The sequence below is a fragment of the Trachypithecus francoisi genome, unplaced genomic scaffold (assembly GCF_009764315.1).
Source record: "Trachypithecus francoisi isolate TF-2019V2 unplaced genomic scaffold, Tfra_2.0 Lachesis_group10, whole genome shotgun sequence".
Taxonomy (NCBI): domain Eukaryota; kingdom Metazoa; phylum Chordata; class Mammalia; order Primates; family Cercopithecidae; genus Trachypithecus; species Trachypithecus francoisi.
In genome coordinates, this window is record NW_022681455.1 from 106,518,665 (window position 1) to 106,590,753 (window position 72,089).

The following is a 72,089-nucleotide window of genomic DNA, read 5'->3' on the forward strand; positions in this document are numbered from 1 at the left end:
TAAAGAGCCATGTGGCTTTCCCTTCTATCCTTAGCTACATTTGGTGTCCTTCATGAGTCCTGGGCATTGTTGGTATTTTATGTTGGCAACAAAGAAAATTTTTGTTGTTGTTGTTGTTTTGTTTTTTTGTGACGGAGTCTCGCTTTGTTGCCCAAGCTGGAGCGCAGTGGCTCGATCTCGGCTCACTGCAAGCTCCACCTCCCAGGTTCGCTATTCTCCTGCCTCAGCCTCCCAAGTAGCTGGGACTACAGGCACCTGCCACCACACCTGGCTAATTTTTCATATTTTTAGTAGAGATGGGGTTTCACCATGTTAGCCAGGATGGTCTCGATCTCCTGACCTCGTGATCCACCCACCTCAGCCTCCCAAAGTGCTGGGATTACAGACATGAGCCACTGTTCCTGAAAAATGTTTTTTAAAGAAGTGGCATAGGCCGGGTGCGGTGGCTCACAACTGTAATCTCAGAACTTTGAGAAGTCAAGGCAGGTGGATCACGAGGTCAGGAGTTCAAGACCAGCCTGGCCAATGTGGTGAAACCACATCTCTACTAAAGATACAAAAATTTGCTAGGCATAGTGGTGCATGCCTGTAATCCCAGCTACTCGGGAGGCTGAAGCAGGAGAATTGATTGAACCAGGACCTGGGAAGCAGAGGTTGCAATGAGCCGAGATTGTGCCATTGCACTCCAGCCTTGGCTACAGAGGGAGACTCCATCTATTTAAAAAAAAAAAAAAAAAAAAGAAGTGGCATAAAGTGGCTCACTCAAACATTTACTGACATATCCACCAAGCAAAATCCCCCATTCTGGAGTGAGGAGAGTGAATAATGTTGCCCCACAGATATTGACACACTGGCCAAGGCACACAGAGAGCCTAAGTGGAAGCATCTGAGGGTCTTAGAATGTTTGCGATGTGCAAACCTGAGAAATTATACAGCCCAGCCAACAATGGGGAAGTGACTTGTTTAATGGGACAAGGCAAGGACTAGAAATCCAGGCTCTGAATTTCCAAGCGAGCATCCTTTCCACTCATCCACATCGCTGCTCACAAAGGGCGAGCTGGAACCAGGCTGGCTGGGCCTTGGTCATTTCTAGCAGGTCAGAATGCAATATTTTTTGAAGGGTAAGGAAGTAGCAGGGAAGCAGTACTTCAGGAAAACTAATTGTCCCGTGCACCCCAATTCAAACTGAATCTGGTGAATTTCCCCAAAGGAATTCTAGAATACAGCTCAGGGAAAAAAAAAAAAAAAAGAATAAGCAGGGATAATTGAGTTGATAGATCAGGTTTTCTGGTGTGTGCTATGTATTCTAAATATTTTTCCTTGTTTTCTTGTTGCTACATGTATAGAACAAAAGCTTCCTTTCTGCACTGTGCATTGTGCAAAATATAAAGTTGTGAAGTCTGTGATGTAGGAAAGACCTTCTTTAGTTCATTTCCATTGCTCCAGCACTGACTAGTTAACCCTATTGCCACCTCAGGTCAATAGAACTGAATTATGTATTCAGCAAAGTGGATGGAAGAGAGGATGGATGAGTGGACGGCTGACAGAGGGGTGGTGCATGGGTGGGTGGAGGGGTGAGGTTTCTCCTCAGGACTTCACTTCTTTCCCTGTTCCTTCATGATCTCTTCTCTGTTGCGGGGAAGTCAGGGACTTCAAATGGAGGGACTGGCTGAAGCCATGGCAGAAGAATATAAATTGTGAAGATTTTATGGACATTTATTAGTTTTTTAAATTAATACTCTTGTGATTTTTTATGCCCGTCTTCACTTTAATCTCTTAATTCTGTTATCTTTATAAGCGGAGGATGTATGTCCCCTTAGGACCTTGTGATGATTGCATTAACCGTACAAATTGTTTGTAGAGCATGTGTGTTTGAACAATATGAAATCTGGGCACCTTGAAAAAAGAACAGGATAACAGCGATGTTTAGGGAACGAGGGAGATAACTTTAAAGTCTGGCTGCCCATGGGCCAGGCAGAACAGAGCCATATTTCTCTTATTACTGAAAATGGGTAAGAGAAGTATTGCTAAATTTTTTTCCCAGTAAGAAATATTAATAATTAACAGCCCTGAGAAAATAATGCATTCCCAGAGGAGGCCTCTAAAATGGCCGCTCTGGGGGTGTCTGCCTTATGCAGATGTAGATAGGGATGAAACACGCCCTAGTCTCTTGCAGCGCCCCCAGGCTTGTTAGGATTAGAAAATTCCAGCCTGGCAAATTTTAGTCAGACCGGTTTTTTGGTCTTGAACCTTGTTTATCAATGACAACGCATGTACAGCGGGACACAGAAGTTTGTTAGTGATTTTAATTTTGCCCTGACCTTGTGATCTCGCCCTGACCTTCTGCCTTGTGATCTTTTGTTGCCCTTGAAGCATGTGATCTCTGTGACCCACACCTATCCATACACTCCCTCCCCTTTTAAAAATCACTAATAAAAACTTGCTAGTTTTGTGGCTTTGGGGGCATCACAGAACCTGCTGACATGTGATGTCTCCCCTGGACACCCAGCTTTACAATTTCTCTCTTTTGTACTCTTTCCCTTTATTTCTTAGACCAGCCAACGCTTAGGGAAAACAGAAAAGGACCCACGTAAAATATCGGGGGCCAAATTTCCTCCAATACTTCTCTACCCTTAGCACCCCAGATTCATTACCCTTTTGCATTTTTCAAGACAACTCTTGGGACAGAACCTAATGTTTTTCCCCAAGTAGGTAGAATGTCTCAATAACTCAGAGGTTTCCCAGGCTTTCCTCATCTCCTGGAGAAATGAGTTTTCTACACTATGAAAAGCCTTTCTTTATATCCTTATCACCCAGTTAGGCTGGTCCTCAGAAGTCTGTTAAGTGTCAAAGGCCATCACCCAGACATTCTGCAAGAGAGAAGTCCCGCGACCCTTCTGAAGGGAGGAGTCCACCCTGGTCCATGCTGAGCCCTGCTGTTCTTGTGCCCCATGATCTGATGTCACCCTCCCCAGGCAGTTCACTCAGAAGCAGCCAGTGCCTCCGTTTACCATCACCTCCCCATTCATTTTAGCATTTTGCATAATGTGGTTTCCCCAGACAGTTTCCATCATGTTTATTTCAGGAACTTCAGTAGTCACTATTAGCATGACCTACATATTTTTTGATATCCTAGGTGTTCTCCAATTATCATTAACCCAGTATGTTTTAAAACCAGTCTTGGAAGTAATTATAGCAGGGAACTAGTTTTACTTCTTTCCATCAACAGGAAGAAAGAATAAGAGAAGGATTTCAATCATAAGCTGAGAAATCTGCTTCTTAAGCAAAAATCCAGGAGAAAAATTGGCCACTAGGGAAAGATGGAAGCAAAGATTTCTTGATCCCTTCTTCCACACTAGATATTTTCACCCATTATTGCCCACAATCCTCCTAACAACTTACAAAATAAGTATTTCTATTACCACTTTTACAGATGGAGGAACTGAAGCTTAGAGAAGTTGGAATTGTTTTCAAGGTGAAAAGGCTAGTAATAGAGAAGCAGAGGTCTAAGCTGTGCAAACAAGCTTTGCAATTCCACAAGCTTACCCAGAGGTGGTCTCTGGTTGGGTCTGATTACCAGGCCCCACCAGCACCTTCTCTGCAGAACAGCATCCTGTGGCTTGAGAGAAGGTAGCTGATATGGTTTGGCTGTGACCCTACCCAAACCCCATCTAGAAGTGCAGCTCCCATAATTCCCATGTGTCATGGGAGGGACCTGGTGGGAGGTAATTGAGTCATGGGGGTGGGTCTCTCCCATGCTGTTCTCGTGGAAGTAAGTCTCAGGAGATCTGGTGGTTTTATAAATGGGGGTTCCCCTGCACAAGCTCTCTCTTGCCCACTGCCATGTAAGAAGTCCCTGTGCTCTTCTTTCATCTTCTGCCCTGATTGTGAGGTACCCCCAGCCATGTGGAACTGTAAGTCCATTAAACTTCTTTCCTTTATAAATTCCCAAGTCTTAGGTATGTCTTTATTAGCAGCCTGAGAACAGATTAATACAGCAGCCATGTTCTTCCTCAGCTTTGGCCCTGCCCAGCCCTCACTAAACACAGTTGATTGGTCCAGGGTTTGACATTCAACCCAAGCCTGATCAATCAGAATCCTTCTCTGGGATTTTTCACATTGGAACTGAAAATCAGAGCCAGACCCTCTCTGATATCTGGCAGCAGAAGATGTGAGACTGACATGAAGGCCAGGAGCAGTGGGCAATCATTCTCAGGAGAGAGTAGAGATGACACAGGAGCAGAGAGGGATGGCAGTGTCTGAGATCCGTGTATGGTCAGTGCCCAAAGTCTAGCTGGGTCTCCTCTCTTCCCGGGGCTTAGTTCTTCAATGAATTCTCCCTTGCAATCCATGAGTCAATAAATGTTCCTCTGTCTAAGCCAGTAGTAGTTATATTTTAGTTTTTGACAATCAAAAAGAGTTCAGATGGACACCGAGGTCCTGTGTGCACATTTCCTGGTCCTTTGTTGGAGACGAGGTAAGTAAAACTGAGATCAGCTGAGTCTCTTCTACAATGATGCCTCTTCATTCTGTAACAGGAGGGAGATTCAGCTGAAAAGTTTTCCATGCCTAAAGATTAGGCACTGGTTTCTAAGGAATCCAAAAGGCTGGTCCTAACTCAAAATAGCTCAGGATCTGAGGAAGAACAGTAGCCAGAGTTGAGAGATGCAACCTCTCAGGCACACATGGAATGGATGTGGCCCATCCCTCACCTTCTCTCCCTTGGCCTCAATCTCCTCATCTGTAGAACAAGAGAGCTGCCTAGATCATGGTTTCAGTCCCTTACCTGCCACCCTCACCATGGGAACCAGTGTTTATATGCCACTTTTTAAAAATAGGTTTTCTCTATTGTCCTTAATCTGTGAACAATGAATTTCATGTGCCAGCCAAGTCTTCCCAATGCACTTTAAAATGCATAACTGCTCAAATAGAATAGGTTTGACTGTGTACCACCCAAATCTCCTTGGGTACCACAATCTGGAAAACAATGAAGCAGATGATCTCTAAGAAGCCAACAACCATGTCATGGAAGGCAAGGTCAGAGGCTAGTCTATTCAGCATTCATTCAACATACATTTACAAACTTCCTGCTCCAGGCTGACCACTTTGAGAAACCAACACATACATTGTTTTAGCTGACAGTAGGTGAGCATTTATAATGGGCTGGGCACTGGGCTAAATGCTTTACAGGTGGTCTCTCATTTTAATCCACTGAAAAATCCCATAGGATAGATATAATGAACTTCTGAGTCTCAGAAAGGTGAATTACTCATCACTTAGACCCAAAGCTAGTGTGTTAGTTTTCTATAACTGCTATAACAAATCATCACAAATTTAGTGACTTAAAACATACATATATCATCTTACAGTTCTGCGGGTCAGAAGTCCAACACAGTTCTCACTGGGCTACGATCAAGGTAATAGTAGGGCTTGTTCCTTCTGGAGGCTGTAAGGGAGAATCTATTTCCTTGCTTTTTTTCATCTTCTAGAGGCCACCCCATTCCTTGGTTCATGGCCCCTTCCTTCATCTTCAAAGCCAGCAATACAGGCTGTCCCTTCTCATGTTTCAGTCTCTCTGGTTCTCTGCAGCCAGGAAAAGTGCTTGACTTTTAAGTACCCATGTGATTAGATCAGGCCCTCTGGAAAATCCAGGATTCTCTCCCCCATCTCATGGTCCTTAGCCTTAATCACATCTTCAAAGCCCCTTATGCTATGTAAGGTAACATATTCACAGGTCCCAGGGATTAGGATATGGACATCACTGGGGCCAGTGATCCCATCCAGCACAGTAGTAAGGGGCAGAGGGGAGACTGAAACCTTCATTTGATGGTTTTAACCACTACCATATAGAGAAGCAGTCCTCAGGGGCCTTTGCTTTACAGGAGTGGGGAGGGGTGACGTAGAAAGGGTGACCACTTGATATTATAGACATATCATTGTGTTATCATCTCTCTCCAACTAGAATGTAAACTCCATGAGGGGCATTCCATACACCCTGCTCACTGCTGAATCCCATCACCTACAGCCCTACCATCTAATATGGTAGCCACATGTGGTCATTGAGCACTGACATGTGACTCAAATTTAGTATTCACAGTGATTTCAAAGACAGTATAAAAAAGAAAAAAGAATTTTTGTTACGTATTGATGTTTTGGAAAATCTGGATTAAATATAAATTCCTGAAATTTATTTCACCATTTTTTTAACCTTTCTTTTCCGGCTACCAGAAAATTTAAAATTACATAAGCAGCTTGCACATCTATTGGACAGTGCTGAGCCGGATGAATAGTTGGTGCACGGCAGACACCCAGTGCATATCAATCGAGTGAATAGAGGGACAAAATAGCGGGAGATAAGTGGGGAACAAAACAGAGTCAGGCGTTTTCAAATATTCTGTCTGATTGGGAAAGTCATGGGCTGTAAACCCAGAGAGACAGGCAGTGGACACGACATGGATTCATACAGTGAGCCAACGTTTCCTGAATGCCTCATGCAGGTTAAGTTGGAGTATATTTATTCTATTTGCCAGGGTAGAAGCAGCGAAGTATGCTAGGAAATGATATGGTTGAATTTCTGTTTGAGAAAGAAGATTCTTTTTTTCTTCTTCTTCTTAATTTTTCTTCAGAGATGGGATCTTGCTATGCTGCCCAGGCTGGTCTCAAATGATCCTCCCATCTCGGCCCCCTCAAAGTGCTGGGATTACAGGCATAAGCTACCATACCCAGCCCCGAGGAAGGGCATTCTTTAACTTAGGACAAGGCTAGACTGGGAAGAAGGCTCGTCTTCCGGCAAACAGAAGCATGGGGAGATGGTGAAGCATGCCCTCTTTAAGATAGCTAAGAAGCAACATAAAGGTGCTTGTAGAGAAGAGGGTAGCTTTATGTATCTCAGAACCAAATCGGGTAAGAAGCAATGAAATGGAACTGGGTAAAACTGTAAATGGAAAGATCACATCAGAGGGAGTGCTGCATCTAAGTTCTGCCCTGTGAGGACGATGGAACAAAGGGCACCCAAGTGCAAAGCAGAGACGGGTGAATCCAGAGCAGACAGCAGGAAGGAATGTTTCATTCTGGACATCACAAACCCCGAGACAGCTTCAGCAGAGGTAATGTGGATGCCCGCAATCAGGGTCAGCACAGCACTAGGCAGCAGGTGCCGGGTGGGTCAACGCCAACCCGACCGAGAGGAGAGGACACACCTCGCCAGGGCGGCCGAGCACCAGCCAGTCCTCCCAGCGCTTCTGAGCTCTTTGTTACAGAATCAGGGCAGCGTACTTTAGAAGGGAGGCCAGTAGGTTCAGAGACCTTCTCAAGCCCTGTCTGCAACGTGCCTTCATTAAATATTTCACAGAGCAGAAAGTTCACTTCAAAAGAGGAAAACCTTTGCAGCCTGCAATGGGCTGGAAGCTCCCGAGTCAGGGTGAGCAACCCAGAGCTGCTTCAACTCCACACGTTTTGTTTTGTTTTGTTTTGGTGGGGGAGGGCTTTGTTTTGTTTCACCCTCTTGTCCAATCCCAATTAATTTCAAAACAGAAATATAACCCACAAATGTTGAATTCATTGAAGCACACAAAGGAATCACGATGTAGGTTCAAAGCGGGGGGGTTGGAGCTGCATTCTGAGCACTAAGAGGAACAACAAGGAAGTAAGGGAATAGGGATGTCCCCAGGTGTGAGACAGAGCTCACCCTCTCTCTACAGTTCGGGGAAGCCCACCAAGCCCTGTTCCTGGATCCAAAATGAGCCAGGGAATATATTTATGCCCCCATTCCTGAGTCACCAAATGCCCTGAAAAGACAAGACTTTCCTGTACAAATGAGGTTACAACAAGGCCAGGAAAGGAGGAAAAAAAAAAAATTTTTTTGAGAAGGAATCTCACTCTGGTGCCCAGGCTGGAGTACAGTGGCACAGTCTCTGCTCACTGCAACCTCCGCCTCCCAGGTTCAAGCAATTCTGTTGTCTCAGCCTCCTGAGTATCTGGGACTACAGACTCATGCCACCACACCCAGCTAATTTTTGTATTTTTCATAGAGACGGGGTTTCACCATGTTGGCCAGGATGGTCTCGATCTCTTGATCTCATGATCTGCCCACCTCGGCCTCCCAAAGTGCTAGGATTACAGGCGTGAGCCACCACACCCTGCTGGAAAAAGTTTTAAAACGGAGCAACTTCAGGACGGGTGTGGTCACTCACATCTGTAATCCCAGCATTTCGGGAGGCTGTGGTGAGAGGATCACTTGAGCCAGGAAGGTCGAGGCTGCAGTGAGCCATGATTGCACCATTTCACTCCAGCCTGGGTGACAGAGATAGACCCTGTCTTAAAAAAAAAAAACCTGTAATCCTAGCACTTTGGGAGGCCGAGACGGGCGGATCACGAGGTCAGGAGATCGAGACCATCCTGACTAACACGGTGAAACCCCGTCTCTACTAAAAACTACAAAAAACTAGCCGGGCGAGGTGGCGGCGCCTGTAGTCCCAGCTACTCGGGAGGCTGAGGCAGGAGAATGGCGTGAACCCGGAGGCGGAGCTTGCAGTGAGCTGAGATCCGGCCACAGCACTCCAGCCTGGGTGACAGCGCGAGACTCCGTCTCAAAAAAAAAAAAAAAAAAAAAAAAAAAAAAAAAAAAAAAAAAAAAAAAAGGGCCGGGCGCAGTGGCTCAAGCCTGTAATCCCAGCACTTTGGGAGGCCAAGATGGGCGGATCACGAGGTCAGGAGATCGAGAACATCCTGGCTAACACGGTGAAACCCTGTCTCTACTAAAAAATACAAAAAACTAGCTGGGCAAGGTGGCAGGCGCCTGTAGTCCCAGCTACTCGGGAGGCTGAGGCAGGAGAATGGCATAAGCCCAGGAAGCGGAGCTTGCAGTGAGCTGAGATCCGGCCACTGCACTCCAGCCTGGGCGACAGACCCAGACTCCGTCTCAAAAAAAAAAAAAAAAAAAAAAAAAGGCGGGGGAGGGAGAGAGGAATTTTACATTCATACGTGCTTTTTCTCTCTCTCAAAATCTCATTGAAATGAAAATAAATTGATTTTTAAAAATAAATAAGCAAATAAACCAGCAAACATAAAGATAGTGAGCAAGGAGACAATAACAATAAAATATGGGATGCAGGGAAGCAAGTGGAAGAGGAGTAAGTGACTTAGACCCCAGGAAATGGGCTCATAAGACTGCAGGGAGCTGAGAGGCAAATCCATTTACATAACAAGGTTCCCAAAAGGAACCTTGTTGCTGCACCAGGAACCTCTGGAATCCTTCACTAGTTCTCCCAGCTTTCGGAATAAAGTCCACCTTAGCACATTAACCCAGTGCATGGCACTCTGTAGATGTTAGTTGACTGTCCACTACTTCTCTCCCCAAGCAGTAGGAGATCACAGCCTGACTCCTGGCTCACAGTGAATATTCTAAAATTCCAGACTCCCTTTAGTTCCTCCACACGGGAGTGGGGAGCTGATATGGTTTGGCTGTGTCCCCACCCAAATCTCATCTTGAATTGTAGCTCCCATAATTCCCACATGTCATGGGAGGGACCCCATGGGAGGTAATTGAATCATGGGGCAGGTCTTTCCTATGTGGTTCTTCTGATAGTGAATAAGTCTCATGAGATCTGATGGTTTTACACAGGAAAGTTCCCCTGCACAAGCTCTCTCTTGCCTGCTGCCATGCACGATGTGACTTTGCTCCTCCTTTGCCTTCCACTATGATTGTGAGGCCTCCCCAAAGATGTGGAACTGTGAGTCAGTTAAACCTATTTCCTTTATAAATTACCCAGTTCCAGGTATGTCTTCATTAGCAGTGTGAGGATAGACTAATACAGGAGCTATGCTGACTTTTTTTTCATTTGCACAACTTGTTTTTATTTACCCCTCGATTTAATCATTGCTTTATTTTCATGTGCTTAGTTTCTAGGTGTGAATTGTTAATTCTACCCCCAAATCCCTGCTAATTGCCTAAATCTCCTCCTTCTATGCTCAGATATATCTAGCATTTCATCTTTTAAAATAACTCTCTCCTGAAACTGTAGGCAAGAAAAAACAATCAGACCACAATGATGGCTCAGCTGTGGATATCATTTGCATGGTCAAAAGAATGCAAACTCTGAAGATCAATCCAATGGACACTATGATATAATCATGTTGAGAGGATGAGGCACTGAAAGAATGCATAAGGGTGAGAGACAGCTACACCCACATCATTCACAGATGAGACAGCATCTGATAATGTTGAAAGATGAGAAGTCAAGAGATATGATATGGACACGGGATTAGAGATATGGAGATGCATGCCAAAAGTATCAACTAAAAGAGTTGAAAGTGATTGCTCCGGGGAAGAAGAAATGAAGAAAAGGTGGAGGATTGCAGTTTTTCATGACCTATCTTGGAAAACAATGTAACCCTTTAAGTGTAGGAATAACTATGAAAAATAGGTATCTAATTAAGTTATCACTCATAAAAGTAGTGCCATGGGTAAGAGAAGACGATGGGAACAGTCCCAATACTTACCAGCTGGCAGACTCACCTGCTTAACTCATGTGTCAACTGCCCTTCTAGGTGTTGGGGACCCAGAGTGAACACCACCAATTCTGGCTACTGTTCAGTTCTAGTCCCTGCTCCTTTGGGTTCCCGACCTTAAGCTAGTCCTTCTGGCTCCAGCCTTCACCTCCATCTGGTCACACTGGCTGAGTCATCTGTACCTATTCTGACTCATTGCTTAACCTCTCCCAGGACTCACAAGGCAAAGAGACCCATACATGACCTCCCTGGGGAACCCCACACCCTCTCATGTGCACCTCCCTTCCCCCTGAATGACTGCTAGGACATAGGACTGCCCCCTCCTTAAGAGTGCCCCACAGCAGACGCAAAGACCAGCTGATAGAGAAAAGAAGCAGCCCCGATCATGTAAATGGTGAACCTAACCCTGTTCTTGTGCAATTGACCAGACACATCAGCCCTTCCCTCTTGCCCCATCCCTGCTTCTGAGCGTCCCCCTCCCCTCCAAGGCATGCTTCCTCTAGGAAGCTTTGGCTACCATGGGACAATCAGAGGCCACACAGTGAGCCCACCCAGCTCTGCCTACCCTCTCATGGTGGCCCTACCCACACTATGTAACAGCCCTTTACTTGATCTGTCGTGTTTCCAGACTGTACCTGAGCTCCCTGAGGCCAGGAACAACACCTGCCTTGTCTACTCCACTTCCCCAATACCTTCCCTGGAGCCTGGTGTTCAATAAGTATTTGCCCAATGGATTAATTTGTGGGCAGACCCTATTGGGGCCCTGTGAGCTGAGTGAGAGTGATGTGTGCCTGAAGGCCCATGCATGACCAGCCGGAGTCTGTCAGCTTCCACCATGAACTCAGAACCCTCAAGACTGAGACTCCTCAGCTACCTGTCTAGCACCTGCCACCCCTCCACCCATCCTGCCCACCCCCTGAGTTCACCATCTGAAATCCTAGACACACCTGCTCCCACCTCTCAGCAGTCCACATAGGCATTCCTTACCCCCAACCTCATTTTCCCTGGGACTTTTCTCGAAAATGTTCAGCCCAACAGAAAAACCGAAGAAAAGTACAACAAATTCCCATATCCTCTCATTGGATCTCTATTAATGTTCTACACATTTTCTTTGTGTATGTGTGTGCTGGGCAAAGCATTTGAAAGTATTTTGGCCTTCATCCTAATAATAGGGGCATTCCCCTACACAATCACATAAGAAATTTCACAGGAAGTTGATAATTCCATCTAATACATCATCCATATTCAAATCTCCCCAATTGCTCCAATAGTGTCCTTCATAGTTTTATTTGCGTCTAAGACCAATGAAAGTCCATGCATTGAATCTGGTGGTGATGCTCTCCAACCTCTCTAAATCCAGACCCCTGTACTCAAACTGTGGTTGTCACAACAGCAGCAGCAGTATCAGCTTCGATATTGTTAGAAAGGCACAACCTCAGTCCACCTGCCGACCTTCTGAATCAGAGTTTACCTTTTAACAAGATCTCCAGGGAATTTGTATACATGTTAAAATGTAAAAGCTCTGCCTTGAAAAACACACACATACATATATATAGATGTACATATACACACATACCTACATACATACACATGCATATGCCCACATACGTGTATACACAAACATAAACATATGCATATACCCACATATCCATACATACTTACATGCATATACACATATACACACGTATATACACATACATATACACACATATATACACATGCACATACCTACAGACATCATACATATACACACAAACCTACACACACGACACACACACCTATACTTTTGTTTATTTCTTGTGACTGTGACTTTTTTTGTTGGTTTTTTGAAGAATCCGAGCCACTTGTCTCGTGGAATGTCCCACATGTGAATCTGTCTACTTGTTTCCTTGTGATTAGATTCAGAGCAACATTTTTAGTGAGAAAACCATGTAGACAATGTCTTCAACTTCTTACTGTATCACAGAAAAAAGCTCATAATATCAGATGTCCCGACTTTTAGTGATGCTACATTTGATCATTTAGTTAAGGTGATGAATACCAGGTCTCTCCACTGGTAAAGGTCCATTTTTTCCCTTGTAATGTGTAGTTAACATGCAGGGTGATTCTTTGAAACCATAAGGATATACTGTTCCCCAGCACCTTTGACGTGACAGTTTCAGCAGCCCTTGTGCTCCTTGCTTGAATATATTATTGCACTGGAGGTTGAAAAATGATAATTTTCTCATTCTGTCTACATTGATTAGTTGGCATTTTTCTGTAAAGAAGAGCTCCTCTCCTCCCCCACCCCTTCTCTCCCCCACCCCTTCTCTCTCTCCCTCTTTCTCTTTCTCTTTTTCTTTTTCTCTCCCCTGGTCTATTATCAACCATAGAGTCATGGTGATGGTGCCACTGCACTCCAGCCTGGGTGACAGAGTGAGACCCTATTTCAAAAAAAAAAAAACCTGCTTTTGCCACACCTACTAGCATTTTATTGGCTAAAACAAGTTTCATGGCCATGTCCAAAGTCAATGAGAAATGAGACTGAGATAAATATACTACCTTTCCTATAGAAAGACACTGCAAAGTCATAAGGCAAAGGCGTATGGATATATAATACTATTATATGAGAAGGGAGTAAAGATATGGTAATATTCAGTATTCATAATGGATCAGTCTTTTAAGTCATTGATTTGCCACTGTGCTGGGCCCTGGGGGAAAGGAGTTTGGAAAAGCAATAGAGTGGACTGATGTCAGTCTCTGCGTTAAGCCAGAATACTCCCGCCACTGTTAAACAGAGAACAGGAGATCGCAGTGGAAAACACACTGGAGAGAGTGGAGCAGGTTGCGTGCCCTAGCCTTTGGAAGGTGGAGAACAGCCAGGCTTGGTGGTTCTGGGACTCACAGCCAGAGGCAGGTGTCAAACATCAAAGAGCCAGCTCCTCTTACTACCAGAGACCAAGTCAAGGCTAATGAAGAGGAGGCCCCAGTACAGGCCCTGGTGGGCAAATGCAGCTGGCTCCACCAGAGGCAGTTCTCACTAATTGTGCTGCTTTGGCAGATGACTCACCAAACAGAGGACTCAATCCCAAGCCCAGTGAGGGTCCAGCAGCCTTCAGGTCAGGGCCTTGGAGGCAGGCCGAGCACTGGGCAGCCAGCCAGACCAGATTCTGCTTGAAAGTGCCTGAAAAGCTCCAGCCTGAGTTGCTCAGGTTCTGAAAACCCTGCTTCAACTCACTTCAAGCATAGGCTTCACTGGAGAAAAGTTACATGATGAGAGGAAAGAGGAAAGGAAAGATAGCGACTGGAAAGGAATTTTTACAAATTCATAGACTGGTTCTTTGAGGGGGTGGAATCCCTGCTGGATGTGGTTCTTCTGGACTACACAGGAGACCATCCTCCTTTCTACGCACCCCTACCCCTGACTCTTTAGAACAGCCTGGCAGAGGGTCCTTCATAATAGCATCCTTGCTTCCTTGGTGAAATTCACCAAAACAGTGACTTATGTCTCCATTAGCTGCCAAGACACATCCAGATGCCTCACTTGGGGCTCTGATGGCAAACCTGGGGTGGAGAAATAAGCTTCCCTCCATTAAACTGGTCCATGCAACCAGGAAGTCTCACCCATGCCAGGCTTCAGGACTCAAATCAGCTTGAGCATGTGCTTGGGAAGAAATGCATAATCAATTTCAAGGTTGAGTCCTCATCTCCTAGATTCAAAAATCACACAGATGATCCAAGTTCATGAGAATAGCAGACATGAACAAACCTACTTCCTACACTTTACAGATGGGGATACTGAGGCTTTGGGTTCAAGTAGGTACTCAAATATTAATTTTCCTCACAAGAAAAGCAAATAAAATGAGGACTTATTTCTGGACCAGATGCTATGCTAAGGACCAGGGCAGCTGCCAACCCTTACTATACATTTGTAAGGGACCTGGGACAGGACACATGGCTTGGTGATCAGAGTGTGGGCCGGATTTCTGCCCCCATTTGCCATTCAGCCAGGCGCTCTTAGGCAGTGTGTGACAGGCACAACTGTACATGGCAGCCCTACTCAGCACTCTCCTTATGAAGAGTACACTATTTGTAGCATCAATTTAGTGACAAGAAAAATGGGGATTAGAGAAAGTAATTTGCCCAACTTTATGTAACTATAACATACAAGTCTCTAGAGTTTGTGATCTTAGAAAACAGAATAACACAATCGTTATCTGCCTCACTCCATTTTGCTTTTGGATCAGTCAAATATTTTATTGGTTTAGGGCTATTTGGCAAAAAAAAAAAATGGGTTTCTAGGAATGAATGGTTAATAACATATTAACTAACACAATGTCAGAGATCTAGTTGTATGTTTAGAAGCACAAAATCATGATGGGCAGATCTCGGGGAGACATTTCATGTAGTTTCACAGCCTCCTACCCACCCCAAGAATTTGAGAAGTGATTTGCCCGAGGTCTCACCTGGAGTCAGGTGCGGAGCCAACGCTGGAACCCACTGAGGCCAGTGGTTCCCACTCCACCAGGCCAAGTAAGGATGCCCTCCCAGCTTTGTGCTGTGTCTGGAGACAGGGCAGGCAGAACAGGGAAAGGAAGGTCTAAGGCAGCTCCTCTAGAGTCCAAGTCCTTAACCAAAGCTCAGGTCCAGGGCTTAGAAGGAAAAGGGCTGAAACAAGAACCACTGTATGGGCCCTTGCCAACTGACTGCCCCGCTCCGTCCTTGAGACAAAAAGGCCACCTCATTCCACAACCATATGCTAGGTTTTCATAGGCAAGAACCCATCCACAGCTCTCTATACAGCAATGTATTCTTACATAAGGGAAGGGGTGCTCTAGCAAGGGAAACTCCCATATTGTCTTCTCCTGACACCCCTTAAACAGACCCATTACCCCGAGAAAAACCAAATGACCTGTAATGCCCTACTGCACAATGCACCATGCCTCTAAGCCTTTGCCTGTGCTGTCATCTCTCCCTGCCCCCCTTCCTCCTGATGGCATTCTTGGCTTACCTAGGTCCTATGGATCCCCCAAGACTCGGCATGGGAAGTACCCTTTCTGGGAAGCCTACTCTAATCCTCCCACCTTGTGCTCTCAACACATGAACTACTGAACTAAATGTCTTTCCTTATGGGCTCCCAAAATGCTTTCCTTTCTCACTCATTGAATAAGATATTGTGACTGTTTCTTTTCCCTCATAGCTTGTAAAGGACAGCGACCATTTTATATTATATTAACACTAGGAAGCATACAGCCCTTGTGCACTGCACACTGTATAATAGATGCTCAATAAACATGATGAATGAATGAATGAATGAATGAGTAAATGATGAATGGGGAATGCTTATTAAGCACATGAAGAGTAGACGTGGTAAGTTGTAACGTGCTGCCCCACTGCCAAGGATAGCCACAGCCAACAGTGGGTGCTTGATAAAACTTGGTTTGAATACAACTAAAAGGCCAGCCGGGACCCCCAGATGGCTAAGGGCATCCTGATGGCGCCTCCAGCCATCTGGACTGTGAACACCATTAAGCACATCCATCAATTCAGTGGCGTCTCTGGGCCTCAGCCCAGAAGGAGTTCATGCACCCACGGCCTATGGTCCTGCAAGAATAATGAGGAGGGAGGAACAGCAATAAAGATAGGGCGATGGAATAACTAAGCAGCCACCAGGACATTTACCGGAGCCATGGGGAGCCCCTGGAACCTCAGAAAGGGCCTGGAGAAATGCACCTGCAGAAATCAGGAGGGCTTGTAAGAAACCAATGGCATGCACAGAAGTCAAGGTTAGAAGGGACTGTTTTTCTCCTGATGACTTCCAGGTACTTCAGTGAGGGGCCATTACAAAGATTCATAAACAGAGGGCCCCTCAGGGAGACTGCCTCCTCTTGAGGACAAAATATTAAGCCATCGGTCAAATTTAAACACCCTCCCATCAGGAACCTTGTTGAGGATAAAGCACTGTGATTCTACAGCATCCACAGCTTAAGAACTAGCAGAGGAAGGGAGGCACAAGGAAAGATCGTTAATGGAGGAGCTCAGGTTGGTGCTCAGGTGGAATGACTGATTTCAGGAGGGCATAGCTGCTATGCCATCATCAGGGGGCCACCAGGCTGCAGCTCCACCCCAGGGAAAGGTACTGAAAAGGACAAGAATTTACTCTGAATGCCCATTGGCCACAAGGAGCTGATATGTATCTCAACCATACCAGACACTGCTTATTGAGTTCCACTCATGTGTTCAATTTTTGGGACCCTGTTCCTCATCTTCACACAAAGAAGGGGCCAGTACACCCACTTTAGAGGCTGAGACCCTAAGGCACAGGTAGGATATAACCTTGCCCTAAATGGCACATCTAGGAAATGTTGGGGGCCAGGATGTGAACCCTGCATGTGTCGCCAGTGTTCCTTGTCTGTCTTCTGCCCCACATCAGCTGTTTTCCCTGGTCATTCTTTGTCCCTAGTGGTCAAGACTAACCTATTCTGGCTCAGCATAGGTGGAGAGCCTCCAATGCACCAAGCACCTTATTCATTCTCTTGTTAGAACTTCATTGCTCTAGGCCAGGCACGTTGGCTCACGCCTGTAATCCCAGCACTTAGGGAGGCCAAAGCAGGCAGATCACTTGAGGTAAGGAGTTCAAGACTAGCCTGGCCAACATGGTGAAACCCCATCTCTACTAAAAATCCAAAAAATTAGCCGGGCATGGTGGTGCACACCTGTAATCCCAGCTACTAGGGAGGCTGAGGCAGGAGAATTCCTTGAACCCGGGAGGCAGAAGTTGCAGTGAGCCAAGATCATGCCACCACACTCCAACCTGGGCAACAGAGCAAAACTATATATATATAAAATAAATTAGTTAAATAAATAAATAAATAAATCTTTATTGATCCATCATTCCTTCAACACGTATTTATTGTTCCTACTGTGTCCCAACTTCTGTACTGGGCATGAGGTAGGTAGGGGAAGAGTGATGATAACATCTCTGAAGCAACTCTAGCTTTTTAAATGTTCAGGAAACCTCACTTTTCTGGTTGTAGGAGCAGTTCTGTGAATTGAGAATGGCCATGTCCATTGGACAAGAGAGAACCTGAGGCTCAGCAAGGAGTGGGGAATCAACTGTGTGTTCTCTACATGCCTGATGCTGTGCATGGAACTCAGCATTCTTCATCTTGTGGATAAAGGAACTGAGCCACGGAGGTGAAGCAGATGACACAGAGGTCATAACTGCGAGAACCAGGGACTCAAGCCCACTTTTCCTGCCTCCTCCATCTACCATCTCTCAAATGTGGAATTTTTAATTTGCTGTCACGGACTGAACTGCGTCCCCTCCAAATCCATATTTTGAAGCCCTCATCCCCAAAATGACTGCTTTTGAAGATAGGGTCTTTCAGGAGACAATTATAGTTTAATGCGGTCATAAGGATGGGGCCCTATCCAGTAGGACAGGAGTCCCTAGGAGAAGAGGAAGGAACATCAGCACGCTCTGTCTCTCCACGTACACAGAAGAAAGGCCACATGAGAACACAGTGAGAAGGTGGCTATCAACAAGCCAAGAAGGGAGACCTCACCAGAAACCGACCCTGCTAGCAACTTGAATTTGGACTTCCAGCCTCTAAAACTCGGAGAAAATAAATATCTGTTGTTTAAGCCACTCTGTGGGGATATCTTGTTATGGCAACCACAGCCGATTGATACAGCCACTTTCAAGGAAGGGACTTCTTTTTGCCTGCTGGGATCTTTTACAGCCCTCTCGCCCCCTTGTTTTCCTCATATCATGGCCAGTTTATTTACTCCATCTTGATGACGGGGCTTTTACTACCATCTGGTCTGCATGTGCCACAGGGATCTGTCCCTATTCCTGGAGCCCAGGGAAGGAGGCTGCCTGAAGCCTTTCTCAGGCCTGGCCACTTACAGCAGTGATTGGCAAATCTCTCAAGAAGAGCAGGGATGTTACCTAGGACTAAGGGTGCTGAGAGCTGGAACAGTAGAGGGGGCTGGTCCCAGACCACAGTCACTGCCATCAAGGTGGGACTATTTCCCACTGCAGAAGCCAGCAGACTCAGGGTCCCCAGGCCTTCTCCCACCTCCCAAGCCACCTCCCACCTCCCAGGCCACATGGTCTACTGGAAACAGTGTAGACTTGACAGCCTGACTTGAGTTTAAACTCTGGCTCTGCCACCGGCTGAAAGACCAATAATCAATAGGGCTTTTGGCCAACATTCCAGCACTCTCCTCTCAGGCATGTGGTAAGAATGATCTTCCCACCACCTGGGAGCTGAGTGTGGCCATGGGACTTGCTTTGAACTAAGAAATAAGAACTTTAAGGACCAATGCAATGTTTTTTTCCATTTGGCATGGCAAACAGCAAAGTTTCAGATTGTGTCTGCTCCATCATCCTGGGTTCCTACATAAGGAAAATAAGAAGAAAAACCCATAGCTGTCCTGCAATAGATTCATAGAATGATCAAGAAATAAGTCTTTGCTTTCAGTCACTAAGATTCTGGGGCTAATTGTTACTATAGCATAACATAGCTCATCCTGACTGCTACAGTGACACTGATTAAATCACAGCCTCCTTGAGACTCAATTTCTGCACCTGTAAAATGGGGACAATTGTTATCTCATAGTTTTCAAAGTACCATGCTTGGTACACTGCAGGCCTTTGACACGTCAGCTTGCTCACTCTCTTCTCTGCACTGTTTTCCCACAAGTCCTTCTCATGATAGGATTAGACATTTTGAGACATAATTTCTTCAGGTCAGATGTTTAGGTACAACCATCTATGTGTCCCTAGCACCCTGTACTGGGCTGGCACCATGGCAGATAATCAGTAAATATTTATTATTAAGCAAATATACAATGATTAATCACTTACTGAGTGGTTGACTCTGTGCTGGTCACCAGAGACCAAAGTCTCTGATCACTTCTCTTGCCTTTCACCTTTCAGTGTAGGTATATTTACTTTCTTCCCAGTCCAAGGTAGCACTTAATTCTAGCTCTCCTGGCTAGGTGGGCAAATCCCCTTCTCTCTTCTAGTAGTAGAATCCCCTCAGCAAGGCTCCTGCCCATCGACCTCTCAATCTCTGCCAAAACACTTTCAGCATTTGAGAACTCGCTACCTACAAAATGCTCTTCTAAAATTAGAATTACACCCCAGTAGGTTTGGCTCTGGACCAAGTCCATGAGCCCTGCCAGCAACCCTGCAAAGTAGGTATCATTGCTATCACCCCATCCTGTAAACAGGAAGCTAGGATACAGAAAGGAAATTGTTCAAGGTCACACAACCTTGGTGAGGTATGACTGTAATTTTCAAGGCACATATGCATGGTATACATGGTATGCATGCAATAAATATTATGGGTTGATTGACAGCTCCATCCCCGGGAGGGGGTTTCTAGTGACTCCAAATCTCTATGGAACCCCAACCCCAGAATTTCCAGTTTGGCTTTTGGGAATCTTAACAATGCAAACAGCCCTTCATCTCTATTAGAATGCAAATGTCGGTAAATGATTTCCAATAACACAGTCCTTGCCAGGAAAGGAAGCATTCACACTGTTGTTCGTGCATACTATTGGTTAATATTTCAGGATGCATTAAACGTGTAAATGTTTAGAGTGTGGCAAAGTTCCATTTGTGAGCCAAGCCACTCTACAGAAAAAAAATGAGATGCTGAAGGAGAGTATTTTTAGACTTGGACCCAACCTGACACTACCCGTAAGTACTTTGTGTTCGTGGGCAGAGTATGCAATCCTGCTACTGATTTGCCAGGAAGGAAAATAACATGTTGGTTTCAAACAGATGTTCCTGAACCCTTGATGGAAGCTGATGACTTCAAGATGGGCTGGCTACTTTGTGGCTTCTTTGGAGACAGCTGAAATTAAGATGGGATCTGGGGCATGACAGAGCACCAAATTTGCCAAAGATGTGCTGGAATAACTAAGCAACAGACATGGGTCAGATTAGCCATGTGCTGAAGCCAAAGGCATATGCAGGAAACCGGAACATTTTTTTGGCCCTTGGAGGACACAGAAGGAATGCTGATGGGCCATATATTTTAAGCAAATATGAGATTGAACCATATAAAATTGCTGATATTTAATCTTTCTTGACCAAAACTATGGCACTTGGAGGTGTTTCCATCAGATATACACATAACCCCACATCCCCAGCAGCAGACACATAACTGTCTGCAATACAGACCAGTGTCCACAATTTAGAACACCAGCCAAGTAAACTCTGGAGTTTCTGTGATGGAGTTAGACCCAAGTATTTTTGCCAAGATAGGAGAGGAAAGAAAAAGGCAAAAAGGCTATGAGTACACTCTGGGGGACAGACCAATTAAAATCCCAACCAAGCTGTCTGAGTTTGGCAGCTGTCAGCAGCTGGCATCACCATTGTCCTAGCACATGAGATGCGGAGCAGGGAGCCCCAGACCTACAGACAAACTGCCTGGGTTAAGTCCTGATTTTACTTCTTTCAAGCTTTAGTAGGTTGAATGCTGACCTCCAAAAAGATATGTTCATATCCTAATTCCCTGAACCTGTATTACCTTGTATGGTGTATTAGCCAGGGTTCTCTAGAGGGACAGAACTCATAGGAGATATATATATATATATGTATAAAGGGGAGTTTATTAAGGACGATTTGACTCACATGACCACAAAGTGAGGTCCCACAATAGGCCATCTGCAAGCTGAGGAGCTAGGAAGCCAGTCCAAGTCCCAAAATCTCAAAAGTAGGGAAACTGACAATGCAGCCTTCAGTCTGTGGCCAAAGGTTCAAGAGTCCCAAAGCTGAAGAACTTGGAGTCTGATGTTCGAGGGTAGGAAGCATCCAGCATGGGAGAAAGATGAAGCCCAGAAAACTCAGCCATTCTAGTTTTTCCACGTTCTTCTGCCTACTTTTCATTCTAGCCACACTATCAGTTGATTAGACTGCCCACCCAGATTGAGGATAGGCCTGCCTTTCCCAGTCCACTGACTCAAATGTTTATCTCCTTTGGCAACATCCCCACAGGCACGCCCAGGAACAATACTTTGCATCCTTTAATCCAATCAAGTTGACACTCGATAATAACCATCACATATGGGGCAAAAAATGTCCTTAAGTTAAGGACACTGAAGGAAAGGACTTAAATCCAATGACAAGTGTTTTCCTATGAGACAGACACAGAGAGGAGAAGGCAGTACACAGGACAAGGAGGAAGCAATGCATCTGCACAGGCAGAGGTTGGAGAATTTGATGTGGCCATAAGCCAAGGAGTGCCTGGAGCCACCAGAAGCTTGAAGAGACAAGGAACAGATTCTCCCCTAGAACCTCCAGAAGGTGTACAGCCCCGCGAACACCTTGATTTCATACTTCTGGTCTCAGAATTGTAAGAGAATGAACTTCTGTTGTTTTAAACCAATAAGTCATTTGCCACAGCGGCCACAGGTCCTCTGACTCAATGTCCTTGTCTGTAAAATGGGATAAGAACTTCAGGAGTCCTCTGACTCAGTTTCCTTGTCTGTAAAATGGGATAAGAACTTCAGGAGATGGTGCACTGGAACATTTTAGCAAGGAATCTAGTATATTCTAAGCACCCAATGAATGTAAGATGAAATAAGCAAAACACCACAGGGACAGAGAATTGCATCAGACCCAAGGAAATGAGATAATGCTGCTGTGTGTGTGTGTGTTTGGAGCTTCAAAGATGTGAAAAGGTGTGGTGTTCTTGAGACCTGTCTACCTTGCCCCAGCAGTAGTTCTCACGTCACAACTGGGAGCCAAGAGGCCTTCTCAGATAACTCAAAGAGCCACCAGCAAAAAGTACTTCTGTTTAAAAAATTTGTTTGAAAGTATTCAGGAAGAGTCCGTTTTCCCTACAGAACTGCATATTGGACTCAATTTAAGCAATCGGGAACCTGGCATTTTGAGCTTGTTCAACCATCGGAAAAAGTATCTTTCAAAAATATAGTTAAAACAAATAGCACGCAGGGGAAGAAAATGGTTATTAAAAATGCTTAAGAGCCTTCCTGAACTTCAAATGGGCTCTTCACAACAATAATACTGATGATTTAAGGGAAAAAATGAATCAAGACTCTATTGATTAAATGTTCCTTAAATTATATGTGGGTTTTAAAATGTGTGGCAGTATGCAAAGCACGTTGGAGGTAAAACGTTTGAAAAATCACCCAAGACATTTAAAGAATTTGAATGTAGCTACAGCTTCAGCCCCAGGAGGGAGTAGCCTGGGCTCCAAAGAAGAAAAGGACCCTCAAGACCATCTATGACCCAGGCCAGTAGTGCCTAATTCCAGAGTCCCAATGGCAAGGAGGGATGTCTGCTTCCTGCTGTCATAGCCCTGGTCTCCCTAACTCCCTTGCCATGGCTTTGCATACACAACCTCAGTCCATCATTCATTCCAGAAATACGTCTTGAGCACCTCCTAGGTACCATGTCCTGTGCTCGGAGCCAGGGTAGAGGGTAGATGCAGCACACAGGCTAATGTGGCCACAGATGTGAAAACAACCATTATGATTCAGGGGGTTGATAGCCATGAAAGGAAGGACCCAATGGGATAGTCCCTCCCCCATCCAAGGAGATCAGGGGGCTTCCTGGAGGAAAGGAAATTGATGATGAGATCTGAAAGGTGAGCCAGGATGCAGAGAGAATGCAGGGGAAGAGAGAAATTCACACAGCAGGCAGGGGAGTGGCACATGCAACGTCACAAGGTCAGAGGCACAGGGCATTTAAAAACAAGAGCAATGCAGCCAGGCCTGCTTCAGGGCCCTCCATCTGGGTCACCTGCTCAACCTCCCCTCAGTAGCCATGGACTCCACTTCCCATAGGACTCTGGGCTCTGCTCACCCAGTGGTTTAGTCTCAAATTCCAGAGTGAGAAACTCGTCTTCCCTCCTCTCCCCGAGAATCCCACCGGCTCACCTCAGACCTCATGGTAGGGACAGTCAGGCGGCACGCAGGGAGGCCTGGGGTACATATGGAAACATCGCAGCTTAGAGAACAAAGCATCTCTCCAGCAGCCTGGTCCTCTCTGTGTGATGGATTCCCTCTTCCTACTGCAAGTGGTGTCAATTAACAAGTTATGTCCACCCCTCCACACCTCCCCATCCCACCAGTGCTGGCTGAGCTGCCGTCTTCCTCCACCCCTCTAACGCAACCTATATAGAGCTTCAGAGGAAGAGAGCCTGAACATAAAACCCTTGGGAACTGCTGGAGGAAAAGATGGAAGCCTGGGGGCCAGGATCCTTTCCTCCTCCATTAGTTCTCATTGTGAACAGGGACCATTCCCTCCTGGCCCGTGAAGTAGCCTCTGGAGGCCCAGCAATATCCTGATGCAAAGGCAAGAGCAGCTCTCTCTCCCCTGGGCAACATTCTTCATGCACTATTAGGATCCCAATTCAACCCCTTCCGCTATGAGCAGCACAAGAGCAGGGACCCAATCAATTTGCGGTTATCTTTGTTCCCCTCCAGGTAGCCCCATGCCTGGCACAAGAAAGTGCTAATTACATGCAGTGAAGGAATGCATGAATGCATAGACATCCTAGTTACTATGCACTGGCCCGTTTCATTATGGTCCTGAAGCTCACCATGACCTATGAGGCAAGAAGCACAGAGCCTCATCAGGGTCTTGTTCAAAGCAGACTGGACCAAGATTTCACAGCAGTAAGAAGCAAAATTAGGAGAAGAGCCCAGGCCTCTGGGTCTCTGCATGCACACACCACCACAACCCGGGCCTCACTTTTCCTATCATGTTGCTGGTTCTCCAAATATAATCAACCTCTGACTATATCAATCAGAGCACCCAGCAAGGCATCAAATAAGAGAAAGAGGAGGAGGAAGAGAAGGGAAAGAAGAAACAGCCTCGGCCCTTGAGAAGCTGGCTGGTGGTACCGAAGAATTACGTAGTTGATTTTAAGATATTATTCCCCCTTCTCTTCTCCTTCCACAAAGTGGTACATGGCCCATTTATATATTTAATTAGAATGGATTAAAATTAATAACATCTTGAGTGGTTCCTGACCCTTCTTGAGATAATTGGAGACACCCTGGGGTGATAAGAAACCAGGAGGAAGAATTGCTGATCTAACCGACAGAGGCTGAACTTTTTCATGTGCATGTAATCAGTGCATCCCCTAATCACCCTCTGTATATTTTTTAACTAAGATAGGTATCCTTATGATGTGGAGTCACGTCCTGTTCCCCAAGCTGCAGAGCTGAACGCTTACCCTGGGCAGGCAGAGGGGGTGAAACCTATCCCGCCTGCATTCATCAACCAACATGCAGCTCTCATGGATATTTTAACAGATGTTTTAATAGATGTGTATCGTATTATTTGTTTCTATAGGTACAGATATTAAAAAGAAAAAAAAAACATTTTGAACACTTACTAGGTGCCAAGGAATGTGCCACATCTACTCACATCCATTAACACATTCATTCTTCATCACAATGCCCTGCGGGAGTGAGGGGTGGTATTATTCTCTCCCACTTGACATTTGAAGGAACCAAGGTAGAAGATGGCCCCCGGGGGGACTACTTCCACCCAAGACATTGCTGTCACGAGCACCTTCATCTCAGGCTTTGATAGGACTTGTGTGATCTCCAGGGCTCATTGCTCAAGCTCTGTTCTCAGCACAGCAGCTACGGGCATGAATGACAGGTCTGAGAGGGGTCCCCCATGTTGTCTGAATGTGTCTCACTTTCTCAGACCAAGGAATGAATTAGCAAGAGCCGAAGAATAAGCCATGACCACCCCTAATGGAAATGAGAAATCAGGCAGATCCAGGCCAGTGAGAACCCCCTGTCCCCCAGGCCTCTGCCAGCCGCATGGCACACGATGGCCTGGTTTTAGGATGGGGAGTCAGCAGTGAATCCAGATCCTGCCCTGCCACTTCCTATGGAGGCAGATATGTGACCTTGGATAAGCCACCAAGGTGCGCCCAGTGGTCACTTCTGCACTGATAACATGAGCAGGTTAATACCTGTCCAGCAGAGCTTTAATAATAACAAAGGCATCACTGAGTGCCTGACATGATACTCATTGTTCTGCTGATGAGGAAGCAGGTTTGGAGTCACATGGTCATATGCAGAAACCCATCTGTTTCCACGACACCTCCTGACTCCTCGCAATGCAGGGCGCCAGATTTCCTGGCCCACAGGGAGGACAACAAGCTTTAAAGAGTCACTGAGAAAGGAATTTTTCTATCTTCCTTGGGGTCTTCTTTAGAGGCCAGTAACAACCCCTCCCCCACCCCACCCCCACCAGTACATCCCCACTCCAAGTCCTGATGCTTCACTCCTTTTTCATTTGGGCAAAATGGCCCCGTCACCCCCAAACCTCCCTCTCCTCCCTGCCTTCTGTCCTCTGAATGACAGATTAAAAGCACACCTGTATTTTCTTCAATGAGGACTATGCTCATGAGTGGGACAGCATTTTGGGGTCAAATTAGGTCAAGTCAGATCAGTGGCCTTGGAGCTGCTACAGCATTAGGTAACCAACTCAAGGCTAGTTCCGCCCGGAGCCCTTTAATTTTGGGGAGGCAAGATTTAGCTGACTTGAAAGAAGAGGGAAGCAAGCTTGCAGAAAGAGATTGATTTCAGCGAAACACAAATTCATACTCACTAAATGCCTTAACATTTTGGAATCAATTAAAATGAGATAGAGAAAAAGGCACAAAGAAATAGAGGATACCAGGAAAGAAAGGGCAGGGAGGAGAGAGGCTTACCTTACTGGGCAACAGAACAGAAGGACCTCAATCCAGGGAGACGACTCCCTTGGGAAAGAGAGGAATCCTGGGGTGCTAGAAGATTTCATTTTGTAGATCTGGGGGACTGGTGGTCAATGGACCAAGGATCTAGTATTCTCAGTTAGGGTCAGAATCAGCTTCAAGGGCACGAAGGTAAGGGGTTAAACAGTCTAGACCCCACATCCACAGGTTCTGATTCATTAGGTCGCTGGAAGATTGAGAATCTGTCCATCTAACCGTCCACAGGATCCAGTGCAGGTGGTCTGGGACCACACTTTGCAAAGCAAGAACTAGACTAGAGAGATCATGCTGTGCCCCTGGTCACCAGGGTAGCAGCAATGACCACAGGCATTGCTTATCCCTGGGACTGCTGCAGGAAACCTGAAGACAGACAGCAAAAAGACCCTTGCATCACCCCCTCCAGAGAAGATGAGGCCTCTTGGAGAAACACTTAAGGGGAAGAAATCAACAAAATTTGGGAGATGAGGTTGGTCAGAGAGATGGAGAAAGGGGTGGTCTTTGAAATCTCTCAGGCTCCTGGCTTGGGTAGCCTGCTTCCCAAGAAGCATGACCCAAAACAGGGCTGGACCACTTTGGAAGACAGTCTGACAGTGTCTTACAAAAAACCAAACACACTTGCACCATATGATCCAGCCATCGTGCTCCTTGGTATTTACCCAAAAGGGTCAGAAACTAGCATACACACAGAAACCTGCACCCAGGTTTATGGTGGCTTCAGTCATAATTGCCAAAACTTGCAAACAACCAAGATGTCCTTCAGTAGGTGAATAAAGAATCTGGGGTACATCTACAGATGGAAGGAATATTACTCAGCCCTAAAAAGAAACTATCAAGCTATGACAGGACATGAGGAAATGTAAATACATATTGCTAAGTGAAAGAAGCAAATCTGAAGATGTTACATACTGTGTGAGTCCAATTTATGACATTCTGGAAAAGACACAATCATGGAGACAGTAAAAAGATCAGTGGTTCCCTGAGGCTAGCGGGGAGGGAAAAATGAATAGGTGGACACAGAGGATTTTTCGGGCAGTGAAACTACTTTGTATGATATGGTAATGGTGGATACCCGTCTTGATACATTTATCCAAACCCATAGAATGTACAGAATCAAGGGTAAACTCCAATGTCAATCATAGTCTTTGGGGGATAATGATGTGTGGATGTAGGTACAGGTACCACTCTGGTGAGGATACTGATAGGGAGGCTGTGCCTGCGTGTAGGCAGTGGGTATATGGGAACTGTACTCTCTGCTCAATTTTGCTATGAACCTAAAACTGCTCTTAAAAAAATGAAGTCTATTGGAAAATAAAAAATAAAAACCAGGGCTGGAGATTGCCTCAGGTCCCATGAAATAGGGGAGTACTGGAGAGGCTGAGTGGTGAAACATAGACGGGGGCTAAAACTATTGGGGACATGGCAGGAGTAAACCCAAGCCACTGGCCAGGTGCCAATTTCCTAATGAGTGAGTAAAGTATGGTGGGGTAGATGGGTTGGGAAATCAAAACAAGAAGTTCAGGCTCCATTTCTCCCCACCCCTCTGGCCAGTGCCGACGTTATTGCAAACAGAAGCAAGATCTTAACGAGAGAGCGGTCTCTCTGCACTGTTTGAAATTCTCAAAGATCCCTTAATACCCCCAAAAGAAAACAGTTCAAACAGGTGCATAAACTAGCCAGTTAAACAGGAAGCCCCAAGCATCATTATTCTCTGGGTAAGGCCTCCTAATGCCCCCTTAATGCAGAATCTCCCTGCCTGCTCCTAATAAGGGCTTCCCTCCTTCATGAGAGTCCTATAAAACGCATAAATATTCCTCAAGGAACCGAGAGAGCTCCTAACAGTCTTTAATAGCTATCATAAAATGAAGGATAAAATGTGTGAAAGGAGATTGGTCATGATAATAGTACAAGATATGTGAGCAATGAATTTCCTAACCCCTCCCTGGCTGAGTTTTCTGTAGAAAGATATTGCCTGGAGTCGGGAGCCTGCCCGGAAGAGGCTGGGGAGGGGACAGCCAGTCTTTGGTCAGAGAATCCTGGACCAGTTGAACTGGGAAAGCTGAGGTCTAGAGATGGGAGAGGATGTGCCGGAAGTCATACATCAAATGACAGACCCTAATCCAGAATGACCATGATTTCCTGTGGTCCAGATGGGGTGTAGCCTAGGAATTTGCATTGTTCCTTTATTCCCTGGATGATCAAGATAAAAACTAGTGTGTACTAACCAAGCCTGTGACTGAAACAGCTTTGGCCCTGGCTACACAGATTTCCCCCACCCCTGTGGGGGCCAGACGCCAGTGTGTTGATGGGACCCACAGCCTAAGCACTGCCCAGAAACTGGAAAGGGACTAGAGAGCATGTTAATGAGGCAGGGATCAAAGCCAGGACACAGAGTTGAACATCCACAGACCAGGAAAACAAGGGCAGGCTCCAGACAGCTGTTTTCCAGAATGGGTGTTATGATGGGCTTGCTATGAACACCCCAGGGACATGGCACCTGGGGAGGATGACTCAGTTGGCAGAAGAGCTCACAGCCGACAGATAGCAAAGTACCTAGCTCATGTCCTAGTATGTAACAGGAGCTCAATAAACAGCAGGTCTTGACAGGTGTAGCACTGAAGTTCTACAGAGGTGCTGCACTGACCAGGAACTGCTGATTATTGAGTTCCTATTGCATGCCAGGACATGAGCTAGGGGCTTTGCATGTATAATGGCATACAGTGCTAAAATTGAGTCTAACCACACTGACCCACAGATATAAGTATGCACTTAGGCTGATGAAATAATGTCCAGACAACACAGCCTGTATCCAAGCACTTATTCCTGCTCCCTGCCTCTGCCCACTGGTCACATAAGTCTTAGGTTTTGCCTTATGGTCTATTGCCTCGTTTGTCTTGACAGTGGAATGGCTTATGTTTGACCCTCAGTACCTTCAGGACATAAAACTTCCTGTTCCTCAGACTCAACCCACCCACTTGCCCAGCTATGGTTCAGGGATTCCTATCCCAGGGCTTGCTTCACTTCCCGGGGTCCCAGCCCAGTCCATCCTGCTCATAGCACATGAGGTCCAAGAAGCCACATTTCATGTTCCTCTGCCCATCCAGGTTGACTAAAAGCTGGCTATGAGGGGCTTCACAGCTGCAAGTCAACTGGAAAACTTCAGCTAAAGTCTTCATTGCACAAAAATCAAACCCAAACAGGGATGAGAGGTTGGGGCAAGTTGAGAAGAGTAAAGTTTTCTTATAAGTTTTGCTTCTAGGCCAGATGAGGGACACCTGACAATGTTTTCTGCAGATAACCTAAGATTCTGATGAGAACCAATGTCATCCTAAAGGTCCTCAACAGCAGGCCAAGACATAAAAAAGAAATCAAATGTAGAAAGACTAGAATAGAAAAATAGAACCATCATTATTTCTAGAAGATGGGCTTCATGAAAACCCCAAAAGAATCTAGAATAATTAGGCCAAGTGCAGTGGGTCAAAGCCTCCCAAAGTGGTTGGCCTGTAATCCCAGCACTTTGGGAGGCTGAGGCAAGAGGATCATTTGAGTCCAGGAGTTCAAGACCAGCCTAGGCAACATAGATAGACCCCCCGTCTCTACATTTTTTTTTAAATTAGCAGGAGGTGGTGGCATGCACCTGTGGTCCCAGCTACCCAGGAGGCTGAGTTGAGAAGATAGCTTGAGCCTGGGATTTCAAACCTGTGATGAGCCATGATTGCACGCCACTGCACTCCAGCCTGGGCAACAGAGCAAGACCCCATCTCCAGAAAAAATAATAAAAGAATCTAGAATTAGAAAAAAAAAATCTAGCAAAATAATTTGATATAAGAGCGAGGTACAAAAATCAATATTTATTTCACCATCAAATGGATATAAATGACAATGTTTAATAATACAATTTTTGGTAACAACAAGATTCATCCTTAGCCTAACAAAAGATGCTAAAGACCTTTATGGAAGAGATTGGAAAGACTTGTTGAAAGATACAGAAGGCCAAAATACATGAATAAATAGACCTACCTCATGGGCAGGAAAACTCAATGTCTCAAAAATACCAATTTGACAAAAATTGACATATATTTTCTATATTATTCTAATAAAAGTTCCCAAAAAAGTAACTGTAGAACTTGACAAGTTGATTTATAAATAAATAAATGTATATGTATATGCATGTTCTGCCTGCTCAAATAAGAAAAATGTAAATTGAAACTACACTGAGATGCCAATTCTCATCCAAAAGTTTCCTAAAAATACGTGCATTAAAAAGCACTTTTATACAGATAGTAAGAACTCAAAATGGCATTAGTGCCAGATAGGGGAAATTGTACAGAAGTTAAGATTAGTGAAGTTAAATAAAACCATGTAATCACAAATTTAAGTTGAAAGTATAAGAACGCATGACATATCTTTAATCTGGATGTGCAATATATATATATATTCTCTATCTCTATCACTGAAATGGTCCAGAAACAATTACTAAGCAATAGCAAGAAGCACTCTTAATGCCAAGATTTTAGTTTTTCTAAGCAGAATTTCAAATTACTAGGAACCAGGACTTCTTAGACAAATGGCTGATTCTAAGTCTGGGGTAGGAAATGTCCAATATGAACCTGGAACACCTTGTAATTTCAGATTTCAAGAAAAGTAACAAAGACTACTGGGTCATGTAAAAAGATTTCAGGTGCTAACTTAAAGTTCCCACTGGCCATAGATGGGAAAATTTGGACATCAATGAAGATAATGACTATAATGGATTAAAACACAACTAATAGATTTAGCCCTTGAATTCATAATATTTTAATAAAGCTATTTGTTACTTTTGGAGGATGCTGATGCCCCAAGTCATTGTCCTGAAACCCAGTAAAAGGAAAAGAATCAAGCATTTTTCTTGTTTTTCCTCTACAAATTCTACGTCAAGGTAACCGAATAGTTAATTAGAGGAAATTTCTCTTTACAAATTATTCTAACTAACAAGTGAGAAAGAGTGTTAGAATTAGAATGCCACCATTTTTGCATTCCTAATGATTAATGGATGTAGGCCATGATAACCAATGGCTGCTATTAACACAAAAGACAAATAAATATTATGTGCCTCCTGATGGAAATGCATTCCACCACCTGTGAAGTAGTCTTGCCTATCTTCCTCCCCAAAATGAACTTGAATCTGATCAACTCTCAAACTACCTATTTACAAAAAATATAGTGAATGGAGGAACATGTTAAATAACACTACGGTGATATCATACTACAATCCAGACTATGAACAACTCTTGAGATGGATGTTACTCGAATCTTGATTCAAACAGCTTTTTAAATATGAAAGAGTTTGAGAAATTCGCTTTGTTGGCTGGATATGTGAAGTTACTAAGTTTTAGACTTGGTAAGGGTGTAATGCACATTTTTAAGAGTTCTTAAATGCACACATGGAAACAAAAGGAGTCAAGACACCACAGAAGCTAATGGTAAGGAAACTTGCCCCACCAGTCATCAAGAATAATTAGAATTGGTGCAGGGCTGGACAAATTGGCTAATGGAGCAGAGAGTTGAAAAACAGATCCATTATATGTACACAATCAATTTTTTTTGACAGAGCTAATTTTTCAGGTGAGTGGGAGACAGTAAGACTAATCAATAATTGGTACTATAATAATTGAATTGATTATCCACATGGAAAAATAAAGTCATTCAAGAAAAGAAGAAAAGACTGACAAATTCAACTATCCTGAAATTAAAAATTTCTGTTCATCAGCATACCTGAGGGAAAGTGAGAAGATGGCTCAAACTGGGAATGAAATTTGCCAAATATATGAGACTAAATGATTTGAGTCCAGAATATGTATTTCACTCCTAAAAATCAAGGAGACACACAATTCCAATAAAAACTATGGAAAAGACTTGAACAGGTATTCTCAACAATAAAAACTAGAATAGCTGACACATTTTTTTTAAAGATACCTCATTATGTAATGAAGAAAATGTAAACTAAAAACTAGAGAGAATATGTATAATATACCCAATTCAAGATCTGACAGTATAAAGTGCTGGTGAAGATGTACATTAATGAAAAATCATGTACACTACCAGGGAAGAGTATAAATTGACTCAAGCACTTTGAAAAGCAATTTGGCACTGGCTAAGAGAGTTTGGTTTGAGTAGTACATATGGCCCAGTAATCCTAATCTTAAGTAGATGCTACATGTTCATCCAGATATGTTTAAAATAATGTTTGTAGCATACTTTTTCTAGAAAAAGACTGGAAACAATCCAAATATTAATAGAATAGTGAAAGTGTGGTATAGTTACACAATGGAATAGTATACAACAGTGAAAATTAATGAAGTACATAGTACAGCACATAGACCATCATGAATGAACTTCACAAACTTAATGGTAAGAGTTGTATGCAAGCTGCATGAAAATTCAGAATATGCATAAGAATCTCATAGCATGATACCATTTTTATATAGTTAAACCAAAAATACCTACCAATAGCTTGTTTAGGAATATATGCATATACATATAGGGAATTTTCTAAAGAAAAGTAGGTGAATGATGAATACAAAATCCAGAAAATCTATATACAATTACGTATACAGAAAAGAGGCAAAGTTTCAATGGTGATAGTCTTGTAATATTTTTATATCAAGTTTTGAGTTCATGGGTGTGTCTTTCATTACTACATTTAACAACTTAGATACACTATATATTTGTTTTTGCAGCTAAGAAATGGTCTTTAACGATGGGGTTGACTCACTAGGGCTAGCACAGGCCTGGTTTCTGCACGGAAGAATGAGACTTGATGCTGGGAGGGGAAAAGGATGCTGTCCTTAGAATCGACAGTATAGCTGGAAGGACCTGCATGCCAAGTGGATCTTACTGAGGCAAACAGACATTCCCAAATGTGTGAGGTTAAGGAGAAAGAACTGTTCCTGGGCTGGAAGGAATACCTGAAGTTAAGTTTGCATTCATCACCAAAACTTGGCACCACCTTTGCGAGGGAAACAGAGTCCCTGCTCTAGTGGGCAAGTGCAGGTTCACAGCTGGATAACCTAGTTTAGATTGATGAGCAATGTGTGCTTTCACAGACCCTCCATTCTGCTTGCTTCAAAGGTTGATGCCTCCAGGTACACAAGCTCCCAGGAGAGGGGTGGGTGGCATGGAAGGTAGATGTCTAAGAGGCTTCCAGTCATCTCTCCCAAAAATATTTTGGATACCTAACCCATGCCAAGCACTTCTCTGGGTGCTGGAGCCACTGAGATAAGCAAGATAAGGTCTTTGCCCTTTATCATACCAACTGGGAAAAGGGAGAAGAGGAGAGGGAGCCCACATGGGAGAATGGCAGGCATTTCCTCTGGCAAAGGTCCTGTTCATTGACCCTAATGTCAAAATGAGGTGAGAAATGTGGCTCAGGGAAACTGAATGTGATCACAGCCACCAGCTGCATATCTGTACTAGGTGGTTTTTAAACCTCAAAAACAAGATTGATACCCAAAGTATTTTCTTTCCAGATCTTCCTAGTTTCCTTATGATTTCCTGAGAAATAAAAAGAAATAAATTATCCTTAAGTCACCAATGTTTACACTGATATATCAAATGAAAGAATGACGACGGAAGGACTTCTTGTAGAACCAGAGACAGGATGGAGTACCAGGAGCTTGAGGAGGACCTGCACGTGGTGTCCTCAATTTGCAGCCCATCTGACATTCTGCAGTGGATTCATTTTCTACTCACACAACCAGGCAGATGAAGTCTGGAGGAAATCAATGTAATTTTTGTGTGTGCTGAAACCCATTTCTTTCTCCTGGAAGAAGATCCCCCATGAGGCCAGCTGGTGGGTACCAGAAACCCATTTATGTGGGGAAGTGGTGGGAGGAGGTTGTCCCTGATCAACCGCTGGTGGCTGAACTGCCCAGGACCAACCGGGTAGGGTTGCTGTCATGTAAGTAGAGTCGAGTAAGTGGCCAAGGGTCCAAGAGACAGGTGAGGCCATGAAAATTTGAGGAGGCACATTTGATATGACATGACCACAGAACCCTGGATAGTCTCAAGGGTAGAAGCTCTGATAATGGACTGTGCAGATGAGAATGGAAACAGGATGATTCCTTGAAAATTTGTGGAATTTCAAGGAGTTGCTGTGGCTCTGGCTTCCCCCTCCCCATACAATCAGGCATCTAGGTGGCAGCTCTTTCCCCAGCCTGGCAGAAGACTCAGGTATTGTTGCTCTCTAGGAACAGGGAACTAGAGGAGCTCCACACTCACAGTCAACAGAGGCAATTTGGGGCTGCAATGAGGCACAGTACTAAAAATAGGAGGAATAAGCCAAGTTGGCAAAAGTTGAACAGGGAGACACTAGGACCACACACAGCCCAGCTTGAATTGTCACTCAGGAGATTAGAAAATTCCTTCTTGGGCAAACCGAACCTCCCAAGGGAAAAGACCTACTGATACTAACATTTGGGGTGAAGGGAGGGAGGCAGAGAAATTGTCAGGTCATAGCTCCATTTCTGGACAACAAAGCCCCCAGCTAACAAGCTGTGCCTGACCACACTAATATTCCCAATCATCACTTTGACATTTCCCCCAAACATGTGTGTGGACAGCCAAGAATCACTGAGTATTTGAGGAGTCTCTCAGAGCAAAGCAAACAGAAATAATTAAGGAATTAAGACACACATACAAGAAGAAAAAACAATCACAATCTTAGTATCCTTAAAGGGAGTATATTAGGGTTCTCTAGAGGGGCAGAACTAATGGAATAGCTATATATATAAAGGACAGTTTATTAAGTATTAACTCACATGATCACAAGGTCCCACAATAGTCCCTCAGCAGGCTGAGGAACAAGGAGAGCCAGTCCGAGTTCCAAAACTGAAGAACTTCAAGTCCGACTTTCGAGGGCAGGAAGCATCCAGCACAGGAGAAAGATGTAGGCTGGGAGGCTAGGCCAGTCTCTCTTTTCACATTTTTCTGCCTGCTTATACTCTAGCCACACTGGCAGCTGATTCAATTGTGCCAACTCAGATCAAGAGTGGGTCAGCCTTTCCCAGCCCACGACTCAAATGTGAATCTCCTTTGGCAACACCCTCACGGACACACTCAGGATCAATACTTTGTATCCTTCAACCCAATCAAGTTGACGCTCAGCATTAACCATCACAGAGGATAAGAAAATATTTTATCTGCAAAACAGAAATTGTACTTTACGAAAATAAATAAATAAATAAACAAGTAGATTTGTGAATTTGTGAAGTAGAACAAAAATATGGAAAAACAGAAGAGAAAAAGAAAGAAAATTAGAAGATCTATGGAGGAAAACAATAGACAAATGCTAGAAGCTCTAGAAAATACAAAGAAAAACAGAGAAGAGAAAAAAAATCGAAGAAATAGAAGAATTCCCTAGAGGCCATGCATTTCCAGATTTAAAAAGTTCATTGAGAGTTTAGCTCAATGATAAGACGAAGATCAACACAAAGACATATCATTGTAAAATATCACAACACCAGGGAGAGAAATAAAAAAGTACTAAAGCTTCCATGAAAGAAAACACAGGTCATGTACAAAAAGTTCAGTAAAGTGTCATCAACAGTAATGTTGAAACCTAGAAGCCAATTCAAAATTCTAAACAACAACAAAAATTTGCAGTCTAGAATTCTGTATTCAGCATATACCCACAATTCAGTGTTCAGGTATGAAAAAAAGATATTCCAAAAACTTGGCCCATCAGATGAGAAATAAACCCGAGAAGAGGAAGAGAGTGGAATTCAAGAAACAGAAGATTCAATACAGTGAATTAGCAAGTACTCCCGGGCTGATGTTTAAAAGAATTTCTAGAACCATGCAACAAGCGTATAGAGCAATCCCTGTAGACTGGGCCATGGGCAGCAGGTGGCAAGAGCTGCAAGATGACCTTGTGGGTTTGATCTCATTGACAGGCATGGAGAGACTGTGGATGAATCCAGGATAGGCACAAAGTAACCCAGCAAATGACCACACAAAGCAATTACTTTAGCTCTTCACTCAATAAACAGTTGCATAAGAAAGAACATGTGATCTTGAGACATTACATGTCTCAACTGTGAATGTTATAACGGTCGTAACAAAAGCACTGCATATGTATTTAACCAAGAGGGGTGAGAAATAATTATAGGAGGGGGAGAAAAGATGTATATTTCGGGATTAGGGAGCAAGGGCTGGTAGAAGAGAGCTATACCCTCATCTTCCACAGCAAGAAGACAAGAGATCATGTCTAATACAGGAAAAATTAAAATAGCAGTATATATGTCATTAGAGATATAAAGGTGAATATAAAAAAAGAAATAGGAGTTGAAAGCTGTTGCCTTTGGAGAACAGAAATCATGAGTGAGAAGGAATTGATCAGGGGTCTGCTGTTTCTCATTATGATCCTAGTAGAACTACTTGATATTTTAATCTGTTCCTTTGATAAAAATTGAAATTATATTTAAGTTTTGGACACATATACCTACCTACATACACACATACCAATACATATACACACACACCTATCTACATAAATACACACTTATCTACAAATACATACAAACTCACCCACCTGTATACATACATCTACATAAACACACGGGCACACACACACAGCTATCTAAACATACAAACACAAACCTATTTACCTACCTACACACACACCCACACACCCCTAGCTACATACATAGACACATACTACGTATACACATACACACACAATCACATATAGAATACACACACACCATGTATATATATATACACTGTAGGCAGTGAAGAAGTCTTTTCTCACCCACTGCTAGATTCATGGCTGAGGCTCCTACAACAAAAACCAGATTAACAACAACAACAAAGCATGCAAATTTATTTAATTTTTATGTGATACCTGAGCCTTCAGAAACAAAGACCCAAAGAAACAGGGAAGCCTGTGTGTTGTTAAATTTCATGAACAAGTGGATAGTTGCAGAGGAGAATGATTGGACAAAGCAGGTATGATCTAATAGTAATGTGAAAGGAAAGTAAGTCTCAGGACCCCAAAATCCCTGAGTCAAAGGGAAAAGTCAAGCTGAGAACTGCATCAGGCAAACTTGCCTCCCATTTTCTTCCTAAATAAGACAGCTACGGAGATGAAAGGAAAAAAAAAAAAAAAAAAAAAGCTGCATACCTCCCTCACAATTTGCCCTCAAGAAAATTCCTTGTGGGCCTGGAGATTTACCCCAAACAGTTCCGTTGAATTTCACCCTGGCAGTGGACATTGACAGCTCATCTTCACAGATGCTCATCCTGCTGCTCACCTGAGACAACGCATAGCTGATTGCTTCCTCTGTCCTACTGTTTATGTAAAAATGCAGATTCACAGAGCCAGACTAAGGCATAAGTGACTATTCCTCTAACCCCTTTCACATGTAAATTGTGCACTTAATAAAAGTCTGATCAAAGACCACAAAGAATGTAACCTTTTGTATTTTATCTACCTATGACCTGAGAGCCCTCCTCTGTGGGTTGTCCCACCTTTTTAGACCAAACCAATGTACATCTTATACATATTGATTGATGTCTCATGTCTTCCTAAAATGTATAAAACCAGGCCCTGTCCCAGTCACCTTCGGCACAGGTCATCAGGACTTCCTGAGACTGTGTCACGGGATGCGTCCTTAACCTTGGCATTGATTCAGGTTTCTAAGTGGATTCAGACCTGGGTTCACAGTAATAAAGTCGGGGAAACTTAGCAAGGCCTGCTTGTTCAGATTCTCTGTGTCCCTGTGTTTCCAGAGATAAGAACATTCCTTTCCTCTGGGTATATAATATAGGATGGGTACACCCCACATGAGGGTCTTGCTTTGGGACAAGGGAGAAGGTCAAGTAATTCTTTCTAGGTTTTATGGCCCACTTCAGGGTCTTCCCTGGGTGAGACAGCGTCAGGGAGACATTTCTGCTTCTGCTAATTTCTCAGATGCCAAGGTGCCCTATTCTGGGATAGCATATTCTGAGTCCCATCTATACACACACAAACACACTTATCTACACACGTACGTACACAGGTGTGTTAAAGTGCTGAGTGTAGTAAAGAACGAAGGAGCGAGTTCTGTGAAATTCAGAGGGACAAGTTTCAGAAGAAGAGAAAATGAAGTCCACAGGTCCTTAGAAATGCAAAACCTGAACTTGGTCCAAACTGCACTGAAGTTGAATGTGTTTGCCTATAATACGGCTGGAGAGCACTTGGGACATTTTGAGCCGTGTCTGCTTCAGCATCTCATCAGGGGCCTCCAAGTGCCACCTTGGGTCTCACCGTTGTCATTTCTGAATGTTTCTCTCTTAATATCTGAAGGCTTTAGACCATAAAATCCAGCATTCTTTTATAATACAGAACATCAGTCTCGCCCAAGTGGAGTGTATAAAATCTGGTAATGAGGTACAATAAATCTACTTTCTGTGAAGATTTGGGGCATATAATCTCGCATTTAATTAACATTCCTGAAACAGTGCAAAGCTGCTCAGTTTCAACCCAGTTCTCTCTTGAGTCCACATCATCCCTCACCCTGCTCGATGCTCCCAGAGAGCATATACAGAATCAGCCCTGGCTCAGATGGAGAAACGGCTTTCCTCTCCTGTTCCACGTCTGGGGCTGCTGGAAGGTCTTCTTAGCCTCTGGACTGAGAAACAAAAACCTGGAAACCATGCTCAGGAGCTGGCATCAACCAAAATCAGAGTGATTTCCTGGTTGTCCTGATGTAGTGACCCTTCCCTGTCTCTCCCAGGGACGAAGGTGCGACACAGGGCAGGAACAACAAGACCTTCCCTAGGGTTGGCTGGAGAACAGTCCTGGCTCTCTGACCCCCTGCTCTTCTCACTCAGTTCTTTCTCTATCTCTGATCCAGCCCCCATCACTCCAGCTGGATCTCTTTTTCTCTTTTTTGAGATGGAGTCTCGCTTTGTAGCCCAGGCTGGAGTGCAGTGGCGCAATCTCGGCTCACTGCAACCTCTACCTCCCATGTTCAAGCAATTCTCCTGCCTCACCCTGCCGAGTACCTGGGACTACAGGTGCCCACCACCACGCCCAGCTAATTTTTTGTATTTTTAGTAGAGACGGGGTTTCACCATGTTAGCCATGATGGTCTTCATCTCCTGACCTCGCGATCCTCCCACCTCAACCTCCCAAAGTGCTGGGATTACAGGCATGAGCCGCCATGCCCGGCCCTTTTTCTCTTAATGATGTATTGTCTTTGATGGAAAGTTCATGCTACCCACTGTGTATGTCTGATGGGTTGGAAAACAGGAGGTCAGTGGTCAGCCAGGGGGGCATTGCTATAAAAGCTGGCCAGGTTGTGGGGTAGGGAGAAGTGAAAAAAAGCAAGCAAAGCTGGAAGCAGCGGTGGAAACCAGCAAGGCAGGCAATACTTCCTTCCCCTTAGTGACAGTCACCAGCCCTGGCCACAACTCTGTACATCATAAGGTAGAGAAACTTATATTCAGCATTTGGTTGGGGTTTTTAGGGGGTAGGGTAGAGGGGCTGGTTCTTTTTTTTTTTTTTTTTTTTTTTTTCTTGTTTTTAAACAGAATGCCACTTACATTTTTAAAAGGAGAAATTAGACCCCAGTTTCTGCTGTGACTTTGATCTGGACTTCTCTGTACCTTCTCCTAGTTCCACAAAGCATGGCGGTTTTCATCTATATCCATCTATTGACAAGAATGGAAAGATGGATTCATTTTGGGGGCTCCTGCCAGGCTGAGAGGAACATGTCAAGTTTTTTTCCAGGGTGACAAGAAGAGAGAAAGGCAGTGATCCAACCACTCGGTCCAGCACAGAGACAGAGCCCTAGTGCAGAGACAGAACCCAGCACAGAGACAGGGTCTCAGAGTTTGTGTTGCCCGCAAAATTCACACATTGAAATCCTAACCCCCAAGGCGATGGTATCATGAGGTAGGGATCTTTGCAGGGGTGATTAGATCATAAGGGTGAAACCCTCATGAATAGCATTCATGCTCTTTTGAAAGGGGACCCAGAGAGCTCCCTCACCCCTTCCACCATGTGCGGACACAGTGAGAAATCGGCTGTCAGTGAACCAGGAAGGCGGTCCTTGCCAGAACCCAACCATGCTGCCACTCTGATCTTGGATCTCCAGACTCCAGATCTGTGAGAAATAAGTATCTGCTGTTTATAAGCCATACAGTCTCTTGCATTCTGTTATAGCAGCCAGAACAGACTAAGACACCACAGTGGCTAAGCACAGACCAAATTCACATCACAGGATGAGCAAAGGCTTTAGAGCCACCAGCTGGGCCACATGCAAGAGCCACATCACAGCTCTAATCCTCAGTTGCTTCTTCTCTCAAATGTTTTGTATTTTTGCAATGGAAGAATAAGCAACACGGTCCAAGAGCAGTGCCAGCTCAGAACTCGGGGCGTGGTTTGTTCCCTTTCCATGGGCTCATCCCCTCCTGAAGTGCATGCTCTTGAACGTCTTCTGTGTTGGGAAATCTTCACACTATGCAGACACATTTTACTTTTGTAAACAAAAGTCATGTGGGGGCTCAGACTGCTGATGAATGGGGCAGATTCTGGTCTTGGTCCTGATGCTGAGAACTGTGTGGTCATGGACAGGCCAATTCTAGTCTCTGGGCCTCAGTTTTCTCATCTTTGAAATGGGAATGCTGGACTTCACTTTGAAGGCCTCTTCCATCCAAAATTGCAACCTTATATCTTTTATTAGGGAAGGATTTTTTTTTTGAGGGGTGGGGGGAACAATCCACCTGTCAGTGGTAAAAGTTAGATAAACCAATTTTGAGGTTGTCTTGAGGAGAATCACTCTGGATACTCACATACAAATGTCTCAAGTGAGGGGCCAATGTCTAAAGCCACCAGGCATGGACTTTCAAGATGACTTTGAGAGGTTGTCAATGTGCATCTGTGTTTTTAGTACAGGTTTGTTCATAATTGGAACCAGAACTTGATAGTAATGGCTCAAATATGGTTTGTCCCATTTTATCTTAATCCCAGGTCAAGGGTCTTGCTCAGCTCTTACAGCCAGTTAGGAGCAGAGCCATCCATGCCAGGAAGCCTAAGCCCCTCTGCCCCGCCCCAGTTCCATCAACAAGACACACTCTGGTCCATGTTTCAACCCTTTGATTCCCAATTTCAAATAATTAAGTAGGTTTCTGTGGCATCATCGTAAACAGCTTAGTGTCTCAGATCAGAAATGCTGCTGCGAGGCATGCTGGGAGCTATGCCAGTTTGGGGGAGGGGTGGATAATTAAGGAAATCATGGTGAATTAAGCTTTCTGCAATGAGGCACAAACATCTTTTCACAAACAGCAACATCGCGTTAGCTTATGTTTTGCCAAAGAGAAAGGCAGGCCTATCCTCAGGGTTTTCAGCCTGGTAAAACACATCTGGCTACCGAGCCAAATATTTAAGGGTCATTAAAATCCCAAACTCCCTTTGCCAAGAACTTTTCTCCTCTGTTATTCAAGCGCAGAACAGTTATGGAAAATGCGTTCCATATGGTTTGTGCTGCATTCCTATTTACTTCATCAAATCACTGCTTTGAAAGAGCTATTTGATGTCAAAGATGCATTAAGATTTTATAGACACTCCCAATACGGCTTTTAAAGATTCTCCCTTTGAACCCAAAACACTTTCCAAGAGTAAACAGAATGGAAACCACAAGGGGTCAAGGGCTTTTTTGGAAACAAAGACCCCAACCCAATCAAGGACGTTCAAAGGTTTGGGGCAAACACGCTTTTTCATCTGCTTGCCAAAAAGCTTCACAAAAGATGTTTCCCATGTAAGTTACATTAAAATAAATGTTTTAATGTATTCATATTTTATTAATAATGTGACACCCTCACCCACCACTTCCCACCAAGGGGGACACAAGATAGTCATGCATTTAAAATATTAACAGAACTTTAGAAAGCTAGAAAATTTAAACCATACATTGAAATTCTTTCTAGTGAAGCTTTCTCGGGCTTGAAGAAAAGGCAATAAAACATGGACATTGGAAGAGCTTGCAGGGCCAGAGTCAACAGACACTCTAGCACACCCAGAGCTAGGAGGACCTTGGAGGGTTGCTCCCACTTTACAGAGGGGTAAACTAGGAACCAGGAACCAGGGCCCAGGGCCAGTCAACAACAGGACTAGAAGCTCCCACACTGGTCCCTTTTGTTTCCCCTCTCCACTGTCTTCCTCCTTTCCCCAGGTGATCATCCCTTCCTGGATTTCCACACAGCCTCCTCCCAATCTCTCTTCTCATCCTATTTCTTGTCCTCAGGGAAAGACGGTGATTTCCATAAAACTTCATTTAGGCCATATCATTTCTCTGCTCAAAGCCTACCACGCCTGCTCACCTAGTATGGCTTCCTCTGCTAACCTACCTGCTCACTTAACAATCCCTGCTCACTCTGCCACCTTCCTTCCCAAGTACACAAAGTCCATTTCTACCCCAGGACCTTTGCATTTGCAGTCCCTTCTGCCAGGGGTGCTCTTCCCCGCTCTGCATAGCTCACCTTATAGCTCTTAAGCCATACCTCCTCAAAGAACTCCTTCCTGGCTATTCAATGTCAAGCACCTCCCTGACCTCCACTGACTGGTGTCTCCACATTTATCAGAACTCCCTGCTGGGTGGAGAATTTCATGAGGCCATGCAAGAGGCACTGTGTACTATTTTCTGCTATAACCCCAGTGCCCAGCAAGGTGCCTGGAATGTAACAGGTAGTCAGTAAGCATACTTTAATAAGATACCTATCTCCCAGCTCTGGGATCCTTCCATTAATAGAAAAAGACCTCCCAAAAGGTCAGCTTGTATCTTTAGAACCCAACTATATCCTCTCTCTCTTTTTTAATCTCTCCCTAATGGGGCCTTCTCTCCTTACCCATTCAGGGACCCCACCACCCTCTTACAGCTGTCCTGGTTCACTACTCACCTGTTCTCAGCCCCCCAGTTATTCAGATTTCAGGGTCTCCCAACAGTGTAGGAAACAGACCCCTCAGAGTAAGTCTGGAAATTTAACTGGGATCAGAAAATCTCAACTAAACTTATCGATAATTTTTAATGGTGGAAATCAAGGCAGCCATTGACAAGGGAGCTGCCCGGGGAAGGAGACCAAGTCTTTTTTCCTCTGAGATCCCACATGCCTGGCTGGGGACTCACGCTGATGAAATTGGTTTCTGATGGCAGATGCACTATCACTTGCTGCAGCTTTAAGTGGCTTCTTCATTTCCCCTGTATCTTCCTTGAGGTTCACATAAATATTTTTCATTTGTATTTTTGTGTTGAGTAAAATAAAACTGGCTTGTGATCAAATGTATATGAATCGCACTGATTGCACAGTCTGTCTCTTTGCCAGGAAGTCCTAATGTAGGTAGATGAATATCTTGGGCCAAAAGCTTGTAAAGAGGAACAAAAATCTGCAGACTGAGGATTTATTCCTTCAGCCACTCCACAAACATTTCTGAGAATCTAATTTGTTCCAGGAATTTTACTGGGGACCCCATAGTAAACAAGACCAGCCTGGCTTCCAAGGGAAAGGCAGACATTAGGCAAATAATCACATCAGCATTTACGGGTTATCATCTGTCTAGTGAAGGGCATGTGAGAATGTACAGCAGGGAAACCTGTTTTAAGCTGGTGAATTGGAAAAGGCTTCCTCTGGGGAAGCAGTATTTGAGGAGAGGTTGGTGGCTGGAAGACAAGTCAGGGAAGCTGACTGAGCACCACCAAATGGTCAGGGGGCCCAGTTCAGGCACTCTCTAGCTGTCCTCTCTGTTGTACCCTACCAACTCCAAATCCTTCTAGCTGCTCCACTCCCATCACCACTGCCCCAGTTTGATTCTCTGGTGTCTGTCTAGAATTGATACTCTAACACCTCCACCTAGGCCCTTCTGTTCTCTATACCAGACTCTTTCCCAGGAGCATAGTCCTAGGCTCCTGGGCACCAGGAGGTGCTGGAGGTGAACAATACCCAAAGGAACTCATTCATAGCTGAGTACAGTGGCTCACACCTGTAACCCCAACACCTTGGGAGGCCAAGGCGGGAGGATTGCTTGAGCCCAGGAGTTGAGGACAAGCCTGGGCAACATAGTGAGGCTCTATTTCTACAAAAAATAAAAGTTAGCCAGGTGTGGCAACGTGCACCTGTAGTCGTATCCGTTCAGGAGGCTGAGGTGGGAGGATTGCTTGAGCCCAGGAGTTCGAGGCTGCAGTGAGCTACGATCGCATCACTGCATTCTAGCCTGGGTGACAGAGCAATACCTTGTCTCTAAAAAAAATAAATCAAAATAGCAAAAGAACCCTTTCATGGAATGAAAGATCTTACAGAGAAGTTCAACCTGGTGCCATGAGGCTCAGGTGCAAAAGGAGGCAGTGGAACAGGAAGAAAGGCGGGATGGAGGAACTCCAGCCATGTGTGATGGCAGCAGGGTGGAAGGCAGTTCCTGCGGGGGTCAGCTGGCAGCTTGAGGAAGGTGAGCAGACACAACAGCCATGCTCTGTGCAGGCATCAAGGCCCTCTGTGCCTGTGATCAGTGAGTGCAGCCTTCCTGGGGAGCTATCATCAGGACCTGCAAGTGAGTTTAAATTCCAGTGAGCAGAGACAATGTATTCAAAAAAGACTCCAGTTTCAGCTCAAACATTCCCCTAGGAATAATTTTGGCAAGAGATCTATTCTGAATTCATGGTAGGCTGGGGGCAAAGATGAGAGAAAGAAGAAAAGGGAAGTCTCTCTGAAAGGAGCTTTGACCTCAGGGCTTAGAAATGGAGTCTGTCTTCAAGCTTTTGGATGCTCTCGTAAAAAGGGTTTGTAAATAATTTAGCACCCCCAAGTAGTAGATTCTAAGCAGCAAACAGCCTGCTGAGAGGAGGGCTGTAGAGACCCCAAGGAAAAGAGAACTCAGGACAAAGAGCTTCACAAGAGCAAGGACCATGGCTGCTGGTCACCACGATACCCCCAGCACCTGTACAGTTCTTGGACCATGGCAGATGCTGCTCAGGGGCTACTTGGGTGGGTCAACATCTAAGGGAATAAACAAATAAATGACTTATCATTAGGGGAAAAAGCATGCCAAAAACAACAGCGCATACCCGTAATCATTCCCCAGTTTTGACACCACTGACTCCTCCCTTGTCAGTCTCTCCCAGGTAATGAAAATCACTTCCTAGACACTGGACTTCTGCTAACATTTGCTAGGAAGCATATTGTATTAGTCTATTACAAATGACAGAGACAAGACTCGAAATTTAAAAAAATTTAAAAAGTGGGAATGGGGAGTGATCTCCTGGCACACCTAACTGAAAGGTCATATTTTCAAAGTGGTATTGCTAAGCTCTCTTACTCCTCAGTGTCCCCCTGCAGGTCATTCCCATTCTCTCTGGCTTCCCCCAATTCCACCTGCCCAGATGGGAGAATGGCTGCCTCCAGGATCCCGATTTAACATCTTAGAGGCAGAAAGTAAAGTCTCTTCCTTTCTTCAGTGTAGATTAGACTTAGGGAAGAAACTGATTGGCTGATTTAGGTCATGTGCCTACCTCTTAGACCACCAAGCTGTAGAGGTCAGGGAAAGACCTGATTGACCAGGTTTGGATCAGAGGTAAACCTCTATGGCCAGAGGAGCTGTTCCGTAACCGACAATACTACAAGAATTACATGGAATGGGCCAATAACGTGTGCCTCCCAAAGGGAGGAGTCTGCCATTATTATCATCATCCTTACTATTAATAGGAGGAGGAGGAGCAGGAAGAGAGGGAGGAGAAAGGCATGCTAGACAGATAAAACCAATAAATATCCCCACCCACCCATATCTTCCATGCTAATGGAAACTTCCATTACTGCTGCTTCAGACACTTTGATAAAAGAAAGGGACAGTAACTCTCTAATCTTAGGTAAAATATACTTTCAATTGTTCTTCCTCTGGCAGGCCACTCAAATCCCACAGCAAAGAAAACACAGGCATTGGAGTCACACAGATCCAAGTTCAAATCTCAGCCTACCCACATGCTAGCTATATAACCCAGGGCAAGTTGGTTAAATTCTGTAAGTTCCATTTCTTCATTTGCAAAGCAAGCAGCGAAACCCAACACCTAATATGCCCTGAGGATTAAATGAGAAAAACATGTGAAAGACTTAGCACACATTTTCTGACAGAAAGACATCAATAAACATTTGCTCAATGGGTGAATTAATTAATTTGAACTTCACAGGTCAAAGAGGATCTGGCTTGATTGTCCTAGTTCCATGACTCAGGAGCAGAATGAGTTTTGCCTTTCTAGCAAAAATACATAGTGGTATAATTTAAAGTTCTAGGATAGAAAAAGTTCAACTGGCCAAGTGTAAGCCATAAACTGGGCAAGACAAGGTTCTGGGAGCACACCCACCTTGACTACTCACCACATTGGTCTTGGGCACAGCCAACAAGGAGCCAGGCATTGTCTTAAGAGCTTTATACATTCAGCTTTTATCAATCCTGAGTGATCTTAGATGCTAAAAATGTACCCATTTTATAGAAGAAAACGAAGCTCACAAGAGAAGAAAAGTAATTCCTCAAAAGGAAATCAGGGTACTCTTTACTAAAAGAGGGGAGATGACTGCCAGAATGGGGCCCAAAAGTCAGATGCTCACCTTATCTCATTCTGATCTATGGTTGAGCTGTCAGAAATTACCTGATTATTGCTCTCCAATACAACAGTAAGATGACAAAATTGTCTTTTGCATGGAGAGGCACATCTCTTCCAGACATCACTGACATGAGTCTCACCTCAGCATTTTAGGGTAGAGGATTCAGACACTAGTAACTCGTCTTTCACAGATGGGAAAATAAGCTCAGAAAGTTTAAGTAACTCGATTATGATCACATAACTATCAAATGGTCAGAGTCAAGGGTCAAACAGCACAGCCTGACAGAGGGAAGGTGTAACTGACATGACTACAATACTGTTTTATTATATACATTGAAGTTAACTGTGAGTTTTAATACAAGCATAGACTCTGAGTGTGGGAGGGATCTTAACGGTCGGTAGGCAAGCTCCCTGCCCAACTTGAGAAACTTACTTCAGCCTCTCTGATGTGTAGGGGAAGGGCAGAACCAGGGTTAGAGACATACCCGGAGACTATTCCCCAACGTGGCAAAAAGTGCCAAATAGCAAATACATTAACTCAGGTGTAATTCTTCAAAATGAGAAATTCTTAATGATCTACAATATGCATAACACTGTAAGAAAATTTAAAATTCTAGTGTATTGTAGCAAGACATATAAATTGTTCTAAATATCTCTGTCATTGAGGAAATGTTCTATCATTCAAGGTCTTGAAGACTAAGTATTGAACCATCATATGTGGAAGGGATAATATCTCCTGTATCTTCTGGGAGATTAGAATTTTCTCAGTATGGATGTAGAGTGATAATATATCGTATTGTCCAGATTGGGACACTTTTAAGATGAAAGGAGGATATGACTAAGCATCATGCCATGACCACGGCTATAAACCAGGACAGTCACCCTAGTTAGAAGGAACAATTAAAAACCATTCATTCACACAGAGGTCACATCAAATGCTTGATGTCTTGCTAGAGACATCTTCGCTCTTCGTCAATCCTTTTTGACCTCAATTTTTCATACCATTCCTTGACAGAAAGTGTTTGGGGGGCAGAAAGTGCAGATAAACATATATTCTGAATGAAGGTTTTACATGGTTGCTAATTTAGTTAAAACGGCTTTTAAACATTGTCTTTGGATCATCTAAGTTGGCTACAGAACAACAGCACAGTGGGAGGTTAATCGAGATTCAGCAACCTGCGGCTAATTGTAATTTCTTTTGGTTTCCTCTCTAAATCATTTTCTTTTTTTGTCTTTGAATCGCTGTCTCCATTTATGTCAGGTTTGGCTAAGTCAAAGCTCCACCCCAGCTCTGTGGAACATCTGCCTGTCTCCCTCTGAGGCCAAGAAGGATCCAAGTGGACAATGGAACAGTGGGATTTGGCTAGAGTTGGGACTGCTAAATCTGTCAGTCATCCAGACTGAGGAAGAGCCTGTTAACACAGAATCCTAAAAAAGAAGTTCATATGTGGCAAGGATTTGAGATATTCACATACAACAGTCAGAAGTCTGACTGTATAACATTCTCCCACTGATTTCTCACAGAAAACCCTTCCACATCCAAATTGTTCTGTCCTCAAACTCCCTTCCACTGATAGACTGAATTCTCTTTTCTTCCCCAGAACATTCTTACCTTGTGATGGGGGGCGGGGGGAGGGTGGAAAATGTAACAACAGGTAAAAAGAAACCTAAGGAAAATGAACTCAGTAATATTGTAGCCACCTCCTCAAAGGGCAAGCTCAGCTGTTCAACAGGTGCAAGACATATTCCAGGCACTGGGAATGAGCTAAATGTGGTTCCTCCAGAGACAGCCCTGCCAGAACAATGTTGGAATTTGGATCCTCCTAAAATCTAAGATGTAAGAAGAAAGGCTCATTGAAACAAAGATAACTGAAAGCTGTGACTTGAGATTCTTCTGGAAACAATGGTTTATTCCAAAGTTTTCTATAAGAAACCAATCCGCTAAATAAACCCAGAAGTGGATACTTTGAGTAGGGTTGCACAGGATAAGTAGGAGTCTGGGAGGTAAGAATGAAGACTGAAAAGAGTGGAAAACCAATCAGGAAAGGGTGTGAGTGAGTATATAAGAACAAATTTATGAAAAGTTCCTGCCATTTTGAAGGAACATAAAAAATGTGGGGGGTTTCTAGAATACCAGGTGGGTGGCAAAAGATGGGACAGGAAACCAAAGAATCATAGTTCAGCAATCTTTTCCCTATGCTGGCTAGAGCCCACGAATTCCAGCAGAGATATTTTAGGGATGCCTTGGGTAGGAGTAAGATTGAGTGTAGGGACCGGGCTCTCATTCTCCAGCCCGACTTCATCCCATACATTTCTGAGCTCATTTAAATAAGTATCAAGCACTAAAAATGTGGTGACCAAAGATTCTAGTTTAATACTTGACAGACCTAAACCAGGGAATGAATGAACGTCCAAGGTCAAACACAAGAGTAGTAAGACAACCAAAATAGCAATCAGACCCCCTGGCTCTAGTCCAGTACTTTTTCCATTATACAATTTGATGTGAGGATCTTCCCAGAATCAAATGAGAAAGCGAAAGAAGCCAAAAAATAGAGGCTTAGCTTTTTCCATTACTGGCCAAAAGACCTTTGGTCCCAGGCATGACACAGACACAGACACACACACACACAATCACCTGGGGAAACCTGTCACACTATGCCCCAGAGCTGTGTTGTACCTGGGCTTTGTCCTACCTGACACAAGTGTCTTACAGGCAGCATAAGCAAATAATTGTTCTGACCTGTATAAACAACATTAGATGGAGAAAATACTAATGGTTATCTACAACACCCCATTTATCTTCCTGGCCCTCTGAAGATAGGTACATCTACAACAGAATCTTCAGTTTTGCTGAGTGGGGTGATAGAAAAAACTATCAACTGAAGTCTCATCATGTGAACATAGATTCATAAGTTGCTTCAAATCAGGAGTCAACAAGTTACAACCCATAGGCCAAACCCTGTCCACTTCCTGTTTTTGTAAATAAAGTTTTATTAGAACCCAGCCACACCCATTCATTTGCTTATTGTCTACAGCTGCTTTCCTGTTCCAAGAGCAGAGTTGAGTAGCTGTGACAGAGAACATAGAGCCCAAAAAGCCTAAAGTATTTGCTATCTGGCCCTTTGCAGAAAAAGCTTGATGATCCCTTCTCTAAATAAAGGTCTACAGAAATTGGAAGAGCCCGAGAGAGGGGAGGAAGCTGGAGGAAGATAGCCTGAGAGGAAAAGAAGATATTTGATGGAAAGAGAGTGAAATAGGACTGCAGTGATTTGACAGTGGCATGAAGAGAAACTTTGGAAAATCAGGTGTTTAAGATGGATTTTTATAGTTTTGCTCTGTAGCATGCAATTCAGTGTATTCCCTTGGTCACCCTGAGAAGAAGTCTTCCATTATTTTTTAAAAACTTCCATTACTTATAAAGACTTTGGGATTATATTTGTGATTTTTACTAATGCCAAGTTCATGAGATTTGCCAACAGACAGCAGGTACTGGACAAATGCCAGGATGACTGAAAGAGGTCCAGTTATGTTTGAGTTTGAAGAAAGCTTCCAAGGTTTTGGCATAGTAAATCAGGGTCAATTTTTTTTTTTAAAGGAAACTTTCAAGAAGGCCTGATGGTAAATGTGGAGAAATTTAGACTTTCTCCTTGTTTTCTACGCTACTCTATCCTAGCCATGAGATGACAGAAGATGAGACAGGAATCTAGAAAGCTCAACGCAATAACAATAACTACCATTTGAGCACTGGAAATGTTATCATTACCTCTTATTCATTACCTCATGAAGCCTCCAAGAGAACCTTAGCAGAAGGCACTGTTATTAGCCCCATTTTACAGATAAAAAACTGAGGCTCAATGAAAGCAAGTGGCAGCTCATAGTGCCAAAGTGGAGACATAAACCTGGCTCCAGAGAATATCCTCATGGTTTTGCCTCCTTCTCCATCTTCAGAGTTCCAAGCCACAAGTTGACCCAGAGGTGACAGCCACATGGCCACTGCATTATCAAAACCTAATGGGCCCTCAAAGACCACCTCCTGAGATGTCCTAAGCCCTGGAGGAGATCCCAGCTCAATGTCATATTCTTCCCGTCCCATTGTCTTCCTCCCTTTCCAGTGAATTCCTTCTGTTTTCTTCACCCCACCCTCATTCTCTTCCCATTTGCTTCTTTAATTCCTACTCCCTTTCTATGGCATTGTCTTTACTTATTCACTCCCTGGAACTTGCTTTCAAAAACATTTACAATATAGCACGATCGCCAAACATTAGGAGTCTATGAGAAAAGTATGCTTCTAAAGAAAAACAGAGGATCCCACCGAGTCTCACGTAATTGAAAGAGGCTGATCAAACCCATATTTTGAGTTTCCTAGTAGCCAGCCTGAAGAGGAAATCTATGGTCACATAATTTAAGTGATTTTTTTTCCAAGAGAGCACAATTATTCTTCATTCTAAAACAAAGTTCATTCTCCCAATAGTTCTTGAAAATACCATGAGAGAATACCATGATATACAGGGAATGTGATGTTCAGCAACATTTTAGATCAAATTCTCTGAAAATTCTCACAGGGCTCATCCTTATTTATTCAACATGTTCAGCAAAATTTATACACCATTTAACAAATATCTACTGAGGGCCTACTGTGAGCCAGGTACTATTCGAAGCATACAGGACACATTGATAAACAATACAGGTGTCAACCTTGCACCTATAAGGTGGATGGTGGTACAGTCAGATGGCATCAAACCCCACATCTAGGAAACGCATTCAAACCAGCTGGTCCTCAAACCAGAATAGGTTCAGAGAGACTGGCATCGCTGCATGGTCAAAGAAGAATGACAGAAAAAGGAAAGTGACTGCAGAAAACGGAAGTGCAGTCAACAAGCAGCTGGACTTGTTACAGCCGGTACTGGCCTTATTTGAACAGGATTTGAACAGTTGGCCACCTTTGGCCAAAACTCAAGAGTTCTGTACTCTTGGTACCAAGAGTAGGTTACAGCCCGTTTCCATATCCATTTACGTTATAGTTCCCTACGTACAGAAAAATCTTTAGACTTGACTTAAAATATGTAAGGAGGCAGCTTTAGGCTAAACTTAATTCAACAGGGGGAAATGTCACTCCCCAGATGTGTAGCTTTCAAGAGATCTAATGATGTTTGGAGTGAGGTGCTACAGAGAAGTCACTGGGCTAAGGGTGGCTTGCAGACTTGGCTTTTAAATATATACAAATATGTGTCAGTATATATACACTGTGATATATACATACAAATATACATAATATATGTATATATCAAAAATCTGTTCCCTCCCTATGGCATTTCCCCAAGCTTTTTTTATGTATGTATATACATTTGTATATTATATATACATAATATATATTTTATATATTATATACGCATATATATTTTTTTAAACAGAGTTTCGCTCTTGTTGCCCAGGCTGGAGTGCAATGGCATGATCTTGGCTCACCGCAACCTCCGCCTCCCAAGTTTAAGAGATTCTCCTGCCTCAGCCTCCCAAGTAGCTGGGATTCTAGGCATGCGCCACCATGCCCGGCTAATTTTGTATTTTTAGTAGAGACAGGGTTTCTTCATGTTGGTCAGGCTGGTCTCAAACTCCCAACCTCAGGTGATCCACCCATCTCAGCCTCCCAAAGTGCTGGGATTACAGTAGTGAGCCACAGTGCCTGGCCAAGAATATTTTTTAAAGAATAAAATTGCTCCTCGCCCATGCTGAAACAGATACAAAGCACTGGCAAATACCTAACAGATGTTCCCCCCAAATCTGAGATTCAAAAAAAAAAGAGACCTTTTCCGGAATTTCAAGGTTTCAAAACAAAGTAGGGTACCAGTCCTCAGTAATCTCTCTTTAGATCTAAGACTTTGATTTTCTTCAATTCTCAGGGAGATCAAATGAAATTCATCCCAGCAGGCAAACCCCAGAAATTCCACAAGCATCTGCATCACCAAGGGATGGACACTTCATCAAATGAACAATACCCTGAAGACTTCAGGCTTCTCGGTTTTCAAGCTGTTGATTCATAACTTGGAAAAAGGGATGCAGGAGCTGAAAGCTGAGAACCTATAGAAGAGATAAAAGTTCAACATGATCCCATGGGAAGAGACTTTAGTCAGCCAGAGAATGTAAAAGAGAAGGAAAAGAAAAGAAGAAAAAAACCTCACAAAGCACACAAAGCAAACACATTCCAAATGTGCCTGCACAGGAAACGATGTAAGATCACTTTCATGTGGTGGAGCCATGTTGTACCTGCTTTAAGTGTCTAGTACATCTAGAGCTTTTATAAAAGGTGTCCTATGATAGGAACTGCAATTCCGTATCTCCAGCTATATGCACATCTAATTCTGTGTTACGACTCTCGGCTCTGATAGCAATTAGGATACAAGTTGTACTTCTCACCACACCCAAATGTAACCTTATCAAAAAGGAAAAGAGAACTTGGAGAACTTGCAGTGGAAATTCCACTTAAGTTAGGTCAGAGTACAAAGTGAGCACCATCTCTGCAGAGGAGCAGAGTCAGGCTGCTGCAAGTCCCCACTCCCTGGGGATGGAAAAGGAGGAAAGCGGGCAGAAGGGAGAAACTATTATTAACAGAGCATCAGCTCTGTGCCAGACACTATTTGTATGCATTGTCTATTGCTAATAACAAATTATTCCAACATGTAACAGCTTGATAACATTTATTTTTCAGTTTCTGGGGGTCAGGAAACCAAGCATGGCCAAGTTGGGTGCTCTGGCTCAAGGACTCTCACAAGGCTGCAATCAAGGTATATTGGCAGGAGCTGAAGGCATTGCAAGGCTCCACTGGGGAAAGATCTGCTTCCAAGTTCACAAACATGGCTACTGGCAGGCCTCCAGTCCTTGCTGGCTGTTGGCTGGATACATCCTTTCCTTGCCATTTGAGCCTCTTCAGAGGGCAGCTCTTGACATAGCAGCTGGCTTCCCTCAGAGCAAGTGAGGGAGAGAGCAAGAGAGGGCACTCAAGATAGAAGCCACAGTTTTTTGTAACCTAATCCTGGAAGTAACACCTCATTACCATTCCTGTATTCCCCTCACCAGAGGCAAGTCCCTAGGTCCAGTCCATACTTAAGAAGAGGGTCGCACAAGGGTACCAACAGCGGAAGGCAGGGATCATTGGGGACCTTTTTAAAGGCCAGGGTTTTTACATACGTTTATTGAAAACAAGATGTTTTAGAGAGGATTTTTTTCCTACTTGTCTGACCGTATAGCTGAGTCCATGGAAGTGTGAGTAAACTAAAGACAACTTTATAGCTTTGTGGTAGAGCCAGGATTCTAACTGGAGAACCCATATGCTTTCTGCAGCATCACACAATAAGTAAAGGAAACCACAGAGACTTTTTTTTTCTCTTTCTTAGCAGTTTCTTGCTCCTCTTGGAGAAAACCAATATTTTTAAAAAGGGCAAATTAATGTCTCATATGGCACAATAGTGTCCCACAAATTTATTTGTTTGTTGCAGAAAGGCTTTTAATATATTTTGCATGGAACTCTAATAAGTTAAACATTAAAAAGCATATTTGCTCTAGTGCAAATAGCATATAGGGTGGGCTGGGATAAGAGTATACACTCAACCTCTCTCTCTTACTCTTTGAGGCCCGAGGCTCTGAGAAGTTGGTTTGAAAATTTACAAGGACAGTAGAAACTGGAGTAAAATCTACAAGTACGGAGGGGGTTTACAGTCAGAAAACCATCACCTACCAGCTGAGAGATGTTAAGCAAATTACTTCTCCAAACTAAGCCTTTCTTTCCTCATCCATAATAGTTGAATAATGGTAATTTTTATTCCACTGAGACAAAGATGCCAGTGACAGCCCTGGGTAGTACTAGTCAATGCTAATTAACAAATGCTAGTTAATATTGTTAAACTGAAGCATTACTAAATACCAAGATATTATCAGACTTGTCTCCTAGAAAGAGGGAAAAAAGGCAAGAGCCTCAGATAAGATACCAAATAAGATTGATGCTGTGAAACATGAAATTCATGAAAAGAAAGTTAAATCTGACACAAAGAATGAGTGGGATGTTTACTTTTGGCCATGAAGGGATAACTGATATCAGAGTTTTCTTCCCATATTAAATGACTAGAATACTGGAAAAATACATGAGATAACTGATTTCAGATGTAGGCAACAGTCAGTGCAAGTCTGCTAATGAGATAAGGCCCATGTTGGTTCTGACTTTCTGCCTGGGTGATTCATTATGGCCTGATACCTCCATGGGAAGAGGCAACAAAAACTGGAATTGAAAGAGGTTGAGGTGGCTGCAATTTGTAGGGCATGGTACTGGAAAGAAGGTGTCTAAGGAGAGAAACTCCAGAAATGTACATAGGAGTTCTCTTGAATCTTTTGTTGAATTCTAAGCCCTGAATGCACAAGGCAAGACTCCAGGAGACAAAAGACAGCTAGTAGGGAGAAAGAAACTACTGAGGAACTGTGATCTGAACTGCCTGTGCTCGCATAGGCTGAGAGGCTCCAACCAATGAGAAACAAAGAATAGTTCAACACCTCAGGCATTTGGTAGAGAGAGTAAAAGGGCCGTGTCTTAGACATAGGGCTAAGCTAGTCCTAGAACCACCCACACAGAGCTATTTTAAAAACCCTTGAATGAATTAAGAGATCCACAAGTAAACGTTACTTTCTGCTGGAACAAAACAGAACCAAACTGTGGAATGAAGAAGACATCAAAATCTCAACACCTAAGAACTGAGCATTCATAAAGTTCAGCATACAATTTTACAAAAACAAAAGCCTTACTAGACACATGTGTTAATCCATTTTTGTATTGCTATACAGAAATACCTGACACTGGGTAATTTATAAGGAAAAGAGGTTTAATGGGCTCACAGTTCTGCAAGCTTTACAGGACATGTGCTGACATCTGCTTGGCTTCTAGGAAGGCCTCAGGAAGCTTACAATCATGGTGGAAGGCAAAGACAGAGCAGGCACATTACATGCCCAGAGCAGAAGCAACAGAAGAGGCAGGAGGAGCTACACACTTTTAAACAAGCAAATCTGGCATGAATTCAGAGCAAGAGCTCACTTACCACCAAGGATATGGCCCAAGCCATTTATAAAGGATCTGCCCCCATGATCCAAACACCTCCCACCAGGTGCCACCTCCAGCATTGGGGATTACAATTCAACATGAGATTTGGGTGGGGACAAGTATCCAAACTATATCAACATGCAAACTAGATAAAATGAGATGCATATCTGTAGCTATGGAAAAAAATCAGTCAATAGATATAGACTCAGAAGGGTCAGAGAGGATAGAATTAAGAGACAAGAACTTAAAACAGCTGGCAGTTCAAAGACTTAAAGAAAACAAGAATATAAAGAGGGAACAAATAGAAATTCTCAATTGAGAAATGAAGACTATAAAAAGAACTACACTTACTAGAATGGCTAAAATTCAAAACAATGGCAATACCAAATCTTATGAGGATGTGAAGCAGCAGGAACTCTCATTCACTGCTGGTGGGACTGCAAAATGATACAGTCACTTTGGAAGATAGTTGGATGGTTTTTTACATAGCTGAATATAGGCTTATGCCATCCAGCAGTCGTGCTCCTAGGTACTTGCTCAAATGAAATGAAAACATATGCCCACACAAAAACCTACACATGAATGTTTATAGAAGCTTTATTCATAATTGACAAATATTGGACTTAGCCAAGATATCTTTCAATATATAAATAAACTATGCTACATTCCCACAATGGAATATTACTCATCAATAAGAAGAAATCAGCTATTAATCCACAAAAAGACATGAAGAAATCTGAAGTGTATATTTCTAAGTGAAAAGAAGTCAGTCTGAAAAGGCTAAATACTGTATGTTTTCAACTACATGATGTTCTGGAAAAGGCAAAACTAGAGACAGAGTAAAAATATCACTGGTTACCAGGGGTTTGAGGGAGGGGAAAAAAGAAGGGATGAATATGAGGGGGCCATGGATTTTAGGTCCAGTGAAACTATTCTATATGATACTGTAATACAGACACACGACATTAGGCATGTGTCAAAACTCATCGAACTCTACAACAGAGAAAACTGTATGGGAGAGTGAGGAGACAGGGTATATGGGAACTATGCATTTTTGTGCAATTTCTGTTAATTTTAAAATGCTTTAAAAATAAATCTATTAATTAAAAAAGAGCCAAATGAAATTTCTAAAACTGCAAAATAGACTATCTGACATTTAAAAATCCACGAATGAGCTAAGTTGCAGATTAGACCTTACAGAAGAAAGCTTTGTAGATTAAAAAAAGCATCTGGATTGGAATACAGAGGGATAAAAAGGCTAAATAAAATGAACAATCTCAACTATGAGACAGTATCAAGTAGCCTAATACACATGAAATTAGAGTCCCAAAATGAAGGGACAAAGATTGTGATAGAAAAAGAATATTCAGTGATGCCTGAAAATTTTCCAAATTTGCCAACAAATATCAACTTGCAAATTTAAGAAGTTCCATACACCTCAAAAATGATATATAAAGAAAACAGAAAACTACATGGAGACTTACAACCAAATATAACCAAATTCTGAGAAACCAAAGTTTAAAATCTTAAATGCAGCCAGAGAAAAGACATATACAGGATAAAAAACTGAAAAAAGAAAAATCACTACTGACTTTTCACCAGAAGTAATGCAGTCCAAAAAATATTAGAATACCTCTAAAATGCTAAAATAAGACTGTTATTCTAAAATTCTGTATCCAGAAAAAAATACCCTTCAAAATGATGACAAATTTAGAAATTCTTAGACAAACCTGAAAAAAAATGTATAGCTAAAAAACTGACATTATAAAAAATGTTAAAGGAAGTTCTTCAGGGAATAGGAAAATGTGTAAATCTGAATTTCTATCTTGTATCAAAGGGATGATGCATACCACACATAGAAAACAGATGGGTAAACATGAAAGACTTTTTCTGTCATTTCTTCATCTTTTCAAAGATGATTAAATATTTAAAGCAAAATAGTGACAATGTATTTTGGGATTATAACATCTGTAGAACTAAAATGCAAGAATATAACAGCACAAAGGCAATAGGAGAAAATGGCACTATACTGCTATATGCCTTTTTTTTTTTTTTTTTTTAATGAGACAAGGTCTTGCTCTGTTGCCCAGGCTGGAATGCAATGGCATGATCTTAGCTCACTGCAACCTCCGCCTCCCAGGTTCAAGCAATTCTCCTGCCTCAGACTCCCGAGTAGCTGAGACTACAGGCACGCACCACCACGCCCAGCTAATTTTTGTTTTAGTAGAGATGGGGTTTCACCGAGTTGGCCAGACTGGTCTTGAACTTCTGACGTCGTGATCTGCCCACCTCGGCCTCCCAAAGTGCTGGGATTACAGGTATGAGCCACTGCGTCCAGCCTATATGCTTCTTATAGTAAATGTGAAGTGGTATAATATTACTTAAATGTACATTGTTGTAACTTAAGGATGTATAGTATAAAACTTAGACTAGAGATTCATCTACTATGTCAATAGAGGAGATACAATGGATTGCTGGAAAATGTTCAATTAATCCAAAAAGAAGCAGAAAAAAGAACAAAGTCATAAATCCAACTACATCAACAATTACATTAAAAATGTCTTCATAGAAAGATCTCTGCATTTTGCTGTATTTAAGTTAAACCTCAGTTTTATAAACTCTTTATTTGTAGATTTATCCCAGGAATGCAGATTAGTTTCACACTTAAATATTAATAATATTTGACACATTAATAGAAGGAGGAGGGGAACTCTGATAATCTCAACAGGTAGAGAAAATGCATTTGACAAAACTCAACATTCATTCATGGTTGGAGGGGGAATGCACAAACTAGGAAGAGAGTTAACTTCCTTACACTTACTAAATATTACCTATGAAAAATGTACAACTAATTTTTTTTTTTTTTTTTTTTTTTTTTTTGAGACAGAGTCTCTCTCTGTCTCCCAGGCTGGAGTGCAGTGGCGAGATCTCGACTCTCTGCAAGCTCCGCCTCCTGGGTTCACACCGTTCTCCTGCCTCAGCCTCCCAAGTAGCTGGGACTACAGGCACCCGCCACCACGCCCAGCTAATTTTTTGTATTTTTAGTAGAGACGGGGCTTCTCCGTGTTAGCCAGGATGGTCTCAATCTCCTGACCTCATGATCCGCCTGCCTCGGTCTCCCAAAGTGCTGAGATTACAGGTGTGAGCCACCACACCCAGCCGAAAAATGTACAACGAATATTCTACTTAATGCTTTCCTACTTTGAATGGGAGAAGCGCTGGGATGTCCACTCTTCTATTGCCACTTATATTTAGAATTGAACTGGAGCCTCTAAGCAGTTTAATAAGAACAGGAAAAGAAATGAAGGGCACAGAGAATGAATTTAAAGTAGTGACACTGCCTTTATTTGCTGACAACATCATAGTCTACAGAGCAAATTCTAATAAATCTAAAACAAACTGTAGCACTAGTAAGTGAATGTATCAATGTTGTAGAATACATAGACCTAAATATAAAAGCTAAAACTATAAAACTTTCAGAAAAAAAAAATAGAATACTTTTTTGAATAATTTTTGTGAACCTGGCCTAGATAATCTTGCTTACGATACAGAAAGCCATAACCATAAAAAATTAATTTGTTGAATTTATCAATTTTTTATAAAATGTCTCATGCTTATCAAAAGACACTGTTAAGAAAATTAATAGGTAAGCAATAGATAAGGAAAACTATTCATAACACACCCCGACAAAAGATACGTAGAATATAGGTAATGTTCTACATATATATGCATATATACATTATATGGAAAAGAGAGATGTTTTCTAAGTACATATGTGTATTAGTCCATTTTCATACCACTGCAGAGAACTACCTGAGACTTGGTAATTTATAAAGAAGAGGTTTAATTGACTCACAGTTCCACATGGCTGGGGCGACCTCAGGAAACTTCCAATCATGGCAGAAGGCAAAGGAGAAGCAAGTACCTTCTTCACAAGGTGGTGAGAAAGAGACAGTGAGGGGGGAACTGCCACACTTTTAAACCATCAGATGTCCTGACATATCCCTCACTATCACAAGAACTGCATGGGGGAAATCCACCCTCATGATCCAATCACCTCCCACCAGGTCCCTCCCCTGACATGTGTGGATTACAATTCGATATGAGATTTGGGTGGGGACATGGAGCCAAACCATATTAATATATCTCTCTACATGATATATATGATATATATGTAATAGATACATAATACATATACATACATAATCTTCTGCAACCAAATAATAAAAACAAATAATACAATAAAGCTAATAAACAACAGGCAAAAGATCTGAACAGACATTTGCAAAAGCATACACATTTGAAACTTTGCTCAACAACTTTAGTCACCAAGAAACAGCAAATGAAAACTACAACGACACACCCATAGGATGGCTAAAAAGAGCCCCCAAAATTTGTGAAGATGTGAAACACTCAGAACTCTTGTGCCTTGCTAGTGACTGTAAAATATCATAATCACTCAGGGAAAGGTTCTGGTTGTTTCTTTTTTAAAGTTTAACATATATTTAGTCTACAACCAGCAATTCCACACCAAGGTATTCGCCTACAAAAAATGAAAGCAAATATCCACAAAAAAAAAAGCATTACCTATCCATAGAAGCTTTATTCACAACAACCAAAAACTGGCAGCATCCCAGGAGCCCATCAGAGATGAAAGGAAAAACAAACTATGGAATATTCATACAATGGAATAATACTCAGCAATGAAAATGAACAAACCACTGACAAAACAAAAATATGATGCTACGCAAAAGCCATTCCCACAAAAGTACACACTTCTTGGTGCCCTTTACAGGAATTTCTAGAACAGGAAACTAAACTACTGTTCTGACTTCTATCACTGAAGATATTTTTGTGGAGGTGGAGGGATGACTAGGAAGACACTAGGGTTAGTGAAATGCTTTGATAGGCGTGTTGTTTACATGAGTACGTATGTGTGTCAAACAGGTTGACCCACGCACTTAAGAGCTGTGCATTTCACTGGATTTAAGTTAAACCACAGTTTTACAAAATCTTAGCTTCTATTTGTAGAAACTGATGTCATTTTAAAGTGGAAAAAGAATGCGGAAAAGCTAGAAAAGCGAAGCAAACTTAGATTTGCTAAGCAAACAAAGAGTGAAATTGATAAGGACTTTCACTGCCAGATTTCAAAACTTCCCGTAAAACTATGGTAATCAAGAAGTTGTGGTATTGGTAATGAAAGATACACAGATCCATAGAGAAGAACAGAGTCCAGAAAGATCCATACTTATATAACCATTGATTTCTGGCCAGGGAAACTAAGCAATTCAATGGGGGAAAGGATTGTTTTAGCAATAAATGGCACTGGAACACATATCTATTTATAAAAGGAAAAACTACCACATGTGTCTCAAAAATTAATTCAACATGGATCATACCTATTAGCATAAAAGCTTAAAACAATAAAACTGCCAGAAGAAACCACAGAAGAATACCTTTGCAACCTTGAGGTAGATATATTTTTAGACAGAAATGAGAAAACGTTAATCATAATGGGAAATTTTGATAAATTAGATTTTTATCAAAATTTAAAATCTTTATGAAAAGACATTAAGAAACAGAATAGATAAGACAGACTATGTGAAACTACTCACAAAACATCTCTGACAAGCCCCTAAACCCAAATATGTAAAGAATTCCTCAAACCTCAATCATTATTTTAAAATTCACTTTTTTAGGGAAAGCTGATTTTTAAAAAAGTTTTAATAGCTTTTGGAGTACAAGTGGCTTTTGGTTACATGGATGAAATGCACAGTGATGAAGCCTGAGATTTTAGTGCACCTATCATCCCAAGTACTGTACATTGTATGCAATATATAGTTTTTTATCCCTCACCCCCACTTGTCCTCCCCTCATCTGAGCCTACAACATCCATTATACCTCTCTGCATGCCTTTGTATATCCATATCTTAGCTCCCACTTATAAGTCAGCACATAAAGTATTTGGTTTTTCATTCCTGAGTTACTTCATTTAGAATAAAGACCTCTACTTCCATCCAAGTTGCTGTAAAAGATGTCATTTCCTCCTTTTTTATGCCTGCGTGGTATTCCAGGGTGTGTACATACCACATTTTCTCCATCCACTCATCGGTTCATGAGCACTTAGGTTGATTTCATATCTTTGCAGTTGTGAATTGTGCTGCAATAAACATATACCTGCAGGTATCTTTTTGATATAATGACTTCCTTACCTTTGGGTAGATACCCAGTACTAGGATTGCCATATCAAATGGTAGGTCTACTTTTAGTTACTTGAGAAACCTCCATACTGTTTTATCTATTGTTTGACATTTTAATAATGGCCACTCTGGCTGGGGTAAGGTGACATCTCATTATGGTTTTATATCCATTTCCCTGATAATTAGTGATAAGAGCATGTCTTTAAATGTCTGTTGGCCATTTGTATATCTTCTTTTGAGAAGTGTCTATTCATGTTATTTGCCCACTTTTTGATGGGATTATTTGTTTTTTTTCTTGCTGATATAAGTTTCTTGTAGATTCTGGATTATCAGTCCTTTATCAGATGAATAGTTTGCCAATATTTTCTCCCATTCTGTGGGCTGTGTGTTCTGATTATTTCTTCTGCCATGCAGAAACTTTGTAGTTCAATTAGGTCCCATTGATTTATTTCTGTTTTTGTTGCATCTGCCTTTAGGGTTTAGTCATAAGTTCTTTGCCTAAACCAACATCCAGCAGAGTTTTTCCTAGGTTTGCTTCTAGAATTTTTGTGGTTTCAGGTCTTAGATTTAAGTCTTTAATCTATCTTGAGTTGATTTTTGTATATGGTGAGAGATAGAAATCCAGTCTCACTCTTCTACATGTGGCTATCCAGAAAAACTCAATTTTTAAAATGAATAAAAAGTTTTGAACAGGCAGTTCACAAAAGAAGTTATATGAATGGCCGATAAGAACATGAGAAAGGGACTCAATAGCCCTACTATCAGGGAAATGCAAACTAAAACAAAAATGAGATTATAATCCTATATAGACACACTGACATGGTTGACATTTGAAAGACTAACACCACCAACGGTTGGTAAGGATGTGGAACATAGGAACTCTCCTACATTAATGTCAGGAGTGTAAAACTCTGTGGCACCTTTGGAAATCTGTCTAGCAGTTTCCCATACAGTTAAACGTTCACCCACCCTGTGACCCAGCAATTCCACTGCTCTGTATTCACCCAAGAGAAATGAAAACATACGGGCACAATACGAATTGTGAACGAATATTCAGAGCAACCTTATTCACAATAGCCAAAAACTGGAAATAACCCAAACGTCCTTCAACAAGTCAACAAACAACTGAGTTATAAACATGTAAAAGAATGCTCAGTAAACAGGAATCAAACATTTATACATGCAACAACAGGAATGAATCTCAAAGACATTATGTTGAAAAAAGCCAGATACAAAAGAATACATACTGTACAATTCAATTTATATGGAGTTCTAGAACAGGCAAAATTAATTTCTACTGAAAGAAATTAGAGCAGTGATTTCCTGAGGGCAAGGGGGATGGGGGACAGAATGGATTAGAAGAGGCAGGAGGAATATTTTAGGGATGAAGGAAACGTTTTGTGTCTTGACAGGGATGTGGGTTACGTAGCTGTATGCATTTGTGAAAACTCATTAAATCTGACTCTTAAGATCTGTGCATTTCACTGTATATTATTTATATGTCAATTAAAAAAATAAGGATCTAACATTTTAAAAGGAGAAATGGAGAAAATAAAACATGCACAGAAGCCTGAGAAAATATTAGGAGGCAGTTAAGCAGTGATTAATAGCAGGCAGGCATCAATGAAGGGCACCAAATCATGTTGAAATATTTGTATTCTTTAAAAATTTGTGGCTGGTTGCAGTGGCTCATGCCTATAATCCTAGCACTTTGGGAGGCCTTAGGAGGATCACTTGAGGCCAGGAGTTTCAGATCAGCCTGGGCAAAATCGTGAGACATCTTCTCTACAAAAATAAAAATTAAATGAAATTATCTGGGAATGTTGGCATGTGCCTATAGTCCTAGTTACTTGAGAGGCTGAGGTAGGAGGATTACTTGAGCCCAGGAGTTTATGGCTGCAGTGAGCTGTGATTGTACCACTGCACTTCAGCCGGGGCAACTGAGTGAGACTATCTTAAAAAATAAAAATAAAAAAGGAAACGTATTTTTTTGAAATGATTCATTCTCTAATGTTATTTATGATTCCTGTAATTCCTCCTGCCCCTCCTGTTGAAGCATACTTACTTGGAGAAATATGCTAATTTTCTAATACATTTACAACGGTGCCCTTAAGTATACACAGTTGGTTGGTCAAACAATAAGGCTGTAATCTGGTCTTTACCATTTACCAAATGGCATTGTCACCTACGTGAGGCTCAGGTAGTCAAGAATAAGTAAGCACCTGTATCAGTTCATTCTCACACTGCTATAAAGACCTTCCCGATACTGGGTAATGTATAAAGAAAAGAGGTTTAATTGACTCACCGTTCCACATGGCTGGGGAGACCTCAGAAAACTTACAACCATGGTAGAAGGCAAAGGGGAGGCAAGTACCTTCTTCCGAGACAACAGGAGCAAGAATGAATGCAGGAGGAACTACCAAACATCAGCTCTCGTGAGAATTCACCACTATCACGAGAACAGAATGAGAGAAACTGCCCCCATGATTCAATTACTTCCACCTGGTCTTTCCCTTGACAGGTGGGGATTATGGGGATTACAATTCAAGATGAGATTTTGGGTGGGGACACAGCCAAACTATACAGCACCTGAATGCTGAGCTGCCAGATGTGATATGAAACAATGAACATGATCACAGTAGAGATCATTCTCGATCCTCCCTTAGCCTTTTTGGTGTTTATCTCAACAAGTGGGGCTTTTGTACACATTGGGCTCTAGTTTTCCTGAAACCATTTTCAGATGCTTTAAATATACACGATATACCAAGAGATATTAAAGAAGCTTTCATCAACTTACTTGGTGGATGACAAATTTAATCTAATTGTAGATCATGCATTCAAAAATAAATACGCAGAACGCCAGATAGCTTAAATGTAGAGTAAACCATTTTTCTTGGTGTTGAGAGGAGCGATCTCATCTTTCCCCCACCCTCTTCCTTGGGTCTGGAAATTACCAAAACAGGATAATAAAGAGATCATCTGCTGAGGCTGCTAAATTCAGACATGAAACAAATCATTTTTGTACAGTAACTCCCTAGAGGGGGCCCATATTGGCAGGGTGAGATGCTGACTTGTCTCTAAGATGCTATATTTGGAAGGGTCTGAAGTCTTAGTCCACACTCATTTCTTACTCAGAGTGCAGCTGTTGGATTGAATACCACACTTGATTAGAAGTGGTTGGGTACCCAAGTAACAAATAAGAGTCATCCTGCTTAAGGACATAATAGTAAGTGTTCAGGCCTGGGTTTTCTCTTAGCAACTACAAGAGGTTGGTCCCAAGAGTTTACTTCAAACACCTACACCTGATGGAAAGCTGGGGCAAGTTAAATAGAGCAGATGAGTCACACCTGAATCCTTCCCACTCCCATCCTCCTGAAGGACGTAGACCTCTCACCACCCTAAGTGCGGCCATGAGTCAGCAGCATGAGTACTGCGTGGGAGCTTGTTAGCAATTCCGAATCTCAGACCCCTCCCCAGACCTACAGAAACAGAGTCTGCACTTCTACAAAATCTCCATGTCATTCATATGCACATTGAAATTTGAGAATACTAGTGGGAGTTAATTTGCTTTTATTTAAAAAACACATAGATTGCTATGAGGGTTAAATCAGTTAATATTTGTAAAATATGTGGAACACATGCATTTATTGTTCCACATGTTTTACAAATATTAACTGATTTAACTGATTAACTGATTAAACCCTCAAAGCAATCTTCTTACGTAGGTATTTTTGTCATCTCTGTTTTATCTCCATTTCAATGAAGAGAAACATAGGGCTCAGAGAAGTTAAGTGAGTTACCCAAGGTCACACAGCTGGTAAGTGACAGAGCTATGATTTAAAGTCTAGAAACCTAGCTCAATTGCCCATGCCTTTGCCACTCCATAATGTTGTTTAACAATAGTATGTGGTTTACATGATTCCAAGGAGAAACAAAAGATGTTTTGTACATTTGGGGAGAATCCATTTGTGTGTCCGGCCACTTAATTCTACTGTGATTTAATAATGGACTTTAACATACTAATTTTTCTACCCTAAAAGGTACAAGATTGAGGTTGCACTTATTTTAAGTGCTCTCCCCCAAAGAATCCAAAGATGTTTCTCCTATATTCTGTAAAATGGTGTGCTTGCTTAGTTTTCCCATTGAGGGTTGGAGAACTTGTATACATTATCGGCTAGGCTTACTATTCTTATATACCCATCTTTACAAACCTGGAAAGGTTGCTTGAACTAATAACATAATGACGGGAAATGATTGAATCCACAATATGGAAGGCATTAAAATAATTTAGTATATGATTTATATAAACAAATGCGCATCAAACAACAAATAGCCAAATCACTATTGTACATTTCTGGTATTAATTCAAACCTCTCCCCACCAAAGAATGAGGGAAACCCTCAGGCACATGTAGCATAGGGAAATGATTCTGAAATAATATCAAGATGTGCATGTCTCTGACTAGTCCATGTTTCAAAGGAGTCAGTAGCAGACAAGTTACTTTCTGTTAGAAGCTCTTTCCATTAATCTCAATAAACAACATTTATTAAACATTTTGGTGTTGGATTTGCAAAATGCACACAATGTCTGGATTGAATTCTCTATGGTCCTCTGCAGCAGGGGATTTAAAGAGGCCAGGCTGACTTCTAGCATCACTGCACACAACTCTTAGGAAGTGTGCTACATAAAAAACTGCCCCTTGTTATGTAGGAAGGCAATTTATGCTAGACTTTTTTCCTGTGTTACTCTGTCAAATGTCCCCTATTTGACATTTGTATTTTCTCTTCCTTTATGTTTGGGGAAAAAAAGGCTTAAATTGTACTTTTGATTGACTAGAGTATTCCCTAGAAAGCCTATTCGTTCTTGTCTAAATTATGACCATAATCAATGGCCTTACTCCAAGTACCTTTTCATTTTCAAACTGGTATTTACATGGATGGCACCTAAAATTCTCTGAAACATGCTTTCTGAGAAGCAGCCTGGTATAAAGCAATGATTTACAACTTGGCCTGCCTATTAGAATGGCCTGGAGTTCATTTTAAAAATACCAATGCACAGGCCCCACCCTTGAGATTTTCATTTGATTAGCCTGGAGTGAAGCCTGAACTCTGAATTTCTAAACAACCACGGCCACTGTGAAGATTAAATGCAATACTGAAGGTGAGGCACTAAACACAGTGATTGGCACAGTTATCGACTTGAGAAACGCCAGTTGTTCTTTGTCACCTGTGCCCTCCCAGTTTCTGCTGAGGCAAAGGGAACGCCTAAAATATGGTTCCACTTCGGTGGCAGCAAGGTTAGCGAAGCTCATTGGAGCAATTCATTAGAGTAGAAAATGATAGCAAAGGGAGCCGTAGCCAGCCACTGACAGGACAGTGACACAGAAGGATTTCATTTTACTGCAGGGCAAAAGGTCAGGAGAGTGACAGAAGGAAAAGTCAGATTTAGTAAAATACGATCACCTGGCAACTTTAAAAGGGATCATTGCCAATACTTCTGCCACTGCATGGACATTTTACTCAGAAAAATTGGGGGGTAGAGGAGGAGAAAAATAGGCTCCATTTAGCTTATTATCAGGATTTAAATAGAAAGGTCAAGTCTGAAGTTTTGGGCCAAGAAAGAGTTGCTAATGGAAGGAAATCTTGGGAGGAAGACACAAGCCACAGATTTTCTCAAGTCTTAGCCAATACCCTATTCTCTCTGTACCTCTCTTAGGGCAAAAGCAACAACAACTAAAACCACAGGGAATTACCACACGACAAGCAACATCATTACTTCTTATACTTGCAATAATAAACACTATTACGTAGATACTCATTCATTTGCTCAACATATATTTATTGAGCACCTACTAAGTACCCGGCCCTGTGCTAAGAATACTCTGATTTCAAAAACAAACCCCATTTAAAAAGTGGGCAGGGGCCGGGTGTGGTGGCTCACGCCTGTAATCCCAGCACTTTTGGAGGCCGAGGCAGGTGGATCATGAGGTCAGGAGATCAAAACCACAGTGAAACCCCGTCTCTACTAAAAAATACAAAAAATTAGCTGGGCGAGGTGGCTGGCGTCTGCAGCACCAGCTACTCTGAAGGCTGAGGCAGGAGAATGGCATGAGCCGTGGAGGCGAAGCTTGCAGTGAGCCAAGATCACACCACTGCACTCCAGCCTGGGTGACAGAGTGAGACTCCATCTTATAAAAAAAAAAAGAAAGAAAAAGAAAAAGAAATAAAGAAAAGTGGGCAAAGGACATGAACAGACCATTTTCAAAAGAAGACATGCATGTGGCCAACAAGCAATTGAAAACTGCTCAACATCACTATTCATTAGAGAAATGCAAATCAAAATCACAGTGACATACCATCTCACACCAGTCAGAATGGCTACAATTAAAAAGTCAAAAAAATAACAGATGCTGGTGAGATTGCAGAGAAAAGGGAATGCTTAAACACTTCTGATGGGAATGTAATTCACTCAGCCATTATGGAAAACAGTGTGGCTATTTCTCAAAGAACTTAAAACAGAAGTACCATTCCACCCAGCAATCCCATTATTGGGTATATACCCAAAGCAATATAAATCATTCTATTATAAAGACACATGCACATGTATGTTTATTGCAGCACTGTTTACAATATCAAAGTCATGAACTCAACCTAAATGCCCATCAACAGTAGACTGTATTAAGAAAATGTGGTACGTATACAACATGGAATACTACACAGCCATAAAAAAGATTGAGCTTACGTCCCTTGCAGCAACATGGATGGAACTGGAGGCCGTAATCCTAAGTGAACTAATGCAGGAACAGAAAACCAAATTCTGCATGTTGTCACTTATAAGTGGGAGCTAAACATTGAGTACACATGGACACGAAGACAGAAACAACAGACACCAGCACCTACTTGAGGATGGAGAATGGAAGAAGGGCAAGGATCAAAGACCTGCCTATCAGGTACTAGGCTTATTACCTGCATGATGAAATAATCTGCACACCAAACCCCCATGACACATAATTAACCTATATAACAAACATGCACAGGTACCCCGAACCTAAAAATAAAGTCAAAAAAAGTGAATACTCTGGTTTTGTAAGTGTTACTTAGCTTCGTGAAGCTAAGTAACTTATCTAATAAAAGTAAATTATAGAGATGGGTCCTGATCTTAGTTCTGACTCCAAGTAACATTTAGAAATGAGAAGGTCTCCGATCACTGGGGAATTGAGAAGATGTGATATCCCTGATTTGAAACTCTTACTTCAAACTTCCTCTCCACCCTGCCTCTCCACCAATCCCAGTAAGTTTTCTCCTGTCTTCATATTGAACTTCAAGTGCCAGCTTGCATATCCCCTTCTTCTCAAAGCCTTTCTCGACCCCATATGACCTGGCTCTCCATTTGTAGGCCTCTGGCAGCTTGTACATGCATCTGTCGTGGCAAAATTACACTGCATTAAAACTACTTACTTGTCTCTCTTCCCCAGTGGACCATGAGATCCCCAAAGACAGAGGTTACTCATAATTCATATTTGTATCCATAGGACCTCGCATAATGTTCGATTCTGGGTGCTGGGGACACACTGGAGAACAGACAGATATAAGACTGGACAATACAGAATACAGCTTTGTCTTCACAGAGTTATGAGTCAGGATACAAGAAAGGAAGGAATGGAAGGAAGGAGAGAAAAGGAGGAATGTGGGAGGGAGAGAGGGAGGAAGGAAAGGAAAGAAAAGGAGGGCAAGGTGGGGTGGAGCAGGGTGAGGCGAGTTGGAAAGGGAAAGGGAAAGGAAGTAGGGAGAAAGGAATTCAGTGAAATTTCAGTGAAGTCTGAGCTGGATATGAGATTTGAATCAACAGGGCAGGGACTGAATGAACAGGGCTCACTTTCCCTTGCTGGGAAATAAGTTCGAGAAAGTCAAGACCCATCAGTGTGCTGTATTCAGGAGAACCATCTCACGTGTAGAGACACACATAGGCTCAAAATAAAGGGATGGAGGAAGATCTACCAAGCAAATGGAAAACAAAAAAAGGCAGGGGTTGCAATCCTAGTCTCCAATAACACAGACTTTAAACCAACAAAGATCAAAAGAGACAAAGAAGGTCATTACATAATGGTAAAGGGATCAATTCAACAAGAAAAGCCAACTATCTTAAATAGATATGCGCCCAATACAGGAGCACCCAATTCATAAAGCAAGTCCTTAGAGACCTACAAAGAGACTTAGACTCCCATACAATAATACTGGGAGACTTTAACACCCCACTGTCAATATCAGACAGATCAATGAGACAGAAAGTTAACAAGGATATCCAGGAATTGAACTCAACTCTGCACCAAGCAGACCTAACAGACATCTACAGACCTCTCCACTCCAAATCAACAGAATATACATTCTTGTCAGCACCACATCACACTTATTACAAAATTGACCACATAGTTGGAAGTAAATCACTCCTCAGCAAATGTAAAAGAACAGAAATTATAACAAACTGTCTCTCAAACCACAGTGCAATCAAACTAGAACTCAGGATTAAGAAACACTCAAAACCACTCCACTACATGGAAACTGAACAACTTGCTCCTGAATGATTATTGGGTACATAACAAAATGAAGACAGAAATAAAGATGTTCTTTGAAACCAATGAGAACAAAGACACAACATACCAGAATCTCTGAGACACATTTAAAGCAGTGTGTAGAGGGAAATTCATAGCACTAAATGCCCACAAGACAAAGCAGGAAAAATCTAAAATTGACACCCTAACATTGAGAGGTGACAATGTGCCAGCAGCCCTCATTCTTTCAGCGCCTCCTCAGCCTTCCGCCTGGGAGTCCACTCTGGCAGGCGCTTGAGGAGCCCTGCAGCCCGCCACGGCACTGTGGGAACCCCTTTCTGAGCTGGCTGAGACGGGAGCCTCCTCACTCTGCTTGTGGGGAGGTGTGGAGGGAGAGGCGTGGGTGGGAACCCGGGCTGTGCTGGCAGGCCTGTGTGAGTTCCAGCGGGCGGGGACGCAGGCTTGGGGCCCGCACACAGCGGCCGGCCGGCACCCCCGGCCCAGGGCAGTGAGGGGCTTAGCACCCAGCCCAGCAGCTGCGGAGGTTGTGGCGGGTCCCCCAGCAGTGCCGGCCCACAGACGCTGCACTCAAATTCTCTCAGGGCTTAGCTGCCTCCCCCGCCAGGCAGGGCTCGGGACCTGCAGTCCGCCACGTCTGAGCTCCTCACCTGCAGAAGGCTCCTGCGCGGCCTGAGCCTCCCTGATGGGTGCCGCCCCCTGCTCCGTGGCATCCGGTCTCTTCCACAGCCCAAAGGCTGAGGAGTGCAGGCACGGCTCCGGACTGGCAGGCAGCTCTGCCTGCACCCCTGGTACAGGATCCACTGGGTGAAGCCAGCTGCGCTCCTGAACTGGATGGGACTTGGAGAACTTTTACATCTAGCCGGAGGATCATATGTGCACCAATCAGCACTCTGTGTCCAGCTCAAGGTTTGTAAATGCACCAATCAGTACTCTGTGTCTAGCTCAAAGTTTGTGAATACACCAATTGGTACTCCGTATCTAGCTAACTCTGTATCTAGCTAACTAGCACTTTGTGACTCTGTGTCTAGCTCAAAGATTGTAAAGGTACTAATCAGCACTCTGTCAAAATGGACCAATCAACTCTCTGTAAAGTGGACCAATCACCTCTCTGTAAAATGGACCAATCAGCAGGATGTGGGTGGGGCCAGATAAGGGAATAAAAGCAGGCTGCCCAAGCCAGCCAGTGGCAAGTTTTGGGTCACCTTCCATCCTGTGAAAGCGGTGTTCTTTTGCTCTTTGCACTAAATCTTGCTGCTGTTCACTCTTTGGATCCATGCTGCCTTTATGAGCTGTAACACTCACCGCAAAGGTCTGGAGCTTCACTCATAAAGCCAGTGAGACCGCAAAGGTCTGGAGCTTCACTCATAAAGCCAGTGAGACCAC